At 40.2% G+C, this 70,507-nt stretch overlaps 1 protein-coding gene across 1 annotated transcript; it reads left to right on the forward strand.

The window, feature by feature from the left end:
- Positions 1-30,662: 30,662 nt before the first annotated feature.
- On the forward strand, positions 30,663-55,214 carry CTSB (cathepsin B). Its single transcript, XM_007507819.2, has 10 exons — positions 30,663-30,958; positions 47,159-47,309; positions 48,465-48,553; positions 48,919-49,033; positions 49,686-49,804; positions 51,022-51,107; positions 51,930-52,076; positions 52,761-52,877; positions 53,409-53,537; positions 53,991-55,214. The coding sequence occupies exons 2-10, from the start codon at positions 47,184-47,186 to the stop codon at positions 54,074-54,076; spliced, it is 1,014 nt and encodes a 337-aa protein (XP_007507881.2). The 5' UTR covers positions 30,663-30,958; positions 47,159-47,183; the 3' UTR covers positions 54,077-55,214.
- The last annotated feature ends 15,293 nt before the right edge of the window (positions 55,215-70,507 follow it).

The following is a 70,507-nucleotide window of genomic DNA, read 5'->3' on the forward strand; positions in this document are numbered from 1 at the left end:
GGGACTCCTGTACCTTTTCATCTATCTTGTAGCAAAGCCATCCTATATGTGTCATCCCCTCTAACTGGAAGGGGAGTTCTTGGAAAGTAGGGACTACCTGGAATTTCTGTTTGTATCCCCAGGGCTTGGCACAAAATTAATGTTGATCCTTTTTCATTCATTCCTTTAGATTATCCATCTGTTATTCTTTTCTCTCTTTTATGACCTCTTTTTCTGGACCTACATATCTTTGATACTGTCTTTCTTTCACTCTACTTCTTACTTATATTGTGGAAATATGCTATAGCTGAGGGCAATTAGGTGGCTCAGGGGAGCCAGGAGTGGAGCTGGGAGGTCCAGGCTTTAGATCTGACCTCAGATTGTTTCCTAGCTGTGTGATCTGAGACAAGTCATTTAACCCCAACTGCCTAGCCCTTACCACTCTTCTACCTTAGAACCAATTCCAAGACAGAAGGTAAGGGTTTAAAAAAAAAAAAAGCCCTGGGTCTGGAATCAGGGCAAGTTGCTTAATCTGGTTGCCTGACAAAAGGACCCAGAAGAAAATGGCAAAGTACTCCAGTATCCTTGCCAAGACAGCTATAGTGCATGGAGTCAGACATGACTGAAGAGCAATACTTCAACTCCTTCCAAGTCCAGTATCTGGTGCTAAGCACCACCAGGAGGGAACATAAAGGCTTTTAAACAAATAAAATACCTACAGAAGCATTAATAATGACTCTATTTCTCTTTTGTCTCCCTCTCCCATCTAAACATCTCCTTTTAGATGTTATATTCAAAGATAGCTGCCCAATACTGCCTAGGCAAGATGCTGGATCAAACTCTAGGTCTCCAGCTAACCTATGTTTGCTTTGGCAAGCCTGCTTAGTATCTCAATCCTTCCAGAATCTGTTTTGCTAAACTTGGATATGAGTATTGGAAATCCAGGCTGGTGGCAGGCACCTCCCTTCCTTGTACTCTTCCCAAGGAGATTACAGTCACAAAGTAGTGCCCTCACTAGTGGATCCCTGGATGAAAAAGAAGCATTCTTATCTAACTTCCTAAACTTCTTCCTCTTGGGATCAGATCATCTTCCCTCACACCAACTTTGTTTCATTCGTCATTCTAGGGATCCGGATGATTTCTGTGCTGGAAACATCCTCCCTGTCTCACCCTTAGTTGATTCTCATAGACTCATAATGGCAGGAAGGGATTCTTTCCCTTCCCCACTTCATTTTACAGTGAAGATAGCTGAGGCCCAGGAATGTTAAATAACTTTTTTATGATCACACAGCAAGCCAGAGGCATAGCTGGGACTTCAATCCAAGTTATCTGCCTTCTAGTTTAGTGTGTTATTATTGTACTCTCTCCTGTCTGGATTCATTTTTTTTAGAAGAAAAAACTCACTCAAAACAACCTTTATATGTAATGCCCAGTGGATTTACACGTCGGCTATGGGGGGTGGGGGGGGTGGGGGGAAGAAAAAGAAAATGATCTATGTCTTTAATGAATAATGCTTGGAAATGATCAAATAAAATATAATTTAAAAAAAACAACAACCTTTATTCAACAAATATTTATTCAACAAAACAAAAATTTATTCCACACCCTCATGAGTAAGGGTAGGGTCTGACACCACCAGCCAATTAAATATGATGCAACAAACACTGATTAAGCATCTACAATGTGCAATGTCATGCTGGTTGCTAAGGATACACAGGGAAAATGAGAGTGTTGGGGAGTCTCTGCTCTTAAATAGATTTCAGGCTAATGGATGAGATAAAACCCAAATAAGGACAAATTAGATTCTAAGTAAGAACAAAGGAAAGATCCACAGAGAGTATTTCAAGATGTTTAAGAAGAAATATCACTTCCAGCTAAGGTCAACAGGTCAGACTTCATGGAGGAAGTGAAAAATACAGCAATATTCAAAGCTAATCATTTACAAAATAGGAACAAAAAGAATGATTTACAAATACATTTTAACCTTCAACTGTCATTTTATGTTTTCTGTATTTTATAGCCTTCAACCTGTTATTTTCATTATCCATTGTTTTTTACATGTGTCTCTTCACTGTCTTCTTCTTGTATTCATCTTGATTTTGTCCTCCAAAGTCTTGTCCTACACTTTCACATCCTTATTTTCATCAACTGTAATCATTAGTTTGGAAAATTAAACTAAAACTGAGAGAGTTGAAAGACAGGAAGAAATCCTAAGAATCCATTTGCCTATCTCCTAGAATAGGCTTCAGGAACCTCTTCTTTGTAAAATGCCGAAAAATTATTACTTTCCATTTCATCTGGAGGACTGGCTGGTGGGTATTTGGGGTGGGGGGTTTTCCATGTGCCATATAAATAACTGAGATCCTAATCTCTCTCTGCCAAGGGCAGGGTGGAGTGAATAGAACTCCTTCTAAAGACTTGTCCCAGGCATGAAATGAAAGCTCAAATCTTTGGACACTGGAATGATTTGGAATTTAGATATGAACTGTTTCTCATCTCTCCTGAGAACCAGATTAGAGCAAATGGATCAGTCTCATTGATGGAGGCCATAAAATAGAATCTCAGTAATTGCTCAATGATTGAGCCTATTGATTGGAATTGCTGGCCAAGAGGCAAAGCTGAGTGGTTGTAGGAGCTTTTTGCTCCTGGCACAGATCACCAAGGGAAGGAAGTCATCATGTGGAGGTGGACACGGGAATAGCATTATGGTCTATTTGCCAATACTTTCCACATGACAAATGCCAGTAGAGAGAAAAAGAGGAAGAGTGAGCCCTATATAAGATCAGATTCTGTCAAAGTTCATCATATCTGAATCACAAGAGGCCAGGCTTACTTACTTCTACATTTCTATTTTTGAAAAAGAGGGCTTAAGGGCAAGGAAACTTGTGTCTTGAAGAATTGTGCTTCTTAAGGATATGAACATAAACTAATTATGGGTCCTTCTCCTTGGTTTTTCCTCAACACTCTATATATATTTTCCTTAATACTTCTTTGATGGATCTTATTGATATGGGTATTCCAATCACTGAACACACCGCAAGATTCTTGTTTATGGCTTTCTAGTACTCTTCCACAGAGGACCTACTCTCCATACTGGTGGCCTTCTACTGGAACAAATTCTAGTTGTTTTTATTTCTTAAACCCTTGCCTTCCTTCTTATAATCAATAATATGTATTAATTCCAAGGCAGAATCTGAGAGGTTGGGGTTAGGCAATGGGGGCCAAGTGATTTGCCCAGGATCGTAGAGCTAGGAAGTGTCTGAAGCCACATTTAAACTCAGAACCACCCATTTCCACTAGTACTTTTAATATTTTGTATATACCAGAGCAGCACTAGGACTGTCCATCTATTGTCTCTCACTTTCTTTATATGTATTATATTTCATTACCAAAGGCCCCATTTCCTGTTCCAATCCTGTGTCCACTGGTGATATCTTTTAGATCACTTCTTGAATATAAATCATCATTTATAAAGTGCCTATTCATGTCCATCATGAGTCTCACAAAACTCAACACATACTAATAAAAATTTGAAAAACAAAACAGGTTCAAGCATTGTGAAATAACCACTTCACAGCTGCGATTCAGAAGGCTAAGGAAGTTTACATAACCCATCTGTTTTTAGAACTTGTTTTTTGTATGCAGAGAACCTAGGCATTTCTCAGTGCAGCATATCCTGGATCAGGGAATAGTTGGGCAATTCTGAGAAATCAGACTGGAGCTCTTATTTCCAAAGCAACCAGTAAACAACCTCTATTAGTCAAACTGGGCATGCACAGATGACCCCAGGATATGTTCTTATGGTCTGTGATACACCTTTATAGCACATTGTTCACCTCTGCTGTCACATTAGCAACTCTATTCAAACCCAAAGTCCATTAGTCAGTCAATGCACATTTTTTTGTGTGTTTTTTTTTTAATGTCATACAGAACATTTCCATATTGATCACTGTTGTAAGAACAAATTCATACAAAACCAAAACCCCAAAATAAAACCATAAATACACTGATGTGAAAGAGACTCCAGAAGATCTTTCTCTGAAGGCGGACAGCTGTTCCCATATTAAGTCTTTTATGATTGTCCCAGATCACTACATTGCTTAGAGTAGTCAAGTTTTCACAGATAATCATCATCCAATATTGTTGTTATTGTGGACAATGTTCTCCCAGTCCTGCTTCTTTCACTTTGCATCAGTTCATGTAGATCTTTTCAGCTTTTTCTGAAATCATCTGGCTTATCATTTCTGATAGCACAGTAGTATTCCATCACCAACATGTACTACAACTTGTCCAGCCAATCCCAATGGATGGACATCCCTTCAATTTCCAATTCTTTGGCGTCACAAAAAGAGGTCCTTTGTCCTTTTTTATCATCTCTTTGGGATACAGATCCAGTGGTGGTATTACTGGATCGAAGGGTACACACAGTTTTATGGCCCTTTGGGTTGCTACAGGTAAAATTTTAGGGTTGAGACTGAATATATATTTTTAGTTGGTCGCCAGGGATTTAAATTATAAATCCCAATGAAATACTCAAGTAAAAATGGAATTTTATGGTGGTTTATTCACAATAGAAGGAAGAAATTAAGAATGAGGGAAAGAGAGAGAAAGGGAAGAAGATTTGCTCCGGACTGGTCTGAGCCAGGGGGAGTTCAGAGGCCTCAGCCAAGGGACCTTCCCAGAAGATTAAATCTAGCTAGGTTCTAGACACAAAGCATCCTCCAAGATGAGGGGCCTCCTTGGAGGTTAGTGCCTCCAGAAAAAGCCAAGGATAAGGGGAGTCAGTCTTAACACTCACCATGTGGTCCCTTCAGGGAAACAGTCTGAGGTCTCACACTGAAGCTCCTCCAAGCCAAGTTCTACCACCCAAAGTCAAAAAGTCCCTCTCACAGGAAGTGACGTGAAATATAAAGGCAGTTCTTTACAACACTTCCTGTGTTTCACATGTACCAATGGTGGCTTAAACTTGGCTTTGGACAGCCCAGGGGGTCAGTCAGTTCTTTCTGATTTGTCACTTACTAGCACACATGGATCATAGACCTTCCTCCCCCACATTAAATCCTTAAGTGGGAATGTATATATTCCTGGCTGCTAAAATTCTAAAGACTAATCAGGGTGGAATAAATCTAAAATTCACAGATATAGTTCCAAATTGCCCTCCAGAATGATTGGATTAGTTCACAACTCATGCATTAGGGTCCCAATTTTGTAACATCCCCTCCAACATTTACTACTTTCTTTTACTGTCATATTGGTTAATCAATACACATTTATTAAGTACCTACTATATACTAGGCTCAGTAGGTAGAGGGCTGGGTCTGAATTGAGGAAAACTGATCTTCCTGAATTCCTGAAGATCTGGCCTCAGACACTTCCTCACTGTGTGACCCTGGACAAATTACTTCACCTTTTTGTCTCAGTTTCTACATCTCTAAAAATGAACTGGAAAAGGAAAAGGCAAATATATCTCAGCTAAGAAAACTCCAAATGGGGTCACAAAGAGTTGGGCATGACTAAAATGACTAAACAACAAAAAATGTCCAAGTACTGGAAATACAAAAAAACCACAAAAGACCAGTCTTTCCCTTGAAGGGCTCAGAACCTAATAAGGAGACAACATGTAAACAAGTTATTTACAAACAAATCTATATACAGAATACATAAAAAAATCATCATTTTCATTACAGATGCCCTATCCTCCTTTTCCAGTTCTACAAGTTTTTAGTGATGTCTTTTAGGCTACTTCTTAAATACAAATCATCATTCATTTTTTTCCTACTCATGCTCACCAGGAGACCAGCAAAATTCACAAAATCTGGGAAAGTCTTCCTATAAAAGGTAGACTTAGTTAGCTGGGACTTGAAGGAAGCCAGGTAAGACGAGAAGTATAGTAAACATATACATAAACTCATAGAACCTTAGAACTGAAAAAAAGTTTAAAAAGGCCTTTTAATTTTTAAAAGGTCATTTGGTCTAGCTTTTTCCATCAATACCACATATTTTACAGACAGAAAACTTCCTAGCAATTTTCTCTAATCAAGGTCTCAATTCTCAAATCCATAGAGAACTGAGCCAAATTTGTAAGAGTAAGAGCTATTCCCCAATTGTTAAGTGATGAAGGGATATGAAAAGGTAGCTCCCAGAGGAAGAAATCAAAACTATCAATAGCAGTATGAAAAAGTGCTCTAAACCATAATAATTTGAAAAATGAAAATTTAAATAGCTCTGAGATACAATCTCATACCCATCAGATTGACTAAAATTACAAGAAAAGGAAAATGATAAATGCTGGAGGGAATGTGGGAAAACTGGCATACTCATGCACTATTGGTAGAACTGTGAATTAGTCCAAATATTTGAAAACACTCAGAATGCAGATTGAAGAATTCTCTTTCTTTTTCTCTATTTCATCATCAATGTGGCTAATGCAAAAAAAATTTTTTTTTTCATGACTTCAAATTTATAATGTTTTTGTATTTCTTGCTTTCTCAAAAGGTTGGAGAGGGAGACAATTTGGAATTGAAAATAAAATAGTGTTAGAGCCAAAATGATAGATTAGAAGCAGCTACTCAGCTGAACTCTTCCAACATTCCTCTCCAAACAACTTTAAAATAACTCCTCAAATCAAATTTTGGAGATAACAAATGGTCAAAGTGAAGCATTTTTCCTGCATAAAACAACTTGAGAGGTCTATAACACCAGGTTAGGACTTGGTCCAGAGCATGTCAGTAGCACCCACCATGGGCTTTGAAATAGCTGTGACAGTAGTGAACTGCATTAACAACAACAGTAGCTTCCAAAGCAAAGCAAAAATACATCTAATTAAAAGAGATAAGCAAGAAAACTACATTTTATATAAAGTGCCACAGACAGTGAAATAATATTTTTTTTTAAACTTAAGGGAAAATTTCTCTGATAAAGGCTTCATTTCCCAAAGACATAGGGAAGAGAGTCAAATTTATAAAAAATAAGAACCATTTCCCAATTGATAAAATAAACAAAGGATATGAATGGACAGTTTTCAGGTGTAGAAATCAAAGCTATGGGTGGTGATATGAAAAAATGTTCTAAATCATATTGTAATTGTGAATTAAAATAACTCTGAGGTACTACCTCAGACCTATCAAAAATGACAAATACTGGTGAAGATGAGGGAAAATAGGTAGAATAATTAACTGTTGGTAGAGTTGTGAACTGATCTGATCATTCTAGAAAACAATTTGGAATTATGTGCAAAGAGTTATAAAACTATACATACCCTTTGACCCAGTAATACTACTACTACTAGGTCTGTACTCCAAAGAGATTAAAGGGAAATGAAAAGGACCTGTATATACAAAAATATTTACAGTAGGTCCCTTTTCTACTCTTTGGTTAGAAATAAAGGGAAGGATATTCATCGGTTGGGAAATAACTGAACCAATTGTGGAGTACAGAAAAAATATCACACCACCTATTTGAACAGATGCAAAGTGAAATGAGAACTGAAAGATCCTTCTGCATGGCAATGTTGTAATGGTGTTCAAATATGAAAGGCTTGGCTACTACTACTCCAAAGGACTCATGATGAAAAAATACTATGCACCTCCAGAGAGATAACTGATGAACTCTAAGTGCAAATTGAAATATAATTTTCTTGCTTTTTTGTGTAATGGCTAATATGAAAAAATATATTACATGACTTCATACGTAAAGAGAAAAGAAAATTGAAAGAAAAACTACATCATGGAAACAATACAGCATTTTATGAAACAATTCTGGAGCAATGTCTATGTTTTATTTCCCAAAATTATAGAAAAAATAAGAGTTGGAAGAACTATTTAGGTACAATGTGACAATCTGGTTTCAAATAATTCCAAATTAACCCTTGTCCCTGTCAGCCTGCCTTCAAGAAATCCCTTTGCTCATCTTAGTCCCAGACTGAACCAGAAACCCTCAAGCACCCTTTTATTACTTTAGATAGAATTAGCAGCTATAGTCAAGTCTTAGGTACCCTTTTGTCTTCCATGTTCCTTACATTGTGTCTAGGTCACTCCCAGGTATTCCAGCCCCTAACTAGAATCTTCCTTCCCTGATCTCCATGTAGCCAGTCAGTTTTCCTTCCTGTCCTATACTCTATAAAGTATATATAAGACCCTAAGTTCTTCATTTGGATTTGAAAATCTCATTTGAGGTGCATTTTCTCAGAGAGAATGTTCCCAGAGCTTGACTCTGTGTGGTGGCCATAAGAGCATTGTCTCCCTCGCCCTGATTAAAGACATGTTCTTTGTAACTGCTTTGGTGGTTCTGTGTTTTTCCAGGTTAAAAAATGGAAAAACATGTTGGGATTTAGAAACAGAGATATAGACTCAAAACTCCAGCTTTGACATTAGTTAATTGCGCCATGTTGGACAAGTCATTTAGCATTTCTGGACATCAGTTTATCTATAAAATGAGAGGGCAGTATTAGATGATCTCTAAGGTATTTCTTCTCGCCTTGAAATCTGTGATCATAGCTTGAGAAAGGATTTAGAGGAAAAGTTGATTTTCGGGGTTGTTCCTGTCATAAAACCACCAATGCAGTTACAAAGAATAAGTCTTTATTCAGGACAAGGGAGACAGAATTCTTATAAACACAGAGTCATATACAATACCACACAGAGCCAAGCTCTGGGACTCTGGGAACAATGTCTACGAGGAAATGGCACCACAAATGGGAATGTTCATCATGGGAACTTCCAAAGAACAGAAGAACTTGGGGTCTTATATACAAGTTAGGGAATAAAGGAAAGGAAGAACAATTGATTAGCTTAAATAGAAGCTAGGAAAGGAGCATTCCTGGAAAAGGTCGAGATACAGTGGGGAAAACCTCTAAGACAGTAGGGTAGGTAAGGCTAGATTATATCTACTACTATCTAAGCCAGAGATGGCAAATCTTTTAAAGACCTTAGAGACATTGTGCCCAAACTGCAAACTTCATGCCACGTCAGCCCCCCCACCCCCACCCCCCTGCATTGCCCCAGACAGGGGAAAGAGTAAGCACTCCCCTTGGTCTGCTTGACAGAAGGGCAGGTGATATGAGAATGTCCTCAGGCTCCCATAGAGAGGGGGAGGGGGAACAGCCTCCTCTGGCAAGCACTGGCACATGTGTCACAGGTTCACCAACTCGGAACTAGGCTGAGATCACTGAGTACTTGAAAGTTTATTGTTCAATCTAGGACAAACCTACTAATCCTATCTAGGGTGATTCAGGGGGCCCTGAAGTTTTCATAAAAAAGAACTTGTCACACTATAGGAGACCTACTTTGATGTTTCAATTTTGTTATAAAAGGTGCATTTTTGTTTCAGCGTAAAGCTTGTAAAGAACAATTTGCTATACATAATCCAAAGCTCTCACTTCCTTTTATTCATTTATGGATCCAATCCATTATCCATCTTTCCATGATATATGTACTGATGGATTATTATCCAACTGCATATCAGCATCTGAACAATAGGCATTTCCCCATTATTCTAAATTATTCAACAATTTTGTGTATTTTCCTGGATAGCTAGAAATAATACTTCTTAGAGATTAAGGAGCTTATTTATGATATTTTGTGGTGTTCTGCGATTTGAGGACATTAGCACAGTCTCAGTTACAAATAGGAGTATCCGATGTCCCTTACCATCATTAGGAAATCCCTCTTCAATTTGAACTCTGCTTTGGAGAACCTCTATGGCAAAGGTAAACACCTTTAGCAAACCAATTCTCTTTTTGTGCCTTGTTTGGTGTGTTTATAATCAAAGGACAGTCAACATTTGTCTTTTGTGTCTTTTCAAGGAAAAGGAAATATAAGATATTAACATATTTGGAAAGTGCTGACTCATTTTGTTTGCCAAAAAGAGCAGAAAAATACATTTACATGAGAAAAGTAGTTCTAAAGACCTAAGGGAAAATTGATTCTCAGATAAATATGTTGAGAAGACTAGTTTGAAAGCAATTCAGAGGCATAAATACTGACTACAGATGGTAATGGCAACTAAGGACCCTTATTAGTTCCTTTACAGATCACTGTTTTTAAGGTTCTAAAGCACATAATTGAGAAACTACAAGTTGAAGAAGAATTTGGGAATCATAAGAATATTGTGTGGTGTTGTGTTTTAGCTGATAGAACTGTGGGTTCTGAGGGGTTTTTTGACTAGAGTTAGAAATTATTTATAAAGAGGCCCTGATTTGAGACACAGGAAGCTAAAAGAGGAAATTATAATATAAGAAACTTGAGAAGACAGAGAAACTATGAGAGAAGCTACTTATAGAACACAGAAAACAAAAGTTGAAAGGAATTGAGCATAGCTGAAAGGCCAACTATATTGCTAATGAGGCAGCTGGGTACAATGAATAGACTACCAGGCCTGGAGTCAGGACAGGAGTTCAAATCTAACCTCAGACATTAAGTATCTGTATAACCCTGAGCTATTTATCTTAGTTTCCTTGTTTGTAAAATGAGGATAATAGTCATTCAATACATATTTATTAAGCATTTACTGTGCACTAGGCATTGTAAAAGATAGTCTCTTCCTTCAAGAAACTGACAGTCTAATGGCCTAAAATAATAAGAAAAAGAGTACCCCTCCCAGGGTTGTTGCAAGGTGTAATGTAGGGTCTAAAAGGGAACAGGGATGACAGAGGGAGAAAGGGAAATGGGGAGAGAGGGTTGAGAGATTGTTCTTCCCCTCTCTTTCTTTTGGGGGGAAGTAACCAAGTCTTGTCTCTTTGAAAGAGGGAATATGCCTCCTCAGAGAATGGTTCTGGGAGATGGAGGATAAGAACTAGAGGGGAAAGCCTTGGTAAGATGACACAGGGCCCCCCTTGAGGTCTGAGCTATTCTTCAGAGGCAAGATGAATTCTTTTTGCCTCTGGTTTCCTCAGGGACACCAACTGCCAATTCCCCCTCAGGACCTTGGGGCTACTCCACAGCCCAAGAGAGATGTTTGCTCCTTGGGTCTGGTAGTTTGGATCACTGGGATCCTGGGCTAACTCCTCTTTTTGGGGAGAGATATGACCCTCCCCAAATCTTTAGTCCCCTTTCCTAATATCAGAAACTAGCCAGACCTAAATCTAAAGTAGTAGATACTTTATTTGGGTTCAAATAGGGAAGGAGTGGAAAAGGTATCAGGCAGGGAAAATGGGTGAACAGGAAGCCTTCTGCCTTGTCCCCTCTGGCAGATTGCCCCTCCAAAAGTCTAGGGGTTCAAGGCTTCCCAACCTTGATCCCTCTTCTTGCCAGCTGCTAGTTGGTCCCTACTCCTAAGCTAACTAGCTTTGAATACAGGAGTCCAGGAACAGGTTAGGGAGAGAGATGGAGAGGGAGATTTTTGGAAAGGATCTCTGTGGATGGCTTTCTTCAAGTCCCAGTCCACAATATTCACTGATGGTTCTGACTGCTATTATTGAGAGCTTGGGTGAGAGGTATCCAGGGGTTCAAAAGGAAACAATTGATCTCCAGAGAGACACAAGCTTCTTCCCAGCCTAGGAGATCTGCTTCTTCTCCCTCTGGCTCCCAGCTGGAAGTGAAGTGAAGGACCAGTTGGAGTTCTCCAAGCTTCAGTTCCCCTCCTAAAACTTTCAGTTTTTTCTTCTTGCACCTCCTCAGCTCTCTCTCTCTCTCTGCAGCTGATTTTATCAGAGACTGCTCTTTGCTCAAATTGGATTAACTCTCCTCGTATCTTACAAAGAATCAAAAGAGATAATAATAGTAAAGTAAGTCTTTATTGTTTGTAAGAATAAACCCCAAAATCCAAAACAGTTTTAGAAAGTTTTATTAGGTCTTTTGATAGAGAAAGCCCCAAAGAAGAGGTAGTTCCTTCTACTTTTCTTTGTGGGGTTATATTACAGGGTTCAGATGAAGATACTTGCTAGATTAGGTCTTTTTCATTTTTATTTTTCTAATTTTTCCCCCTTCAAAATAAGGTATGTGTATGTATGTATTATGTATATGTATATATATGAAATGAATATAGACCCCTTTGTAGACCAGGGGGGAAAGAGGGAGCTGCTACCTTCCCTTTCTACACCAAAGAGAGGGGTCTCCCAACAGGAATGGGCTGCCTCAAAGACTGGGCTAAACTCTAGCTTCCTGGCTTTCACTAGGGGGTCTTGGTCACAGACCAGCACTGCTTTTTGTTATCTTGGACAAGGTAGGGGAAGGAAACAAGGACTCTGGGATTATTGTTGGGGGTGGGAGAAAAAGAGGAAACTGAGGAAGCACAATTGAGTAGTAGCCTGCCAGCCCTTCCAAAGGGTAAAGGCAAAATCAGCATATGATTCCACCTCCGAGTCTTCTGGTCCCCTCATGAGACTTTGGCAGCACAGAGAAAATGCTCCCTTCTGGTCATCAGAGTGGACCATGGTCTTGAGTTTAAAGATCATTTTATAGCCTATGAGTGAAGATGAAAAACAAGATGAGAGAAACCAGCCCCAGCCAGACGCCAAGGGAGAAGAAGCTGGCACTGTCACCCGTGTAGGGGAAGTTTCTACCAAATATGTTGAAGGCCTGAATCAGGAAATTCTGGAAAGTCACATGCCAGGCAAGGGGCCCAAGGGAAAACATCAGGAGGCCATTCTTAAACCATTCAAAGGCTAACATACTCCAAGAAGAAGGAATAGATATTGGCTGCTATAATATGGAAAGAATTGAAAACAACAATTGGGTTGTTGGGTTTTTTTAAATATATTTTATTTTATTTTATTTATTTATTTTCCACAATATTTTATTTATTTAGTTAAATGTAATTTTCCACCTAAGTTTTCTGAAGTTATATGATCCAAATGATGTCCCTTCCTCCCTTCCATTCTGCTTCCTGGAGAGAGTAAGCAATTTGATCTGGGTTATATATGTATTATCATGTAACATCTATTTCCATATTCTTCATTTTTGTAAGAAAATACTCCTATAAAACCAACCCCCCCCCCCCAATTAACTTTAGTGGAAAATAGTATACTTTGGCTGCCTTCCCACTCCAACAGTTCTTTCTCTGGAGATGGAGAGCATTCTTTGTCATAAGTTCTGCAGAACTGTCTTGGATCCTTGTATTGCTGAGACTAGCAGTCTTTGAAGGAAACAATTGAGTTGTTGATGTGGATTCCTAGTTGATCCAGGGTGATCCAGTGCTGGATTGATTGTCAGAAATGGGCCAAAGACATTGTAGTCACTGTTCCAGCTGGAGCCAGTCGGACTGAGTGTTGGATTTCCAAAGGTGAGTGCAGTCGGGTCCCTCACTTCATTGTCATAGAAAACCATGAAGTTCTGGGCCCAGAAGAGGATTCGAGGCTCCGTATCACGGCTTTGGTGGAGCAGGATTTTTGAGCAGGTAGAAAACATAGTCATGTGGTTCTATGTTTGTCAGATAATAAACTTTATCAATATAAATACTTGATGTATTACACGTTAATTTAACTCCTACACACCCCAGACACACAGTGATGAGTCCTGAACCACCTAGAAGGCCAAACAGAGGACAGTGTGGCTGTACAGGGTATACTTCTGCCTGGAAGTTGCCCCAAAGTATATGAGCTTTCCTATTTATGTACTTTCCTGCTAGGTTTCTATAAGTGTGTTCCACTTTCTTGCTCAGATACTGTGTGACCCAGTTTGAGTAAAGATATTTTGATAAGCCTTGTTTTTTATTTGTTTGTTTTTTTTAACTTTCATGTTACAATTTTTATTTCTTTCACTCTTTCATTTAATTAATGCTTCATGTTTAGGAATTAGAGTTATCACTGTGATTGCTTTATATAAATAAGAAACATATCGCTGGAAGCTCAGGAGCCCCAGGCAAGGATATAGGAGGATATCATTCCATATCAGGTTATGGCTCTGATGAGCCCTGTCTCAGAGACCCCCTTCACACATATTTGCCCTTATAGAAGCAGTTTGGAGCAAGTGAGCCATCCTAGAGAAGGAAAAGAGGAAAGAGAGGTGCCATAAAGGGGCACCACACCTAGATTATATACATATGGGAGATAACATGTTAGAACAGGATCTTGTAAGTGATTTTAACAAAAACTTTTTTACATATATTATTCATTCATTTCAGTTATATCTGACTCTTCATGATCCCATTAGAAGTTTTCTTGGCAAAGATACTGGAGTGTTTTGCCATTTCTTTCTCCAGCTTATTTTAAAGATGAGGAAACTGAGGCAAACATGGTCCAGTGACTTTTCCTGGGCCACATAGCTAGTAATTGTCAGAATCTAGATTTGAACTCAGATCCTCCCGATTTTAGGGTGTAAAAATTAAAATTAATATTCAATAACTACAGTATTATATTTATAAGATTTATTAAAATGATGAAAGTAAAAAAGAACTAGCTAAAAAAAGATACTAACCCAGCCCACTTGAGAAAAGAAGAGGGCGAGGGAGGAGTTAAGCCTAGAAGAAAAGAAGAGGACACTCTAAATGGCAGCAGAGTGAATGGAAAGAAGATGCTTGCTAGATATGGTAGAGCAGATGACACTCACCAATCTGGAGAATTAATATTTTGAGAATCAGTCCCTCAATGGACACTTCCTACAAGGACCTGATTGTATGCATAATGGTCTGGTAGAGCTATGTGTCTATGATTTATGTAGTATTAATTCCACTTCTTCATCTCTATCACATTGGTGATTGTCATGCTAGAGGAAGGGGGGTTATAGAGGAAGAATAAAGGGAAGGGAATAAGATTTTAGACAGCACCTACTACACGCCAGGAATTATGCTAAGAATTTTACAAATATGTTCTTATTTGATACAACCCTATGAGGAAGATTTTATTCTTATACCCATTTTAGAGCTGAGGGACCTGAGGCAAATAGAATTTAAACAACTTGTATGGGATTGGAACCCAGGTCCTTCTGTCTCTAGATATGACTCTATCCACTGAGCTACCTAGATGCCCCCCAATAATTTCTTTAAATAGGTTGTTGGCACTATTTTAATCGCACACTATAGTTATCATTGTTATTCTTATGATCTAATGTTGATTTTAATCTTTAGACTAACATGTTAATGGTCTGATTATACCCAGACAGATAATTTAGAAATGACTACTCTAATCAGTAGTCATTTCCTGTGTATTAAGATATTGTCAATCTTTTTTTTTGGCAAGATTATTTAATACCCATAATTTCTGATGCCTCCCAATTCTTTTCTTGAATAAAATGCTCATGTTATATAAATCAGAAAGAAAAAAAGAAAGCATCTGGAGTGGGTAACCCCCAGGTAAAGAGAGCAGGTGGAGAAGGTTAGGGAGCACAGTGACCTGTTTCTCTGGATCAGAAGGATCTGAGTTTAAAAAGAGTGAGAGATGGGTAAAAGAGTAAAAATTGTGGCAGTGCTGAATCTCAGACTGGGGCATTTTTGTCTTCAACCCAAGTGACCAATACATAAAATCTCTTGCTTGATGACAGCATCTGTTCATCCATTCCATTTCATCTGGTTTACAAGTAAGTATCTAGAGATGATCTGGTTCCTGAAACAAAGATCTGATCTAGCCATGGCAGAATGCACTCAGACCATCATCTCCACATCAAAGGCTCTGCCTCCCTTAATTAAGCAGTTCAGAAAAGGATGGGGTCCTTTTGGCTGCCATATCACATTGTGGCCCCATATTGAGTTTGAAGTCCACTAACAATCCCAAATCTTTTGCAGACAAACTCCTACATAATCATTGTTCCCCACCTTGTACTTTTGAGGTTGATTTTTTTACCCAAGTACAAGACTTTACCTTTGGCCCTATAAAAATAAAATCTCATTAGATTCAATCCAGTGTCCTAATGTTACCAGATATTTTTTGGGACCTAACTTTATCACCTAGAATGTTAGGTATATCTCCCATTTTTGTATCATTTGCAAATTCTATAAGTTTGTTATTTATAACATTATCTAAGTCACTGATAAAAATGTTAGATTTCTTTTAAAAAAATTATATATGTATATATATGTGTATATATATATATATATGTATATATGTATACACACACATACATATTCTTCCTTTAGTGGTGTATAGTTAGAAATTCTTGAACCCCAAAAAACTAAAAGTCCTTTATGTGGCTTACCACAAAAGGATAGAGCTCTCAAATATTTTTAAGAGAGGTTTTCAGTTAAGTTAGTAAATTTTTCACCAGCCACCCAGCCTGCTTGCCTTTGTGCCATTGAGGCCACTGCTGCTCTGCCCTCTGCCTGTTATCACTGCTGCTGCTGTTGCTACTGATTCAGCCTGAGCTGTACCTGACCAGTCTACAGCCCTCCAACAGCCTGGGACCAGACCCACCAGCCATTCCGAGCCTCAGTTTTGTTTTGTTTTTTCCCCTGGAAGGGTGAGATATTCCCAATTTTTGGGTAAGGGAAACACAAGAGGAAAAAACATATAAAAATCTACTTTATTGCTTCAGAAGAGAAAGGAATAAGGGCTTAGGAATTTACTTATGCTTATTCTTATTTTTAAAACTACCTTAACTTTGCTAAGTTACTAAACTAAAACTTAACCAAGTTCCCAAATCTTACTCAGCAGGGGTCCAAAAAAACAGTTAGGGCCAGGTTATCACATCTCCCTTCTCACTTCTCTCTTTTGGAATTTTTAGTTCTTTTTAAAGCTCCTACATGACAATTTTCCTGATTTTTCCAGTGATTAAGTGCTCTTTTCCACTCATCTTAAAAATTATTTTAGATTTACTTAGATATTCACACATAAACATATACATAAATATAGCCTCCTTATATCACGTAAGCTCCTTGAAAGCCAGGGCTGTGTTCTTTTAAAATTTCAAATTTTATTAACTTATTATTTTTCATCCATTTATGCATTTATTAAGCACCACTATATGTAAGGCACTGGACCATGTGTTGGGGATACAGACAAACATGAAAGTCTGACCCAAAGAAGCCTACATGTAGTATGGTCACAGTGGCATGGTGGATACAGTGCAAATCCCAAATTCAAATCCAACCTTACTAGCTGTGTAATCTTGGGCAAATCACTTAACTTCTGTCTCAGTTTCTTCAGCTATAAAATGGGGATGTAAATAGCACCTCCCTCTCAGTTGTTGTGATGATAAAATGAAACAATATTTGTAAAGCACTTAGCCTTGAGGCTAGCACAGAGTAGTCACCATATAAATGCTATCTATTATTACAGAAAAGTTAATACAAAGTAAAAAAGTGTTTACATAGTAATAGTATGCTAATTGATGTCCCTAAGTATAAGGGCAGAGGCTGGGCTGAAGAGGTCTCTTGTGAGCCATACTATATACTCCATGGGGGGGAAAATGGAAAAGAACCAGATAGAGTAGATTTTTGCAACTAGAATCTGGATAGGATGTTATAGATGCATGGAATGAAGCTCAAAGGAGACAAGGTTAATCAGTGATCAGTGCAGAGGAAGAGTCTTAGGAGTGTCAGGAACAAGGAATATTGCAACTTCCTCTTGCTAACTGTGGATCTTCTTCGTTTCTCTTCTCCCTCTGTAGGCTCTCACTTGGTTCTATCCCATCACCACTATGCAGATACTCAGAGTAATACACTCAGGTTCTCATCATTTTCTTAATTTCCAAGCCCCCACCACCAACTGCCTATTGGTCACTTCACAATGGACTTAATTTAATTAAGTTAAATTAATTTTATTAATTTCAATTTTATCATATCCAATTTTCAACTCATTATCTTTACTTTCAAAACCCACTCCTCTTCTGAAATTTTATGTTACTTTCAAGGACACTCTCATCTTTCCAGTCACCTGGGTTCACAGACTTCTGTATTATAGTATACTCCTCATCCTCCCCACACATACAATTCATTGCTAAATATTGTTTCCCTTTCCATAACATTCTTCTAATCAATCTCCTCACATAACCAATACCCTAGTTCAAGGCTAGATTTTTTTTTAAATAATATTTTATTTTTTCCCCAATTGCATGTGAAAACAATTTTGGGTTTGAATACCAAATTGTTTCCCTTGTTTCCACGCTCCTGTTCTCTATCTTTCTCACTTTTCCCTCCTCCCTGAGACAGAAAGCATTCTGATATAGATTTCACATGTGTAATCATGCAAACATCGTTTCATATTAGTCATTTTGAGGAAGAGATATCAAATGGAAGCAAAACAAACCAAAAAAAGAAGTAGAAAGTGAAATAGAATATGTTTCAGTCTCATATTTAGACTCCAGCAGTTCTTTCTCATAGGGTAGATGGTGAATCTTTGAGATTGTCTTGGATCATTGAATGCTAAGAAAAATTAGGGTATTCACAATTATTACTGAAAAAACATTGCTGTCACAATGTAGAACATTTTCCCAGTTCTGCTCATTTCACTCTGTGTCAGTTATGTAAGTCTTTCCAGATGTTTCTGAAATCATCCTGCTTGTCATTTATATATACACAAATAACACAGTATTCCATCACAATCATATACCACAACTAGGTCAGCCATTCCCCAATTGATGGAAAAGTCCTCCATTACCAATTCTTTCCTACCACAAAAAGAACTACAATCAGTATTTTTGGTACAGATAGGTCTTTTCCTCTTTTTAAAAAAACCTTCTTTGGGATACTGACCTATTATTGGTATTTATGGATCAAAGGATATGCATAGTTTTAGTCCTTTAAACATAGTTCCAAATTGCTCTCCAGAAAATAGTTAAATCAGATTCTAGCTCCACCAATAGTGTTAGTGTCCCATTTTTCCTGCATCCTCTCCAATTTTTATAATTTTCCTTTTCTGTTATAGTAGCCAATCTAATAGGAGTCAGGTGGGATTTCAGAGTTGTTTTCATTTTCATTTCTCTAATCAAGAGTGATTTCGAGCATTTTTTCATATGACTATAGATGGCTTTCGTTTCTTATCTAAAAACTGTTCATATCCCTTGATCATTTATCAATTGGAGAATGACTTTTATTTTTCTAAATTTGACTTCATTTTTTATGTATTTGAGAAATTAGGCCTTTAAAGAGATACCTGCTATAAATTTATTTCCCCCTGTTTTCTCCTTTCCTTCTAATTTTTATTGCCTTTGTTTTGTTTATTTAAAAAAAAAAAACCTTAAATTTAATATAATCAAAATTATTCATTTTACAAAGCTCTCTCTCTTGTCTCATCCTAAATTCTTCCCTTATCTATAGACCTGACAGGTAAACTATTCCATGCTTCCTTAATTTGTTTATGGCATCACCCTTTATGTTTAGACCATGTACCCATGCTAACTATATCCTGGCATGTGGTGTGAGATATTGCTCTGCTCCCACCTTCAGTATCTCCTTATTGTCAGGCTCCATCCCCATTGCCTTGAAGCATTCCTTCCTACAGCCTAAAATCCAAAATCAAAACAAATAAAGAAACTTCATGTAAACTTCTTGCCCTCACAAGCAATCATCCTATGTTGTACATTCCTTCCAAAGTCAGACCAAGCCCTAGAAAAATCCGGCCATATAATCTTCCCCTCTCACTAAACAGTCTCTTGAAATTTATCATCTGAAATGTAATTCTTGTAACCAAGGAATAATATTCTAAATTGACTAAATAAATTAATTAAAATAAATAAATGTTAAAAAAAAAAAGAAATTTGGCTCCTGACCCTACCACCCTTTAACACTACAAATTATCCCTTATAATTATTACTTTTATTAGATTTTTTTCTTATTTCTGGTTTTTCTTCGCTTTCTCAGCAGCTCGTGCTACAACTTGTGATAAGAGGATAGTATCTAAGAGAAGATACTAATGACTACCCTCTTCTCTTAGATACTGTCCTTTATCCCTTAACTTCTAAGAAATGTTCTCTCCTGTTTTTTTTTTTACCTGCCTGACTACTCTTTAGTCCCCTTTACTGAATCACGTCTTCCACTAAGAAAGCCCTGAAAGCTTTTGTCCCAGGCCCTCTTCTCCTCTCCATACCAGGTTCTTCTATAGAGATTCTTAACCTGTGTCATTGGCCCCTTGGCAGCCTTTGGAAGCCTCTGGACTTCTGATTTCAAATATGTCTTCAGACACTAATTAGCTATGTAGCCTTGAGCTGCCTGCCTCAGTTTCCTCAACTCTAAGATGAGTATAAAAATAGCATCTAACTCACAGAGTTGTTGTGAAGATCAAATGAAATAATATTAGAAAAGTGCTTAGTCCAGTACCTGGTCATAGTAGATACTTAATCAATGCTTATTCCCTTCTACAATTAATGTAGTACACGTATGTGTAACATACTCATAGAATTGCAAAGAAAGTAATTTTAGTGAAATACAATTATTCAATATTAAAAACAAACAAACAAACAACAATTCTCATGTCCTCTGAAATCCACAGACCTGTAGGGATGGTTGGACCCCAGTTTGAGAACCCCAGTACTACACTCTCTCTTTTGGAACTCTCATCAGGGTATATGGGTTCAATTATTATCTCTATGTAGATAATCCCAAATCCACATGTCCATCCCTAATCTTTGGATATCTCTATATGGATGGCCTCTCAGAAGTCAAACTTAACACATACAAAATGGAAATCATCATCTTCCCCCATAAATCTATTTCTCTCCAAACTTCCCTATTTCTTTTGAGGGTATTAACAGGATACCCTAAGTATATTAGGTAAAGGTTATTCCAATTCAGAGACAGAAGAAATAGACAAAGGACTTAATAATTATTGTATTGATGATTTGAAATGAGAGGATAACCAGCATAAATCAGGAGAGGGTAAAAAAAAGGTGTCAAAAGCAAATGGAGCCTCATAACCATTTTTTAAAAACTTTAACATTCTGTCTTAGAATTGATAGTATCAGCCCCATGGCAGAAGAGCAGTGGGGCTTGTGTAATTGGGATTAAGCGATTTGCCCAGGGTCCTAGAAGTAGGAAATATCTGAGGTCAGATTTTAATCTGGGACCTCCCATCTCTAGATGTGATTATCTACTCAGCCACCCAGCTACTCCTTCATTATCTTCTAAAGTTGTAGTATGAGATGCTCAGACTAGGACAGGAAAGATCTTCCTGGTGGGAGAATATTCAGAGGGTTAAAGTTTCTCAGCCCTTAGACACCATCCAATCCAATCCACCATGGCTTGTTCTAGGTGGCAACTGGGGTCCTTTGAAACTCTCAAATTCTGTGATTCAGGAATCCAACCCTTTCATTTTACAGATGGGAAAATCAAGGCTTAAGTTTAATTTGTTTGTTTTTAGGACCCAATGTTTGTCTGCTCTCTGGAAATAGGGATTAGAGAAGGGGATCTGCCACTTAAACTTGCTTGTAATTGCACCTTTTGGTACCTGCACATTTTCATATAGAACATTATCATATCGTTTTTCATTTATTTATATTGTTATTATTACAATAATATATTATAGATGAGTTGTAAGTTCATTGTTTCAGAAATAAACGCTTCTTTCCATTTGGAAAAAAAAAATCCCTGGCATGGAAGGGACTAGGTGTTAAGAAGAGAGGCTAAAGCCCCTGGGTCTCAGCCACAGGCCAGAGTTACTGGCCCTTTATTTCACTCTTTAAGTCCAAGTTCAGCATAGGTTATTGATGATCCGTTTCAGCTTCATTGTGAGACTGAGGAGAGCAAGGGGTACCCTGCTAAGCTTTAAGACAGTGCATTGAATTTGCTGACACTCAAGCAGAAGCCAGCGACCACTTACTGGGGATGTTATAGGAGGGATCCCTGAACAGTTACAGGATGGAGCAGATGTCCTCCAAGGTCCTTTCCCATTGGGTTTCATTCAAGTGCTTCCATAACTCCAGGAATTTGGGCTATCTTTGCCAATATCCCCAGCAACTGATAGGTCTGGCTCTCTCCCAACAAAGGAAACCATAAGATCTGTCTCCTTGGAACGAGATGCCTGTTTCCTTCCTTTGCAGCAGCTCCTACAATCCTGGACCTGTGAGTAGAGGAGGTTCCTTGACTATTTTTTGCCAATTTAAATTTAAGTCATGCCTGAAGTTCTGTTTTCCTTCCTGCCAAACAGACCATTCCCTAAAGTAAGCACTGTGGCCAACTGTGATGAGGACCAGCTTCCAAACAATAAAGATTTGTTTAATAAAGGACTTCCTTGTGCTGGAACTGAGAGAGGCACAGTTTATGTGGTGGCTCCTTCCCTCAAGGAGATTATAATTTAGTTGGAGGGTAGAATGTTAACCGAAATTCTGATTAATATATCATATTCTGGAATAAATACATTAAGGAAGATAGAAAACCTAAAGCTAGTTGAGGTTTAAAAAATTACCAGAGGTGGAATTAGAAGAAGTTTCTTGGAGGAAAGGGAATTCCAATATTCAGGAGATTGTTGCTCACTGAGAGGCTTTATTAACTCTAGCACGTGCATGTGTCCTTACATGTACATTAATTTTACACCCAGGTACATATATATTTATGTAGTAAGGCACCACACATATGCACATACAACACATTGGCACAGTCGTATTATAGACATGTAATATGTGTAATGTGTATGTGGTACGTGAATATGTATTCATTTACTCATAAACAGCTACAGTCACATATACAGTCCATCAGTAGGCTTCATGGTACAGTGAAAGGCATGCTAGATTATTGGTCAGAAGACCTGGGGTCAAATTCCAGTTCTGCTACTTACTACATGATCGATGTTGGGCAATTCACAACCTCTTTGGCCTCGGTTTCCTTATCCTAAAAATGAGGCGGTTGAGTCACTTGATATCTAAACTCTTTTCTATCTCAAAATCTATAATCCCTTGTCTAAAACCTCATTTTCCTATAGTGCTTTGAGAACTTTTCTCAGAACAGTTTCATAAGGTAGATAGTAAAAGCCTTTAACCTCCATTTTACAGTTGGGGAAACTGAGGTTAGGGAAAGGGACAGTCAGATTTGCTCAGGTTCACACCGCCTAGTTTCTCCATTCAGGCTCCAAATCTAGGACCCATTACAATACACTGAATCTTCTTCTTGTAGCTTTAATTAGAAGTGTGATAGGCTAACGTAGTCCCTTTTCCTGTGTCCTTTTAAGAAAAGTTAAAAGGGGCTCGCCCAAGTTTCAGTTGGAAAAGTTATTTCTCTGATCCTTCTTATCTGGGTCCAGAGCAAACCATTCTTAGGTTGGGCATGCCTGAATGTTCTTTCCTCTCTTGTCTGATCCTCCCAGATGAGGTCTGCCCTACCTAGCTAGAGTCTTAAGATGTTTGCAGTTTTGACTCTAGATTTCCATGGACAAAAAAGCAGAGTATGGACTCAGAATTATCAGCGTTTACCCTCAGGCCTTTTGAAGACTCTTTACAGGCAACAGAATCACAGAATTCCAGTTTCAAGAGAGATAAGTTACTCATCCATACATTAAAAAATATCTGTTTTTGAGGCAGTTGGGTAGCTCAGTGGATTGGGAGCCAGGCCTAGAGATGGGAGGTCCCAGGTTCAAATGTGGCCTCAGAATCATCCTAGCTGTGTGACCCTGGGCAAGTCACTTAGCCCCCATTGCCTAGCCCTTACCACTCTTTTGCCTTGAAACCAATATACAGTATTGATTCTAAGACGGAAGGTAGGGTCTAAAAAAAAAAGCATCCATATTACAACCTTTTTTTTTGTTGGAGACCTCTCTACTACCTCTCAAACTAGCCTCGTCCACTTTGGAATGGTTTTGATTTTTACTAGGAAGTTTTCCTAACAAAAAGTTTAAATTCTCCTCTTTGGAACTTCAAGCTGTTGTTCCTGGTTCTAACTAGTGAAACCTCAAGTAGTTATCTAAGAATGTTAAAGAAAAAATTCCTTTTTAGGTGTAGATGGCCCCTGAGGATTCTTTCTAGTTTTCAAATTCTGTGGCAATGTTCTATGTGAATGCTGAAGTAGATATGAAATCTGCTGTTTCTGCTGTTCTGTCCACAGCTGTCTAAGAAATTACCAAAGGATTGATTAAAAAAAAAAAAGATAAGAAGTCGGGTCAAAATAAAGCCATGATTAAAATTGCAAACATCCTTCCAGCCAGCTAAAGGGGAGTAGATCTCAACTATATGTAATCTTATTTCCATAGGAAATAATGACATTAGGTTAAATGTTAACTTATTCAATTATTCTATTATAATTTTACATTCTAATCTCCATCTTAGTTGATAACAAAACCAGGTATTACTTCACTGATTGAATTTCTTGGCTAGTCAGTTTTCAATCAGATCTACCTATAACAATTACTAATCAATTGATCAATCATTACTTATAAAGTGCTGACTATATGCCAGGTACTGTGCTAAGCACTGGGTTCTCAAGAACAGCAAAAATATTAAAAACTCCTTGCTCTTAGGTAGAGAATTTACTAAGAGGAGACAACAAATAAATAGATACATAAAACATACATAGAGAAAAGAAGATAGCCTTAGGGATAAAGGCTCAAGTGGGTGGGAGCCTAGGAAGTCCTCTTAGAAAAGGGGTTAAATGACTTGCCCAGGGTCACAAAGGTAAGAAGTACCAGAGGTCAAATTTGAACCCAAGATCTTCCAGCTCTCTATCCCACTGAACCACCTAGCTGCCACTAAACTGAATCTTGAAAGAAGTCAAGAAAGAAAGTGAAGGAATTGAAAGGATTAAGATAGCAAGTAGTCTTTCTCCTGCAAACCTGGGGGAGGAATCACTAAAATAGTTATAAAGGTCTTTAATCAGGACAAGGGAGACAATGCTCTTGTAGCTACCATATCATCATGAACAAGTTAAATAGCAAAGTGTGTAAGTTTGCAAAGGAGAGTGGCAGGAGACCAGCAGGAAAGATTCTGGAATTTTGAAGGAAGGGTTAAATGAGTACTGAGGGGGTGAGCTGTCTCTCTGGAGGTACCTGGAGAGGATGGCTGCTTTTCCTTAGTGGCTGATCCTATCCTTATTCCTGTCCTGCTTGCTGTCTTGTGTGCTATATTTCATGGGAGCAGAACCTGGTGATCCTGATCAGCTGCAGTAGTGAGACAAGGTCTAGGTCCTTTTTGGATTCCCTGGGGGAGTTTAGTTGTAGTTTAGCAAGAACAGGAACTGGGATTTATTTAGGAAGTAAGGAGAGGATTAGTGTAGAACAACCACTCTGAAAACCCTAGGTGAAGAGACAATAGATCCCTGGGGTATTAGAAAACTTAGTTTTAGGATTAGCACATACCTTTCTAACCTATTCTCTCTCTCTCTCTGTCTCTGTCTGTCTCTCTCTGTCTCTCTCTGTCTCTCTCTCTCCCTCTCTCTGTCTCTTTCTCTCCCTCTCTCTGTCTCTCTCTCTCCCTCTCTCTGTCTCTCTCTCTCCCTCTCTCTGTCTCTCTCTCTGACTCTCCCTTTTTTATAAACCCTTACCTTCTGTCTTGGAGTCAATACTGTGTATTGGTTCCAAGGTAGTAGAAGAGTGGTAATGATATGGGCAAGAAGGATACCTTTGGGGTTCGAGGATACCTTTTGCAAGAATGCAAGACTCCAAAACTTAGCTTAAAAACAAAAAGAGAAATTTATTAATTTAGGAAGAAATGTTGAGAATGGCCAGGGGGATAGCAAAGTGGGACAGCAAGATGGGGAGCAGTTCCTGGGAGGACAGCATGGATGGAAAGGCTGTTCTCCATGAGGACAGCATGAATGGAAAGGCTGTCCCCTAGATGACATCAGTTCTGGGGATTTTATACTTTTTACAACAGATGCTATGTCACGGTGTGGACCTATAGAGTGTTAGTCCCTCAGGCATTTGGTGGGTGAGGTGGTCATCTGACTGGGGTCTGCCTGGAGGCATAAAGATTCATCTCTTTGTCCATCTTAAATCTAGAGGACAAAAGAGGGTAAACATCTCAGGACCCTGGGTGGGGTCACTGGGTGTTTCTAGGTTAAGAGTCACTAGGATGCAAAGACAAGGGAGTTTCCCTGATAATAATTCCCCTGGGTTTCTCGGGGTACAGTGCCCATGTCAGTAAGAGCTAGGCAATGGGAGTCAAGTGACTTGCCCAGGGTCACACAGCTGGGAAGTGTCTGAGGTCAGATTTGAACCCTGGACCTCCCATCTCTAGGCCTAGTTCTCAATCCACTGAGCTACCCAGCTGCCCCCCTATTCTCTTTAATTAAACCTATTTTCCCATTTTACTGAGTGGTCTGTGTGTGATCTCAGACCAGGCTCTGTCTTGGTCAGAGTATCAGTTAGCTTATCAACCCACAATCAGCCTACTGACACTGGTCCAATTCAATCCATCCCCAAAACCCTCTCCCTTTTACAACACACACAATAACACAGAGCAGAGCTCTGGGATTCTTGGAATAATGTCTCTGGAAAAATTCTCCAAGAATGGGATTTTCCACCCAACTGAAGAATTTGGGGTCAATGCATTTTAGGGAATATAGAACAGGAAGGACAACTGACTGCCTAGGGAAGAAGGATTCCAAGCCGGGGCTGGAACACCTGATAGCAGCCCAAGATATTGTGTAAAAAACCGGAAAGATGACTATATCTGCTAATTCTATCTAAAGTAATCAAAGGGTGCTTGAGGATATAAGGTTCAGTATGGGATGAGAGTCAGCAAAGGCATTTATCAAGGTCAAGGGTCAATTTGGAATTTCATAAAACCAGGTTGTCATTCCCATTCTTTTTCCCAATAAAAAGTGAGGAGACACTCCAATACTTGTTACTTTAAATCAACTGATTTCCTCAATTCAAAATTAATCATCTATTCCAGTATTTCTAGATTAGGGCTGTAGTGTGAAATAAAAGAAATCAGCTAGAGGGAAAAAGAAACAAAGGTTCACATGCTGCTTTTATCACCTTAAAATTTCATGTTTTCTCCTTGTTTGGTTTCAAAGCATTTAAAGTCAGATGGGAGTTCTGGGATCCAGTCCAACTCTTTCTATTTTATAACTGAAGTAACAGATGTTAGGAATTTCCATGGTTTTTGCCCAAGGTCACAAAGAAGGTAGAAAAATTAGGATTTGAATCTAGGACTTCTCACTCCAAAGCCAGTGGTTTTTTTTTTCTGTTGGGCCATACTTTCTAAGGAGATTTTACAGGGTTGTTTTTTTAAGGCTTTCTATTTATGTAAAATTACCAGATGTGAACTGCCCTGCCCAAATTCTGTTACTCCTCTTCCTACTTCTAAGTATAATTTACCATAACAACTCACAGAGAAAGTCCCTTTTAAATGTTGAAAATCAACTGATCTTTCTCAACAGAAATTTCCTTTGCCAGAAAACAGAAATTTCTGTTGGATGGGCTTCTTAGAGGGAGGAAGCAGGCTGGACTTTAGAATGCAATGGGACATAGGGTCAGCTAGGTGGCCCAGTGGATAGAAAGCTAGGACAAGAGATGGGAGATCCTGGGTTCAAATGTGGCCTCAGATACTTCTTAGTTCTGGGACCCTGAGCAAGTTACTTAGTCCCTATTGCCTAGCCTTTACTGTTCTTTTGCCTTGGAAGGGACACTTAGGATAGTAGATCTTAGTATACTAAGACAGAAGGTAAGGGTGTTTTAAAAAGCGAAAGAAAGAAAAGGTACACAATACATTTGTCAACTAGAAAAAACACAGAACTATTAAATAGTCAAAATCACTCTTTAATCAAGGGAAAAGGGGTTAGCGCTGCTACTACGACAACAGAGCTGATTTCCAAGACTGCACCGGAGTCAAGACGCCCTGGTCACCAGCCCCTGGGAGTGCCGCCCACTCAGGATGGACTCCGAGGAACAAAAGAACTTTGGGGAACTTATATACCACTCTAGGTGACCTGGGGGCTTTAGGATTAGAGGGACAGTTGATTGACTTTACAATGGTAAGAAAGGAAAATGAAGAGTTCCAGACAGGAATAATAGTGAGGGGCTGGGGCCCCACAATGGACACAAAAGGGAAAGACTCAGCCTAGGGCTGGGTCACCTTGGTCATGGACTTTAGCCTAGGGGGAAGAAACCATTGGGACAAAAGGGATGTTCAATATTGGATGGGATTAGCTGTTCCCACCCAAACTACCAGGAAGTTCCCTGTCTGGTGAAGAGGGACCTTCCCTCAGGGGGAAACTCTCCTGTGACAAGGTCAAAACCTGGGGTTTCTACACTCAAACTAAATAAACTGGGGATCTCTAGATTTCCATGTTGACACATTTTAAAATGATAATATTGAGGCACAGCAAGGATTTGTTGTCAGTCAAGCCAATGGGAAGTGTAAGGAAGGGCTAATGGGCCATATTTTTTTTTATTTTTGTTGTTGATTTTAGACTTGTTTTTTATCTGTTTTTATTTATCTATACCAATTACATGTAATAATAAATTTCCACATAAGTTTTCTTACGTTATATGATTGAATGTGTTTCCCCCCCCCCCCTGCTGGCAGGGGATTTGATCTAGGTTATATGTGTATTATCATGTAAAACATATTTCCATATTATTCATTTATGTAAGTGAATAATCTTATAAAACCCAAATCCCTCAATATATTCTCAAATAAACAAGTGATAAATCAGATGTCTTCATCTGCATTCTGACTCTAACTGTTCTTTTGACCCAAGTCCCTCAGAATTGTCCTGGATCATTGGATTGCCAATAACAGCTTAAGTCTTCCACAGTTGATCATTCCACAATACTACTTTTACTGAGTACAATGTTTTTAACTGGGCCATATTTAGAATATTTCCTCAGATTTGAAATTCCTCCCAACAGAACTCTACTCCAAAGAAGCTCTAAATGTATTCTAGGGACAACCAGCTGACCTATTGTATGAGGAAGACCTGGAGTTTCCTCCCTGCATTAAAAAAAAAAAATTTTTTTAAAGGCCTTTCCATATTTCCTAAGAAGGGCAGCTCACACAAAATCCTTCCTCTGGATTATGGTTGAGAGTCTAATTCAGGGGTCCCCAAACTTTTTACACAGACTGTTGGAGGGCCAGACTATAAAAAACAAACAAACTATGCACAGATCTGTATACCACTTGCAGAGGCTGCAGCCATGGCTGTGATGGGCCTGTCACACCTTGCACAGGCCCATCACTGCCACCACTATACCGGGCAGCAATATACACAGTGGGACTGGAAAATGTCTTACTGGCTAATATTAATCTTGTTATTAAATAATTAATTTTGTGGGATCCACAGGAAAGATTCTAGGGGTACTTCCCATGTAGTCCCATCTAGGGGATCTCCATATAGACCTCCCTGGCTTCCTATAAATCCGAACCAAATCTGACCTCTTCCAAGTGTTAAGATAATTTTAGGGTTGTGACTTAAAATCTAAATTAATTGGTCACCAGGGAAAATCCCAAATAAAATACCCAAGTCAGTCTGGAAATTTGTGGTAGTAGTCTGTAGTAGTAGTCTCTGGGTAATCAAGGATGACGATTGTCTTTGTGTGGTTTCATCTATGGTGTATAGAGGAGTGTGCACAAAGACACTTGTGTGTGAAGGAGATTTAAGTGGAAAAGTCGATGCACAGAGACAGTCCCACTCTCTTGGCGTTGGAAGCCTGGGTCCAGTGGCACAAAAAGTCGTTACACCTGGAGACTTCCTCAGCTGCATTGGATGGCCGTGTTGTCTTTTGTGCTCCAACACGCCCTAAGCACTCCACAGTGCTTTGCTGCATCGCCATCTAATAAGAAATTTATGGTAATTTTAATTAATATAGAGGGAAGGATTTTAAGGAGGAGGGAAGAGGGTATAAGATTTCTCCCACCTAGCCTTTGCCAGGGGGAGTTCAAAATCTCCACCGCTAGGTCTCTGAAGGAGATTAGAGGCTTCTAAGAGGATAAAATTTGGAAAGCAGAGGAGGAAAAACTCAGCCAGAAACTCACCACGGAACTGGACAATAGCTGTAGCCACACCAAGATGGCGAAAGGCCCGGCCCAGCACGCTGCCATCAGCCACCTCTCTGCCGCCAAAGGGTACCGGAGAGAGGAAGTGATGCCAAATATATAGACCTTTTACTCTTCTGTCCCCCGCCTCTAAATTTTCACATCTACCAATCACATCAGAGGCTTTTCTCCAGGACTGCCCATTCTTTAGTTCTCATCTTCTTTGATTAGATTATATCTTTTGAGTTACTTAACACTTCTTTGATAGGTTTACCTTTTGTTAGTTACTTAACCTTTTTATGATTAATTTTACCTTTATAGTTAAACACCTTTTTGTATTAAGATCTAAAAATGGCTTAAAGTTCTAGCTTCACTATAAAGTAAGAACTAAGTACTTTCATTGTTCAATCAGGGGATTGCAATTTTATCTTCACCATAAAATAAGATCTAAGTAGGGTGGAGTAATTTAAAATTCACACAGGAAGCTTTCCCCAGCCCCTCTCAATTCCAGTGCCTTCCATCTGTAAATTATTTCCTCCCTACCTGTACATAATTTGTTTTGTATGTTTGTATGCTGTCTCCCTCATTGGACTGCAAGCTCCTTGAGAGCAGGAATTGTCTTTTGCCTCTTTTAACATCCCACAGCTCAGAACAGTGCCTGGAACATCTAAGGCGCTAAATGTTTATTGAATTGTATTGAAGAACAAGGCATCATCTTTTAACCTGAGGCTGGTTAGGCAGTTTGTTCCTCAATTAACAGTACTCCTTCTGGGACACCATTCATTCACTCAACAAACATTTATCAAGTTCTCCTCTGCTAGGAGATAGCTCCGATGGAGAGGAAAAGTAGCCGAGCTAGGTCGTTTTTTGGAGTGAGCCATCCAAGAGAAAATCGTCCATAGGTCTGCGGGAGCATCCCAGAATGAATTTGAAAAATACTTGTTTCTTTCTGGGAAGAAGGGGGTGGAGTAGTAAATCGGGACAGAGTGAACTGGAGATACCCACTTTGGGAAGGCGGTGGAGGTGGGGAGAAGGAGGAGATGGTAGCTCCCAGGACCCCAGTGGGCAGTCTCCTCCCACCGCAGGGCTGCGATCACGTGAAATGAATCAGCAGTGGGGCGGGGCGGGGCTGGGGGGGCCGGGGGGCGGGATCGGGCGGGCTGAGCTGGGCGGGGCTGGAGATAAATACTCTTACCCAACCAGACTGCTGCGTGAGTTGCAGTGGTGTGGTCTAGTTGTTTTCTGAGAGCTTCTGAGCGGCATTGGAAGGACGGGTGAGTCGGAGGGTTAGGGAGGTGACTTGCGTGGAGGGAGGGTCTTCCTCCTGCTTGAGGGACGGATCCCTCTCCGCTTCCTTAGCCCCTGGCTTGAAACAGGTCGGGGCAGGAGGGTGCATTGTTTATCTTTCTTAGTAAGAGACGATTTAGTTCACTCCAGGGCCCCCGAATTTAGGGAAGGAGTGCTAGGGCAACCATGGGGAGGTGGAGGTCTGACATTCCGGACTCGGAGACTATGGGGTGGGGTGGCCCCGACAGAGGCCCAAGCGCAGCTGCAGCGTACATGGGTATAAAGGTTGCTCTGTTTGGGGGAACAAAACAACTAGCGTAGCCGGGCGCCCCCTTCCGCTCTTCCTGCCGCCTACCCCCTTTCCCCGGAGTTCTGGGGCATCCTGGGTCGGCTTTTCAGATGCCCAAGAACCCCACCCAGGGGCCGACGAGTGGGAGTGAATGTTCAGGAAACCCCCTGTGAGCCTCGGGAATTGGGGGATGGGGGTGGGGTTGGCTGCGAATGAGAACGAGCTTCCTGGCCCGGGCCTCTCTGTGCATGGTAGTTCATGCCCTGTCTGCCTGCCGGCCTGCGGGAGAATCCCCGCGAGTTTGCGAACTGAGCCCTGGAACCGAATGCCGGGCGTGGAGGGTTGGAAACCTGGGACCGCCCGCAGCCTATAGAGAGTACTTCCAGGTACTGTCGGGAAACCCGGAGCTGCCGAAGGAGTAAGGCGGCCCATGCTGGCTATACCCGTGGCAATCTAGGGCCCGGGGAAGGGCTGTGGGGAGCCGGTCTCCTCGGGCCTTGGTGCCTGTGGGAGAAATGAGCGGGGAGGTTTATGATCCTCCTGGAGCGAGCCTGGTAACCTCTCTGAAATGGAAACTATGACGCTGGGCATGGCAAGACTGATTGGAAAGATTCCCTTTGATGTTCCGACTAAGAATCCAGTTTCCTCCATCCTCTGAGATTGAGGAAGGAGCTTTGATAAGGTGAGAGGTTCAGGAGTTTCTAATGCTGTATGGATAGGTGAGAGAAAGCTGATGCCTAGAAAGGTTTACTATCCTATCCCAGTAAACTGCTAAACCAGTTTAACTGGCATTTATTAAGCCCCATTATATGAGCAAGGCACCATGCTAGGTAGGCATTGGGGATACAGAGACAAAGGAAACCTCAAGGAGATTGCATTCTAGAGGGAAGAGGGTTCTTGTAATAAGTCCCAGATTTAAGAGATAATGAACTAGGGTGCAGATAATTCACATTACAAAGGAGATTAGAGCTGAGATGTAGAGGTAGAAACCTCAAGTTTCTACTGATCTGAGAGTTGAGTACTTCTGAATGACTCAGTTGGGATGGGGGTGGAGGAGTGAGTGGAAATAATGAATTGTTTTGGGGTTGCATTTTGTGTTGCATGTCAGTGGGACCATCCTACATTATTGCTTCCTGTTGGACTATATCTAAGGAGAGAGTAGGTTTGGATATATTTTTTATCTTGGACTCAGGATCAAAGAGCTGAAAGGGATCTCCTTAGGTTATCTAGTCTGGCACACATTAAGATGAGTAAACTGAGGCCCAAGAATATTTAGGTGAATTATCAAGGTCAAATGGATAGTAAATTCAGTTATCATTATAGAGATAATTGAACCCATAGGAGCTAATAAGATCAGAAAATAGAGGGGGTGGAAAGGGCCATAACAGATCTAGAAAACTAGAAAAAGGGGAAGATACATCTTTTTACTGGGACTGTGTTGCCCATTTTCTTGCTCTAATTACCAAAATTATAAGTATAAAGGGGCAGCTAGGTGACTCAGTGGATGGAAAGCCCCATGTTTTGGAGATGGAAGATCCTGGGTTCAAATCAGGCCTCACAAATTTCTAGTTATATGACTGGGCAAATCACTTAATCCCAGTTGCCTTGCCTCTCCTCTGCCTTGGAACCAGTATTGACTCTAAGACAGAAAGTAAAGATTTTTTAAAAAGAAAGGTTATACTATTAACAAGTATGCCTCAAAGGGGAAGGGGGAAAATTCAGATCTACTAAGATCATTGTCATCTCCATCCTACCAAAGTATTCTTCTCAATGTGGAATTTTGTAATAATAAGAATTACTCTTTATTGCCCAGAAACTCAGGAAACTATGATAATAGTTTACAAATCTAGTGGCATTTTATATTATCTCATTTAATCACCACACTCCTGTGAGGTGGATGTTATTGTTACACCCATTTTTACCAATTAGGATGAGCATTTATAAATGACTTGCCCAAGGACATACAGCTAATAAGTGACCAAAGCTGGATTTGAATTCTTTACCTCCTAAGTCTAGCACTCTGCAGTGTGCCACCTAGTTGTCAGTAACTTTCTTATATAGAATTATATCAGAATGCCATCAGGGCTTTAAGAATATACAAAGAACAGTTTGTGTGTCCCTTCTAGAGTTTGTTCTGGTCAGGAAGAAGACTTTTGGAACACATGGTAGTTACATTTCTTTGGAATGTACCCTGTGGTGGGTCTACTGCTAAGGTGGACACTTGTGGAAGCCAGAGTAGACTGAAGCCAGATTTCTAGAGAACCCTCAGTTATGCCAGGCTACAAGGAGTTTCTGTTTTCTCTTAAAGGTAACATGAAGTCACTGAAAGATTTTTAGCCATGAATCCTCTCTAGGCTAAAAGGAAAATGAGGCCCTTGACAGAAGCCACTGGTAGAACCCTGTTTTTGAAACACTGACCTCACTTAAGATGTGGTATTGCTTGTCACATGGTCAGGCCTCTACAATGTAAGGAGATCGTTGAAAGCTATGTGCTTATTACTAAAAGGGAAAAATAGAAGCAAGAAAGCTCTTTATCAGTGTGGAACCACACCAAGATATAAATGTACTTTCCATCCTCTTTGGAGGGAGGAAAAGGATGTATTAGGGCATTTTCCTCAACATCCTAGTCTGAAGCCTTATCCACCTTTCTTTACCTATCTGTTCAGAAACAATTCCATGACCTAAATCTTCCCAAATGGTATAATAATTGTTGGGGGGGTGAGGGGAATGCTATGCTTATTTACTTCCTTCTTTCCTTCCCATAGGCCTAAACAATTTCTTTGAAGAAGAAACTAGGTAAAACGTTGTGGGAGTAGTTAGGTTAATTAAGGCCCTTCATGATTTCCCTTTTAACATTCCCTTCTATCCCCTACCCCTGTATGCAACCTTGGCTAAAGAAGTCTTTGGTTACTTCAGTTAATGGAGTTATCCCTTGATACCAGCCAAGAATGGTTGATTTGGGAATGAAATGGATTAGAGAAAGATTAATTAATAGGATTTATCAAGAATTCAGTGACTTTTTGCTGAAATAAACTATTCCCTAAACTCTGAACTCTTGCTCAATCTTGACTGAAACTATTGCTTAAGAATACTAAACTTGTAACTCCAAAATAGCTGCGTGTGCGTGTGCGTGTGCGTGTGCGTGTGCGTGTGCGTGTGCGTGTGCGGGGGTTCTTCAGAGGAATAGGATAACTGTCCCTCTTTCTTTAAGCAGAAATGTTTAGAATTACTTCATTGTTTCTGACAACCTTGTTCTTAAAACAGAATCTTTTTCAGGAAATAAGGGGCTGAAGTAATGTGGTTTGTCAGGTTTTAACAAAGGTATTTTTTTTTTTGTGGGGAAAAGGAAAAGCATAAAAGACATGAAATCATCAGAAAATGGGAAGTTTGATCTAGGCGACTAGGAGAATGTGGTGGGACAATGACTGGACAAGATAAAGGAGAGAGAGAGTGTTTGGTATTTGTCTTAAATTCCACATTTTTAGCACATTGAAGTTTCTTGAACCCCCATTCTTCCTGGAGAGGTAGCAGTATCTTACCTGATCAGCTTAATGTTCTCCCAGAACATTTGTTTTGGCTCTAGGAACTAGACCAGGTACATGGATCTCATAGGGCCCAGCTCTTCCAGCTGAAAGCTGGGATGATCAGTGCACCAACCACCAACTATCTGGGTTACAATTCAACATAACAGTTCAGTACCACAAGCATTTACTATGTACTAGGTCCTAGGGAAGCAATCATAGGTTCTGAATCAGAGGTTGAGTTATTCTGTGTTTCTACTTAATCTCCTTACTACATAGGCTTCCTATGGGACTGAATGGGGGCTCCCAGACTGAGTGGAGACCTTGGACTGGTTAAGAATGGGAGAAGGATGAGGAGGCAAGACATTGCAAAGACACTGGTCTAGCTGAGAAGGGAAGGGAGACTGGTATTGGCTGCAAGTCATTGCAGCTTTCATGGGATGCTGTTCAGAGGTTAGCACCCACAGCACCAGTGGACAGACACTGTGTTTGGCAGATGCACAGCCCTGTTTGGAGGGAAAGGTTGGAATGAGGTGCATCTTGAAAGAAGGGGAAGGATTTAGTAGTTTTCCTTAACTGCCTAGTGGAAGAAGATGGCCTTGTAGTAACTCACAACTTTGCCACTGTTGGGAGCTGAAGAAAAACCTGTTTTTAGTAGTAGTGATTAGGAAAAGGGTTGCTTTTATCTTTTATAGAGCAGACTGAAAAAACAGATTTTAGTTGGGCTCACAAATATAGACTCTGGGCTCAGATGCTATGCAGAGGACTTCTAGAAAGAAATAGGAAAGGTTATGTTTGTAAAATTGTGTATAGGTTGTATCCCTCAGCAGAATGTAAGATCCCAAAACAATGCAGCTTCCCCCCCTCCCCCTCCATCTGTATTTACACCACTTAACACAATCATTGGCAGATATTAAGCACTTAAATATTTTCTGGTTAATGGAGAATAGTGCTGGACTTGGGAAATAAGAGACCCGAGTTCAAGTTCAATTCTGCTTCTTCCTAATTTGGTGCCCTTGGGCAAGTCATTTCTCTCATTCTCAACTGAAAAAAGGAATAATACTTTCACCACCTCTGTCTTGGTGGTGAAGGGAAGGGTCAGTGATTGGCATTTTATCTCTAGCACAGCCCTTGGCCCACTGACTTTTCCCTGGACCTCTCATTTTCTTGGAATAAGAATTCTTCCAAAGAAGAACTTGTGCTAATATGCCTCAGAATCTGCTCTGAGACTTGGGCCTTTAGTTTTAGACTTGCTGGGAATTACACAACTCGTTCTTGTTAAGAGACTGGCCTTAACTCATCTTTTGACTCTGAGGTCAGCTGTCAAATGCAATGGAATTGTAGTTTAGAGCCAGAAAGAGAGCACCTAATCAGACTCCTCCCTCTTCTAGGAAACCAGTCCAGAAAAGTTGTAACTTGCCCAAGTTCATATAGGTAGTAAGTAGAAGCAGCAAGATTCATGCCGAGAATCCCCTGACTTAATATAACCCGGTTTTTACTGTACCACACTTGCACAGTCTTGGACCCTTGGATTAAAAGGTGCTTGGTTTACTTGGAGACATTCTTCCCTTAGTAAAGTATGAAGTAGTAGAGGTGACAGGAAAGCAGGCAAAACATCACTACACTGGTGGTAGTGAAGGGATGGGGTCTATGGAGACTCTTCTTCAGTGTGTCTCCTAATGGCAATGCCTGTGGGACTAATAAACCTATCCCTAACTTCCCAGGATTGCCAGGATCAAATGAATTCTGTTAGAAACCCTACATTGTAATAGTAGTGGCCAATTATGTGTGTGCTTTAAAGATTGCATAAGTTCTCATTTTATCCTTTAGGTATTTATAGCTCTCATTCATATTCTACAAAGAAATTGAGGCCCCAAAAGACTTATTCAGAATCCCACAGCTATGAAACAACTGTTAGTTCCCAATCTACTTGACAGATTCTTTAGCAACCAGATTTCTCAGCTCCTATTTAATTTTAGAAATCAGCTTGTTTCTAAGCATGGAGGTCTAGTAGATTAAGTACAGGCCTTGGAAACTGGAAGGTTTGCCTTCAGATCCTGCTGCTGACACATTCTGGCTTATGCAGCCTTGAGCAATTCATCTAACATCTGCACCAGGCAGCTCTGAAAAGACTTCTGCCACCTGGGAAGTCTCCTAACCTAGGGAAATCACAGATCCAGAGAGAAGGTGGCAATTCCAGTGCCCAACCAAATAATGGCAAAGTTAAAGCAGTGTTGTATCATAAGAAATGACAAAAAGGATAGATGCAGAGAAACCTAGGGAAATTACTGTGAACTGATATGAAATGAAAGAAACCAGAGAATTGATTCTTATTTTAAAAGAATGGTTTCACAACCATTTAAATGAGACATATGTAGGAAATGTAACCTATTTGGCTAGCGAGGGAGGTAGTAAGAGTTCTAAGGAACAAACTGATGAAGCCAAATTATAGACTCTGGTGACCACTAAGGACCCTTCCTGTCCTAACTTGGAGGGGAGAGTGGGATAGAGCTGGCTAAGCCTGTCTGCTCACTCCAGAATAAAGGGAACTCTCTTGAGTGGTTGGATCTCAGCAAATAAAAGGCTTGGGAACCTAGTTAGGTGCTAATTAAGAATGTCCAATTCTGTCTAATTAATGTTGTAGAAGCAGTTTCTGCAACCTCTTAAACAATTTGGCTTTAATCTTTTCCTTAGCATAAAGAATAGAAATAGCTTTTAATATGCCAATAAGAGTATGTTAAAAGAAAACTAGACATGCCTTCTCTTTTATAGTATTGACTGGTCTTTGAAAACAGCTCTCCTATCTGAGCCCTAGTGAAGACTTTCCAAACCAAGAGGTGCCCTCTTTCCTTGAAGCACATCAGCCAGTTGTCAAGTAACATAGACATCTTAGGAAACCTTGGATATATTAGAAAATTTTTAATCGAATCCCCCTTCAGAATCTGAGACGAAACCCTTCCAAGGCAGCTGAAACAGGACTAGAAACTAGGCTACCTGGTTGTGTTTCTATTCTACTGTGTAAGCAGTTAATTGGGCAGCTAGGTGGCTCTGGGTAGAACCCCAGGCATGGAGTATGGAGGAATTGGATTGAAATCTGACCCCAGACACTTCCTAGCTTCTTGATCCTGGGCAAGTCACTTAATCCCCATTGCCTCGACTGTACCACTCTTTTCTGACTTAGAATCAGTTCACAACATTTAAAAATATTTTTCCATGTGTACATAATTTATTTTCTTTCTCTGTCTCCCTCCACTCCCACACACTCCAATAAGCTCTTCCCCTGGCTTATACACAGAGCATTGATTCTAAGAGAGAAGGTGAGGGCCAAAAAAAATTTTCAAGACACTTCCTAGCTGTGTGACCCTGGACAATACACTTCTTAACCCCTTGTCTAGCCCTTGCCTTTGTTTTAGAATTATTATAGAGACAGAAAGGAAGGATTTAAAAAGAAAAAGTTCATTGACAGTTATTATTACAATTCAGGGGACAAAGGGATCCTTTTAAGGCCATAGAAATACAAAACTATAATCAGGCATGTTAATGATGTGGCTTCTGTGATTGTCTTCTTTTCCTTTGTGTAGTAAATTAACCATGTGTTTACCTGACCTCCAGATAAGTAAGTGCCTTGACTTCGGTATTCTGGGGATCCTTTTTTTCTTGGGCACTTTACAACAATTATTAGTAAATATTCCAATATACAATTTTTTAAATGGATTGTATACAAAATCATAAGCTCCTATTATACTTTTTTATTCAGTTGCATCAAGTGATAACAAAATTGCTATATTTGTATCTTTCTGAATTTTTCCTTTGTATCTGTTAAATGTTAGGGATGACATTTTTTTCTTTTGCATTTATCACTTCCCATTAACTTACCTTCTCTTATTAGCAAATGGCCAGGCACAAAATAATCCTTTAATTGTTTTTTTTATTTTTATTTTTTTAACCTAAAAGTGCAGTGGCTCCTCATCATCTCCAGAGACATCGGCCTCTTTACTGTTAGTCAAATGAAACTCCCCCTCCTTTAGCTGGATATTTTTCACTGTCTATCCCTCTCCTCATTTCCACCTCTTGGCTTCTTTGGCTTCCTTGAGGAAAACCTCTCCTGGTCTCCCAATTCAACTACCTTCTCTTTTTGGTTATTTCCAGCTAATCCCATACAAACTTGATTGTACAAAATTATTTGCATGTTGTCTTCCCCATTAGATTGTGGGCTCTTTGGAAGCAGAGAATGGCTTTTATACTTTTCAATCCCCACTGGGGACCAGCAAGCACATCGTTGGCTTAATAAATGTTTTAATAAATAATAAATAAAATGAATAAAAATTGACTGACTACCTATCAATGTTATCTTTCGTAAAAATGCCAAAATATATAGTATCTTACTTTAAGGCACATCTCAGTTGCTGCCTCTATGAAAGTCTTCCCAGATCCCCTTGAGTGAGATGTAATCCTTTCACTTCTACTTTGAATGTACTAGTCCCTGCCCTCAAGGAGCTAATTCTGTGCTGGCACATTATGTAGCTGCTGAGATGACCAGGCCCTATCCTCAGGAGTACCAGCTCCTAATATTCAATGTGCAGATTCCTCACAGGCTGGCCTTCAACATCCAAAGCTGCTATCTCTATATGGTCTGTCCTGTCCTTTCTTCTTAACTGGGAAACATCTACACTAAAAATCAAAATATTAAATCTTGGTTCTCTAGGCTTTCAAGTCAGTCATTCAAAACCTGAGGTTTAGAATAAGAAATGTGATTAAGATTTGGAATAGGAATTTGATTTAGGTTCAAATCCTGGCTCTGCCACTTACTTGGATGATCTCTAAGTCCCTTCCATTTCTCAGTACTACAACCCATGCAACTAAAATGAGAAGGAAAGCAGCAAATTGGGAAAAAATATTCATAACAAAAAACTACGATAAAGATCTAATTACTCATTTATAAAGAGCTAAATCTATTGTACAAAAAAATCAAGTCATTCTCCAATTGATAAATGGGCAAGGGACATGAAAAGGCAATTTTCAGATAAAGAAATCAAAACTATCAAACACATGAAAAAATGTCCTAAATCTCTTGTAATCAGAGAGATGCAAATCAAAACAACTCTGAGGTATCACCTCACACCTAGCAGATTGGCTAACATGACAGCAAAGGAAAGTAATGAATGTTGGAGGGGATGCGGCAAGGTAGGGACACCAATTCATTGCTGATGGAGTTGTGAATTAATCCAGCCATTCTGGAGGGCAATTTGGAACTATGCCCAAAGGGTGCTGGCAAAAGACTGCCTGCCCTCTGATCCAGCCATAGCACTGCTGGGTTTGTACCCCAAAGAGATAATAAGGAAAAAGACTTGTACAAGAATATTCATAGCCGAGCTTTTTGTGGTGGCAAAAAAATTGGAAAATGAGGGGATGCCCATCAATTGGGGAATGGCTGAACAAATTGTGGTATATGTTGGTGATGGAATACTATTGTGCTCAAAGAAACAATGAATTGGAGGAATTCCATGTGAACTGGAATGACCTCCAGAAACTGATGCAGAGTGAAAGGAGCAGAACCAGGAGAACCAGGAGATAAGGTTCTTTTAAGAAATTACATAAGCTTAGGGCTATTTTATTGATTCTTAAGTTAATAGCTAATAGTAGGGGTAATTAGATGGCTCCATGAATAGAACAATGGTCCTGAAGTCAAGACCTGAGCCTCAGATAGTTACTAGCTGTATGATCCTGGGCAAGTCATTTAAACCCTGTTTGCTTCAGTTTCCTCATCTGTAAAATGGCCTGGAGAAGGAAATAGCAAACTGTTCCATTATTCTTGTCAAGAAAACCCCAACTGGGTTTTGGTTTTATATCAGTATTCTCTTATGACAATGAACAATAGGGAAATATATTTTGTACAATAATACATGGGTTAACCCAGATCAAATTGCTTGCCATCTATGAGAGGGGGGGAAGGGATAGAGGGGAGCATTTTTGATCTTATAACTTCAGAAAACATGTGTGGAAAATTATTACATGTGTGAACTGGGGAAAAAAGCACAGAACTATTAAATAGTCAGAAACCTCTCTTTAATCAGGGAAAGGGGTTCAGTGCTCTCCTTAGGTCTATACCCAAAGCTGCCTGCTACACACTCACTCAGAGTCCCAAAACTTGAGGCCCTGATTGCTCTGGTCACTGACCCCTAGGAGAGCCAATTGAGCTAGATTGACAACTCCAAGGAACAAAAGAATTTGGGGAACCTGTATACCATTTGGAGGTCCTGGGGCTGTGAAAGATGGACATTACCATAACTACAAGGAAATGGGAGTGTTCAAACAATACTGATAGGATACAATCAAGCTTGGGAAAGGAATCAGAGCTAGAAGTTAGGGTGTAAGGGAAGGGGCTGCTTACTATGGGTACCAAAAGGTCCCTGCCCAGGGGTGGGTACTCCTGGGAAAGGGTCTCTGATACTGTGGGGAAGACTACCCAAGACAAAAAGAGTAGTTACTATCATATGTTTAGTTCCACCTTACTGGGATTGTCATTTTCTTTAGGGTCCATGATTCAGTCTGAAACTGCTAACCTGATATTCCCTTCAGGGTGGATTCTCAGGAACAAATACAAGCTTTGGGGTCTCCAACTTACAAGCTAGTCCTAAAACTTGGGGTTCATCAGATCTTACTAGGCTACCAGTTGGGGATTTCTAGATTCCATGATGACATGTGTAATTGAGAAAATATCTTAAAAAGAACCCCAAAATGCGGTCAGGAAGAGGTGGGCGCAGCTGAACAACAACATACAGGAAATGCCAGTTAGAGGTACGGAAGTCACTTCCAAATCAGTTATTGGAAAGGGTACCTTTTGTAAGAATGCAAGACTCCGAAACTTAGCTTAAAAGCGTTTTTAAAATTAAAAGCTTAAAAGATTTATTAGTAATATTGAATTTTTGGCCAGCAAGACAGCATGAGTGGAACAACCTGGAAGGTTGCTCCCAGAATGCCTCAGTCCTGGGGTTCTTACACTCTTTACAACAGTGAGGATCTGACTGCCAGGTATGGATGTGACTCAGGCATTTGATGTGGGGGAGTATCAGCTCCTTCGAACAAAGATTAAAATCCATACCAAATTTTTGCCTTGATCCACTGGAAAAGGAAATGGTAAACCACTCCCAGGACCTTTGGTCAAGAACATGGTCCCAAACACCACAGAATAATAAATTACATAGCACTTACTTCCTGCCAGGCACTCTGCTAAATCCTTTACAGATATCTTGTTATATGCTCACAGCAATCCTGGCGACGTCTGTTATTATCCTCATTGTACAGGTAAGGAAGCTGAGGCAAACGGGTTAAGTGACTTGCCCAAGGTCCCACAGCAGCCACAGGGTATAGGAGACCATATATGGACTCACGTCTTTCTGACTCTAGACCCAGTGCCCTATTCCTCTGCACCACTGGACAAATGGGCCTCTAGCATCCGCTGGCTATCCAGGGCTTTCTCTCTCTCTTCCTCCTGGGTAATTCTGAAAAAGAAATGTACCTCCATGAGAAAATATGTTGGTAGGGAAAGACCTAGATGGATTGGTGTTGAAAACCCACCTAGGGACCTTCCCAGGACCAGTGAAGCACAAAAGCCCTTGAGACTTATGAAAAACAAGTTTATTTTATTTATTAAGGTTGTGGAACTGTTAGGTAAGCTCCAAAGGGTCCCTGTCTCTAAAAAGCTCAATCTCCACCCACCTTCTATGCTCCCCTCATGAGGAAGCCCTTCTGGTCTTCTTAAGCCCTTCTTACCTACCAGCTCCCTGATCTTTCTAAACTCAAAAACCATCTGATTGCTATCTAGATTAAATATCTTAGATTGTAAATCACTAACCTTAATTGTCTCTAAAAGGGGCTAGTGAGAATGGACTCAAGCCTGGGGTTGGCTTCTTGGGTAAAAACCCAAAGTCCCAATTATAAAAACCCTTTGGTTTACAATAGCCAGATTGTCCATAGCACTGCAGGGAAACTCAGATCTCCTCCTAGATCTATTCCTAGATCTCTGAGCTCCAAATCCTCCTAGTTTCTCCAGGGAACTATGTCAGGGTTGAAGAGCTAATGGAGCAGGTGTTATCCCTTCCAGTTCAGAAAGGACAGTTGTGTAATGGCAGTTCATCTCTGTTAACTCCCAAGATCCTCCTCTGCAATGCCTTTTCCTTCTAGAATCTTTCCCCAAGGTTGGTGCCTAAATTCTCCCCTCTCCCAAAAGAGACAACTTTTGCATTATTATTTCCTATCCTTTATCCTTACAATTCCCCACAGTCTGAGCTCAGGTAGAAGAAAGAAACCCAAGATCCCCTTGAGCTCAGAAGACCCAGCCTGCTGCCAGTACTGATTCCCCCTGCTTGGTGCAGGCTCCTATCCCAGCTGAGGCTTTTACAGTTTGTGCAATGCTCTAGATTTCATTTGAACCCAGGATCAAAACCTGTCAGAGCCTGCAGCTCCTCTTTGCCTCCCTTTGGGGTGTTCTTAGCCAGTCCTGACTTGGGGCACCTCAGCACCCTGGGGGAAATCAAAGCTGCCCCTTGTGGGAGAGTCTCACCTCTGGGAAGAAACAATCACCCAGGCCCACACAGTTTGTTATAGCCAGAGGCCTTGGGGAGAGGTTTAGCCAGGCAGAGGTCAGTCCCACCTTCATCCCCCTGAGGGGGATTTTTTTGCTCCCAAGACCTGGGACTCCACTTCCAGCCCTTGCTTAGTCCTGGTCCACTGTAAAAGCCATGGGGCTGCCTTTGTATGGAAGGGGGGGGGGAGGTCTCCCCTCAGATTGGAGGGCAGAGCCTGCCTTTTGCTTATTCCCCAGAATTTAGAATCCCCCAGAAATTAGGATCAGGCCTAAAATACTGCCTGACTGGCTAGATTTTAAGAGGAGACAAAAGCTGAGGGAAGACTTTGCCTCAGGCTCATAGGGAAGTGTAGGAGCTCTGGGCTGGGTTCAAATCCTAATCTTACTTCTGTGACCTGAGGCCAGTCCCTGGGCTTCCTTAACCTCCTTTAATGGAGATTCTCTGGGTGAACGGAGCCAGAGCTCAAAGGGACCTCCCTTTATGGATGAGGCCACAGGATTGGGCACTTAGTTAATAAATAATGAGCAGTGACAGGAAGTCAGCCAAGACCTGGGCCCACCTTCAGTGCCCTTCCCAGTGTTCCTCATGGGTGGGGTGGGGAGAGGAGTCCTTCAGCTATGACTTGGGACTGTGGCCTTGAATCGAGGTCTGCTTTGCCAGGCTGTCCCAGCTGCCTTTCTGAAAAGCATATAAGGATGACCCAAAGGGGATGGAGGAGGGCATCCATTCTGAGCTGTAAGCTCTTTGAGGGCCATAGATTTTGTCTTGTTATTTAAAAAAACCTTTCCCTTCTATCTTAGAATCAATACTGTATGTTGATTTGAAGGCAGAACAGGGGTAAAAGCTGCGTAATGGGGGTTAAGTGACTTGCCCAGGGGTTACATAGCTAGGAAGTCTCATTTGAATCCAGGACCTCCTATCTCATCACCTGGTTCCCAATCCACAGAACCACCTAAGTTACTCTATTTCTTTGTCTCCGGTGTTTAGCAGGATGCCTGGCGCTGTGGATCCAGTTGTCAGGAAAAGCTGAAGTCAGATATGACCTTAGATGCTTAACTAGCCCAATGACCCAGGACCAGTCACTTGGCCTCCGTTTGTATTGCTTCCATCCCCTGGAGAAGGAAATGGCAAACCCTCCTCATTGTCTTTCCATGAAAACCCCATGGCCAGGACTGGCTAGTCAGACAGAACACCAACAGAGAAGGTGGCTTCTGCATTGGGCTTCCTGCGCCCAGCAAAAACCCTACGAGAAATTAACTCACATTCATCAGGGTCACGTGACTTCCTTAGAAGCCATCTTCCTTGTCAGGCAAACCGTCCAGTTTCACTAAAAAGGGCAAAAGGCTAGGGAAAAGCATAGTGTAAGCTCACTAGGGTTCTGCTTTAAAACTTTTTTTTTTCTGGTCTTTTGTTTTAGATCATTCTCATTTCCAAATATATCACCCCAGCCCAATTCCTGGAGTCTTTACTTTTTTTTTAAACCCTTATCTTCTGTCTTAGAATCAGTACTAGGTTCTAAGGTAGAAGAGCAGGTGGGACTAAGCCATTGGGCTTAAGTGACTTGCCTAGGAAGTGTGTCTGAGGCCACATTTGAACCTAGGACCTTCACTCTCTGAAACCTGGCTTTCTTTCCACAGAGCCAGCTAGTTGCCCAGAGCCATTACTTTTGAGTCAATCCTGTATATTGACTCCAAGGCAGAAGAATGGTAAAGGCTGGGCAATGGGGGCTAAGTGACTTGCCCAGGGTCACACAGCTGGGAAGTATCTGAGGTCACATTTGAACCTAGGACCTCCCAACTCTAGGCCGGCTCTCAATCCACTGATCCACCCAGCTGCCCCCCTGGGGTCATTACTTTTGACCAAAGATTAAAAAGACAGAGGAGTGGGCAGTGTGCAGCCCAATTCAACTAATGCTTCGATAAAGTCTGATTCTGGTTTCTTCTGGTCTAAGCTCGGTCATTTAATTTCAAGTGTTCAGTTTTGAGTTTTCTCTTCAAATTAAACTTTTGTGGCACAATAAGATAGAGCCTTGATTTGTCATCTTGGTTTTTGACCCTTACTAGCTATGTGACCCTAGGCAAGTCACCTTCTTAGCCTCAGTGCCCCTCCCCATACAATGGGGGTAACAGCACCTACCATACTGGCTTGCTCTGAGGATACAATAACATAATATTTTATAGGCATGCAAACATTTCTTTTCATATTGAATGGGGATGTAGGAAGCTTTCCTGGAAGCCCAGGACTGGGAGGGAGATTTGGGGCACTCACATCCAGAGACCTGGAGGGCTCAGCAGGGAGCAGAGGCAAAGATACTCAGCCCAGTGTTAGCTTTTCAGATCGGGTTACTTTATTAGGCAGCCTGTGGTGTGCAAACTGATACATGTCTAACTCCTCTTAGCGGCAGCAGCTCAGATGCCAAAGTTTCGGGATGGCAGGAAGCCAGCCTTGTGGTAGCAGGCCTGGGTGGGGGCCACACACAGCTTTGGTTTCTCTGGACATTCAGACCCAGCTGTGAGGCTCTTCTAAGAGTTAGAGATCACCTAGAGGGAATGGTGGCCTGAGCTGTGGGGATTGGAACCTGCCGAATACCTGGATAAAAAGGGATTTACTAAGCACTTATTATGTTCTTAAAACCCAGCAATATCCATAGAAAAAGTGCTTATTCACTGGGAGCTCATCCTGTTGCAAATAAAAGAAAGTTCTAAAAAGTATTGTTCCATGATTGCATGATTCATTTTCTTTCCCTCCACCCTCCCCAAGCCAACTAGCAATTCCACCTGGTTGTGTTTCACTCAAGACCTATTTCCATATTATTGATACTTGCACTAGGGTGATCTTTTAGAGTCTACATCCCAAATCATCCCCATCAAACCATGTGATCAGGCAATTGTTTTTCTTCTGTGTTTCTGCTCCCACAGTTCTTCCTCTGGATGGATAGCGTTTTGAATTGTCCTGGATCATTGCATTGCTGCTAGTAGAGAAGTCCATTACGTTTGTTTGTACTACAGTGCATCTGTCTCTGTGTACAATGTTCTCCTGGTTCTGCTTATACCTCATTTCGCTCTGCATCAATTCCTGGAGGTCATTGCAGTTCACTATCAAATTTCCCAATCGATGGACACCCCTCATTTTCAGGGTTTTTTTTGCCACTATAAAGATCGTCACTATAAATATTTTTTGTACAACCATTTTTCATTTGGGATACAAACCTAGTCGTGGTATTGCTGGATCAAAGGGCATGCATTAAAAGAAAAAAATCCATCTTTTGATGGATCAATGGAAGGACCATCTGTCAAGCCACTAGTGATCTGTAGATCAGAAAACATTTGGGGGACAGGGCCTCCTCTTGGTGGACAGAAGCAGCTAAGTGGCCCAGTGGGAGATAGATCCCTCGCCTAGAGTCAGGAAGATGCAAATCTAACCTAAATAGCTTGTTGGCTAGTCAGTTAACTTTTATCTGCCTCAGATTATACAACTGTTAAAAAAATTAACACCTACCATACCAGATTACTGTGAGGATAATTGTCTCACGAACTAGCAAAGGTGGTTGGAAATTTCATTGAAAAGCACAGCATCACTAGAAAGTTAGCATTGTTCTATTTTACAAAGGGAAAAGTTGAGGCCAAGACTAAGAAAGTGGCTTGCCTAAGGACACTAACTTGTAGATTATTGGGTCTTTATCCTAGGCCTCCTGACTCCCAGTCTGTTTTATTTCTATTCCCACATTATAGGCAGTGTGGCTTGCTTATAAATCAAACAAAAGGTTTCATGAGATTTTTCTCTTTCCAGGTAAATTAGGAGTCCATTCCTCAAAATGTGGCGGTTCTTGGCCACCCTGTGTTGCCTGGTCGTACTGACCAGTGCCAAGAGCAGATTATCCATTCCTCCTCTATCAGATGAAATGGTCAACCACATCAATAAGCTCAACACTACATGGCAGGTTTGTCCTGGGGATGTGTAGCTCACAAGCAGCCTCTAATTGGGCCATTGGAAGAAATGCACTTTTGTATTAAAAAAACAAAACACAAAACCTTAAAGCACTATGGATTTGGGATTCTAGATTTAAAGGGAAAAGTTATAATCGTTTTTGTATGTAATTAGAGAAAAAAATTAAAAAGGATAGAATTACTGTGGATGTATAAGCTATTATTATGCAAGTGTTAAGACTTGAGTGGATGTCCTATCAAAACAAATCTTTTAAGGTTGTAAGAGGAAATAGCAAAGTTAACTAACTACACATAACCCACAAGATTAGCCTCCTGAGCCCATTTTATTAGCCATATTCATTATCTGATCTAACAGTAATCAATATAATTTCCTCATTAATGATTCAAATTTTAACTACCCTCCAATTAGTTCTAAACTGCCTTACAATCCAACTTATTAAAAATTTACAAGTTGAAGAAACCCTTTCCCATTAGTTACTAGCTATACAGATTTAGCAATAGAATGGTGAATACTAATACAAACATTATTGTTTATTTATAATGTTTTAGTTGTGAAGAAATCAGCCAGAATTGCCTTTAAACCATCACTGTTATTTCTAGATTTTAGAACATAATTCTACATTCTAAATTGCAAAAGTTTTTTTATCCTCTTTCTAATAATGTCCCTTAGTATCTCTTTAGCCCCTATCACCTCTCTCAAGTGACAATTAAAACTTAATAGTCTCCACAAACTCCCCAGGGAATGGCAGTTATAATTTTTCAAAATTTCAAATCCTCTTAAAGAATTAGTTTCTGTGAGAGTATTAAACTATAGTAATTTAGGTCTTTTGCTAACTAGAAAGTTAAGAAGGTGAGAAAAAGTACCTTATTCTGTTATGCCTAATGATGTCTGCTGGTAGGATAAATTAAGTGGCTCAAGGATGTGCTAATGTGACCAACCTAGACCAGTTCAACACAGAATCTGTTTTAAAGGTGGAGGCTTTCTCCTGAACTTTGTCTTCCCATTCCACACTTTCCGTGGGCAGAACCACTGGTCATTAGGCAGGTCTTCATAAAACCTATTTGGAGATGAGTGTTATGTGATTCTTTGGGGGAGGACATTTTTCCTCCCTATGTGTCTATAATGACCAGTAAGTTTTGTGTTTTAGGCTGGGCACAACTTCCTTAATGCAGACATGAGCTACGTAAAGAAACTCTGTGGTACCTTCATGGGTGGAGCCAAGCTACTACCTCAGAGGTATGGATGGAGTTGTGGGGAAGGGTACAACCAGAGGGAGAAGAGAGTGACGGTCTGGGAATTCCGGCCTTGAGCACTCAGACTATAGGTCCCCCAAATTCCGTCTAGATATTTATTTACTTCATTTCCACTGTAACTAGATTGTTCTGAGCAGCTAGCCTCAGAAGTTTTTAACTTGATGCAGACAAACTAACAAAAGACTGAGGATATAGCCAATAAGGTGTGGTTATGAGACCAGGAGAAATGCCGCTCAATTTTAGGGGTATTTGGGTCTAAGGCAAACTATTGCTTTCTTAACACTCTATTTCTGACTAACTCTTTAGTCCCATTTGACCTCTTGAAACAAAGTTGTGTTCTTTATCCAGAATGATACTGGCTGATAATATGAAGCTACCAGAAAACTTTGATGCCCGGGAACAATGGCCAAACTGCCCTACTATCAAGGAAATAAGAGACCAGGGTTCCTGTGGATCTTGCTGGGTAAGGATGAGGCAATAGGAAGTGTGGACAAGAGATTCACATCAGACTTGGAATAAAGAGACTTGGGTGTCATCTCTGAGCTTTACAGGATTTATGGTCCTACATAGGTTATTCACAGCTTCAGCAAAGTGGATTACTATTTCCCTCTCAAGGTTAGTGTAGAGAAGATGTTTCCCATCTGAGATGCTTATAGCTCAGTAAATCCCTTCTCTTAGGGTCTCATTTTCCCCTCTATAAAATAGAGGCCAGACAACTCACTCAGACCATACATTCTGAACTATAAGTTGTGACCACCTAGTGTTCTATAAGAAAGCACCCCCTTATTATACCTAACTCTGGCATTAGGAAAAATTACAGAGAAAAGAGTATATTTGTTAGGAAGGAGGGACAGATAGGCTTTACTGTGCAAATCGGTAGAGAAGGATGGCCAGAGGAAAGTAGAGCAGTTCAAGGCAAATTATATAAGTAGTTATGGCTGCCCAGATATCATCCTTAGGGTACTAGTCCTTGAATGACTTGAATGATATGAATCTCAAGTAGTATCTAACTGGCACATTCTTCCTGTATATCAACCTCCTGTCTGGTTTTTCTTGCATTCCTTATTGCTGGTCTCTGCTTCTCCTTGAATTTATCCTTGGATTTGTTCCCACAGGCATTTGGAGCTGTGGAAGCTATTTCTGACAGGATCTGTGTACACAGTAATGGAAATGCTAATGTAGAAGTGTCTGCTGAGGATCTGCTTAGCTGCTGTGGATCTGAATGTGGGGATGGGTGAGCCTTGGTCCCACAGATGGTGGGACACTGGGGTGGGGTTGGAGCCCAAATATAACCACTAACTTTTGACTGCTTCATTGAAATGATTCCTAAGAACCAATGGGAAAAACAGATAGTTACTATGTAATTCATAACTATAGAATACCCATCGTTCTCTGGAAACAATTACTAGAGACTTCCATCTGTCTTGAATATATATACAAGCCCCAAGTGGATAGGGGGAAAGTTCAATCTATCCTTTCTGCTGAAGTGTAGATTAAATTTGCTTTTGCAAATAGCCAACTCATGGGCTACTCTAAAACTAATTTGATAGATAATGCAGAATATCTGCCAAATATACAGATTTGATATTTGAGGGGAAATCAAGGTTTATCATTTGGGTGGGGTATAACAAGGTACAAGAAAGTTCTGGGTTGTGGAGTCAAAAGACTTGAGTATGAGTCTTAGATACCACTATACATCTGGGTGACTTAGAGTGAGACAGGTATGCTCTCCTGGGCATCAGTTTCCTCGTCTGGTAAAATGTGGGGGGTTAGACTAGATGAACTTGAAGGTTGCCTCCTAGCTCTAAATCTATGATCTAGTTATGGAAGATGCAAAGGAAAATGATCAGATTCCATTAAAGCCTAAATTTTGTGCTTTGTTTTTATAATTTTTGAAAAAGCTGTAGAAAGTATTTGCTATTCAGTCTTTTTAGTCAAGTGTCTACTTCTTCAAAACCCCATTTGGGGTTTTCTTAGCAAAGAATATGAAACCTTTTGCCATTTTCTTCTCCATTTCATTTTATAGATGAAGAAACTGAGGCAAATAGGGCTAAATGACTTGCATACAGTTAGAAAGTATCTGAGGCGAGATTTGAACTCAAGGAGATGAGTGTTCCTGACTCCAGGCCTGGCACTCTATCCACTGAGTCACCTAGTTGCCTAGAAAATATATGCCTAGTAGTATGTAAGTTTGAATACTGGTAGTTTTAGTCTTCTCTTTATGTTAGCATAGCCCAGCGTGAGACCTGATTCTTTAAAGTGCTTACTGAAGTCAGTCAGTGATTTGGCAGCTAAAAAAGTTTGATATCATCTTGGGCATTATCCAGAAAAAGGGAGGTGCTGTACTAGTCTGCCCACATTATTGTATTCACTTCTGGGTACTACATTTTAGGATGCCTAGTAATAGGCACCTCAGTAATTACTGAAACAGCTTATTCTTCTGTCTTGCAGCTGTAATGGCGGTTTTCCTGCTGGAGCTTGGAATTTCTGGACTAAAAAAGGCCTTGTATCTGGTGGTCTCTATGATTCCCATGTGGGTAAGTACCTATCCCTTAAAGTGCTTTGTTGATCTGTTCATGAATCTCCAAATGTGGCTTTTTTTTTTTTTGCCAAGCAATAGAAATACTCATTTTACTTGGCTTTATTTATGGTAGGATAGGGGACAGAAGGAACAAATGGAAGTTTGGTTTTCCTTCTGGTTTCTGAAAGAGAGAGAGTTGAGAAGATTTCCCCCAGTCCCTCAGTGAATAATATCATAGAGAGATCATTAGAATGTAGAATTCAGAAAACCTTGTTTTGAGTTATTAACTGTTGTCATCTTTGACAAGTACTTCTCTGAGCCCCATTTTCCTCTTCTATGAAACAGCAATTATCTCTTTCCCTAGTTACCCCAGGATGAGTCAACTTTTTCTCCTTTCTTTTCCCCTAGGGAAGGGCATTATGAATGTATAGAATATTATATCTCCCCTGATTAAGTTGATGTTTGTTTTTTCTGAACTGAAGTAGAGGAGTGGGGAGGAACTGCAAGCAGTAGAAAAATAAGCTCTCAAAAAAAAAGTTAAAAGGAAAAAAGCCATTTGCAAATAGGTATCATTTGTATAAAGAACAATACCAATGTCCTAATAAGTAAATTTAAGTTTTTTTTTTTTACAAGTTTAAGGAATGGATGTTAAGAGGTGGATGAAAAGAATGAAAAGACATGTATAGTCTTCATATTATGGTATTATAGCTGTCTCTACTCTGCTACTGAATCGCCAAGGGGAAATAGAGCGTGTGCAGGCAAGCTAGATCAGTTTATGGAAAGCCTTTCTCAGGGAGAGTGACTAACATCTTATCCCCTTCCCATCTGCCTGTGCTAGGCTGCCGACCTTATTCCATCCCTCCATGTGAGCACCATGTGAATGGCTCCCGTCCTGCCTGTACTGGAGAAGAGGGCGACACCCCCACGTGCAGGAAGAAGTGTGAAGAGGGCTATTCTACTCAGTACAAGGATGACAAGAACTACGGTGGGTCTTCATGGATGCAAAGGGCCAGAATCCGCAGTGGATCTTCTATCTCTTTCCAAGATGGGCTTGGAGGGTTAGAGTTTTTATTTAGGTTTGGATCATATGCCAGCTCAGGTCTTATCTTCTCAGTTGACTAGGTATACTCAAGGCAATAAAAAACAAGGGAAAAACAACCTTCCTTGTTAGGGGAAGGCAGACCTCCAAATTGTGTACTGCCCACGAAGGCCTTCTTTCTAGCAAGGGTCTATATTCACAGAAGTTAGGCCCTCAGAGATCATGGCTTTCTCCCTTCTTGCCTACAGTACTTGGTGTTTAGAAGTGTCTGGGCAAAAGGAGGGATGCTTGGACAATTCTTCCACAGCCGACAGCACTGCCCGAAAGAAGGGCAGGGAGGCAGTCAAGTGGGGATTGTCAGGAACCCACTTGTGGCACAGTGAATAGAGTATCCACTCCAGTATTTTTGCCAAGAAAATCCCAGCTGAGAAAAGGCACATCCAGAATATGAGGAGCACAGTACAGAGAGATGAGAATTATATACAGGGAGGATGGTATGAAAATAGCACACGCAACAGAATAACAGCAACCCAGACACCCTTAGTGTGGCCCTGGCTGATTGTGCCTCTAATCTCAGAGCCCTTTGAACCTGGGGTGGACAAAACTCAGCTTGCTCATTCTGTCTCGTAGGATCAACCTCCTATAGTGTACCTTCAAGTGAGCAGGAAATCATGGCTGAGATCTACAAGAATGGCCCTGTGGAGGGAGCTTTTAGTGTATATGAAGACTTCCTACACTACAAGTCTGGTGAGTGTCTTTCCTTCTGCCTGCTTCAGATGAGAAGGCCAGGGAGGGGAGAGGACAGACACGGAGAGCTCTTGGGGAAACTGTGGCAGACATGAGCATCCCTGTTGGACTTGGCTCTCCGGCCACACGACTATTGAGAAACAAAGCCGGAATTCAGGAACTAGTCTCCTGATTCCAAATGCACTCTTCTTTCTGCTCTTCCCTTTCCCCACTGATTTTCTAATGATAAAGCTTTTCTTTATTCTTTTAATCAACGGTCTGTGTCCAGAAGCTAAGGCTCACAGACTTCTTCTTGTCCAAGGTTCCGGGTGTTCTTCCTTCAGGCTTCATGCTTTTCCTTATTAGCAGGAAGCTTTTGAGATCTTCCTTCCTGACTAAAGAATGAGAGCTCAGAAATGGGGCTTGATTTAAGATTCACAAGGCAATTGAGAAACCATAAAAGACAAAGGTCTCTTATTGCGGGGAGGAGGGAAGGCAGAGAATAATTGTCATCAGGAGCCACCATCAATCATCCCAATGTACCATTCTCAGGAGTATACCAGCACGTTGCTGGAGAGATGCTTGGAGGTCACGCCATTCGAATCCTTGGCTGGGGTGTGGAAAATGGAATCCGTTACTGGCTGGCTGCCAACTCCTGGAATATTGACTGGGGTGATAATGGTGAGTAAAAAGAGCTGCTGAGAAGTTACTTGTTCCAGAGAACACCCAAATCGGCCCACCTAGCTTCTATTTATTATGGGCCAAGTTTGGCCCTAAAAAGAATACCAGAGTTCTCTGGAAACTGTTTAATCTAATACCCTGCTTTACCTCTCTCACCAAAAAGGAGCTAAAACTTATTAGGGCAGGGGAGGAAGGGGTGGGAAATAGAGGAGGCCTCATGTTGTAGAAACAAAGCACAGGACAAAAGGATTTTTCTACCCTACCCTCTGTAGAAAGGCAATTGGAAGGGCTTGAGAGTGAAAGATAACTGACCTAGCAACTCTACCCCAGAAAAAAGGGAATTGGAAGAGAAGTACTTGTGGGATGGTTTGTGAGGAGGAGGTATGGCAGACAGGCAGGCAAGAAGTGCTTCTAGAGAAGATGGATTTTCAGGCTTTTTTTCCCTTTTTATAGGCTTCTTTAAATTCCTCCGTGGAAAGAATCACTGTGGAATAGAATCTGAAATTATAGCTGGAATTCCCAGAACGGATCAATATTGAAAGAAGATGTAACCTACTGTTATTTGCCTAACTATCAATAGCCCTTTGTGACTTTTAATCTTTCGAAAAAGAAAAAAATCTTGGGAATGGGAAGAAGGTGAATGTGGGCAAATGAATACTTTTAAAAGACTTAAATTGGACAGATGCTCTTTTATTTACCTTTTGTTTAAAAAGGAAGTTTAAGGAGAGGATTTAGATAAATCATTGGGCTTTGAAAATTTGGTTGAGCTGAATTCTTGTGGGGTCAGCCAGCTCCATTGATAATAACATAGATAAATACTTCTTGATCTGACTCCAACTAATAATGCATGCCATTTCAGTTTTAAGTAACTCTGTGAATAGCACATAGCACTGCTGGTAAACAGGCTGTGTAATACACTTGAGACCCAGGATGCTTTCTTTTAAAAAGGCCTTTTTTTCCAGGGGTGTCTCCCAATTCCTGTTATCTTGACTCCTACAATTCCCCTCAACATTCATCTTTTAGGAACCTGAAGTCCAGGAACCAACAATGATTGAAGGAGTGGGGGGAGGAGTGTTTTCTCCCACAGGAATAGGGATGGGTTTTTTGTTTTGTTTTTTTAATATTTTGACTTAGGAAGGAGGCAAAGACATTCTCAGAAATTGACTTGGCTCCCACTTGTTAGGGGTAGAGGGAGGTAGAGTTGGGGGGGGGGGCACAAAATGTTAGAATCCTATTCTGTCCCAGTTCTCACTGGTAAAAATCCTATACTATGCTTACTTCTCCTTAGGCCACTTTTAGTGCCAGTTAGCCTGAAGCTATTAAAGCTTTGCAGTATTGCACATGCCCTTGGGTCTTTTCTGGGGTGATAAAAAAAAATAGATTTCTCTATTTTTGTTTAATGTACCTTGGTTGATCATACAAAAGAGTAGCCAGGATCCCTTTTACTCAATAGAAACCTGTGCCTGTGGTTTTAAAAGAAAAACAGTAATCCCTCTTCTGATGTTCTTGGGGACAGTAGAGAAGGAGCAGGATTATGGTTCTGTCCACAGGAGAAACAAGATTTTGTTGTTCTTGGGAAATCACTGCTTTACCTTGTCATGCAATTTAATCTCAGTGTTGATTTTAGTGACTAAATGGAATCCAGAACCCTTGTGCCAATAAAAGATTTCTCCTAAACACTTTGTTTTTGATTTTTTCTTTTTTTTTTTGGTATTAAATTTTTATTTCCCCAAATTACATGTTAAAAAGTTTGACATTTTTCTTTGTTTAATTTAATTAATTTAGATTTTCCATGGTTACATGATTCATGTTCTTTTCCTCCCCTCTTCCCAACCCACTCCTCTAGTCAAAGAGCAACTCCACTGGGTTTTGCATGTGTCATTGATCAAGATCTATTTCCATATTAATATTTGCACTAGAGTGATCATTTAGAGTCTACACCCACAATCATATCCCCATTGAACCATTTTATCTAGCAGTTTTTCTTCTGGGTTTCTACTCCCACAGTTCTTTCTCTGGATGTGGAGACTGTTCTTTCTCATAAGTCCCTCAGAATTGTCCTGGATCATTGCATTGCTGCTAGTAGAGAAGTCTATTATATTCGATTGTACCATAGTGTATCAGTCTCTGTGTATAATGTTCTCCTGGTTCTGAACCTTTTACTGCATCAATTCCTGGAGGTTGTTCCAGTTCTCATGGAATTCCAAGTCAGAATGTAATTTTATGGTGGTTTCTTTACAATGGAAAAAATGAACAATAAGAGAGAGAGAGGGAAAAGGGAAGGATAGCTGCCCTGGCCTGGTCTGAACCCAGCAGGAGTTCAGAGGCCTCAGCCAAGGGGCTTTTCCAGAAGCTGTTGCCTCCAAAAAAGCCAAGGAAAGAGGAGTCAGCTTTATCACTCACCACATGATCGTCTAAGGGAAGCAGTCTGAGACACGTGAGCTCCTCCAAGTCAAGTTCCATTACCAAGCCCTCTCACAGGAAGTGATGAGAAATATAAAGGCATCTTTTTGCATCACTATCTGTGTCTCACATGTACTAATGGTGGTTTAAACTTGGCTTTGGACAGCCCAGGGGGTCAGTCAGTTTCTGATTTGTCACTTGCTGGCACATGTTGGTCATGGACCTTCCTCCCCCCACACTTAAGTGGGGGTGTATACATTCCTGGTTGCTAAAGTTCTAAAGACTAAGCAGGGTGGAATAAATCTTAAAATTCATATTTCCTTTCCCATAGATCTGACAGGTACACTATTCTATGTTCACCTAATTTACTTATAGTTTCCTTCTTTATATTCAAGTCATTCATCCATTCTGAATTTATCTTGGTATTGGGTGTGAAATATTGATCTAAATCTAATCTCTTCCCATACTGTTTAATAATTTTCCCAGAAGTTTTTGTGAAATAATGGGGTTTTCCAAAAAGCTGAGATCTTTGGATTTATTGAACACTAGCTTACTGAGGTCATTTACTCCTATTACATTGATCCTCCTGTCTGTCTCTTAGCCAGTACCATATTGTTTTGATGACCACTGCCTTATGGTAGTTTTTAAGATCTGGTACTGCTAGGCCCCTATCCTTCACTTATTTTTTTCATTAATCATAATTCATTAATATCATCTTGATATTCTTGATCTTTTGTTCTTCCAAATGAACTTTGTTATAATTTTTTCTAGTTCAGTAAAAAAGTTTCTTGGTAGTTTGATAGGTATGGCACTGAATAATTTGGTTAGGATTGTCATTTTTATTATATTAGCTCATCCTACTCATGAGCAATTAATGTTTTTTTCCAATTGTTTATATCTCATTTTAATAGTGTGGAAATTGTTTTGTAGTTGTGTTCATATAATTCCTGTATTTATCTTGGCAAATAGATTCCTAAATATTTTCTATTGTCTAGGGTGATTTTAAATGGGATTTCTCTTATTTTTTAAACCCATACCTTTCATCTTGGAATCAATACTGTGTATTGCTTCCAAGGTAGAAGAGTGGTAAGGGCTAGGCAATGGGGGTCAAGTGACTTGCCCAGGGTCAGACAGCTGGGAAGTGTCTGAGGCCAGATTTAAACATAGGACTTAACATCTCTAGTCCTGGCTCTCAATCCACGGCAGGGGGAACCTCTGGGCGGGGAAACATGCTGGTCTGGAGGGAGTACCTTGCGGGCAGAGCTGTGCCAGGCTCAGAGTGTCGAACACAGGTGGCAGGGAAGAAGCTGTACAGGGAGCGAAGAGCAGGCAGCCTGATCACAGGGGCTGAGACCCTCCATATTGCTCCAGCCTTCCAGGAGTTTTTGGCCTCAGGGCATATCCAGCCCAACCCAGCTGAACTCATTCCCATCAAAAGTCTTCAGAGGTCAGGGAAGCCCAAACTATAACACCCCAACCCCACAGATTGCTGGACTTTAATCCAATCAAAAGCCTCCAGAGGACAGGGAAGTTCAAACAAAAACATCCCTCCCCAACAGACTGCAGGGAGAGATATTCTGTCAAAGTTCCAAGAGGGGAGACTGACAGAAACCCCCAAAATCAAAAAAATTGAGAGGAGCAAGAGCACAGACAAATATGGGGAGCAAAGAAGGGGTAAATATGAGCAAACAACAGAAAAAAGAAGAAAGAAATTACAATAGACAGCTTCTGTACAGGCAGCAAGCAAAAAGCAAATGGAACACAGGGGGAGGGATCAGCAAATGATAAATCAGAAATCCGAGCGAATTGGATACAGGCTTTGGAAGAACTCAAAATGCAAGTCAAAACACAAGAGAAGCTGAAGACAATTGGGAAAAGAACATAAAAACTAAGATAAGTCATCTGGAAACAGAAAATAGTGTCTTGAAAGCCAAAATCAACCAGCTTGAAAATGAGGCAAAAAGATGAAAGATGAGGCAAAGGAGATGAGAGATGAGGCAAAGAGGATGAAAGCTGACCTACAATGAAAATCAGACCAGAAGGAGAAGGATGACCAAAAAGCCAGGGATGAAATCCAGTCTTTAAGAACCGGAATACAACAACTAGAATTAAGTGACCTCACAAGGCAGCAGGACACTATAAAACAAAACCAAAAGAATGAAAAACTTGAGGAAAATATAAAAATATATAAAAATATCTCATTCACAAAACAGATTTAGAAAATCATTTGAGAAGAGACAATTTAAGAATCATTGGTCTACCAGAAGACCATGACAAAAGAAAAAGCCTGGACATAATACTACAGGAAATTATTCAAGAAAACTGCCCCAATATTCTAGAACAAGAGGGAAAAGTGGAGATTGAAAGAATCCACAGATCAACTCCTGTACTTAATCCCCAACTGACAACACCCAGGAATGTTATAGCCAAATTCAAGAACTATCAGACCAAAGAAAAGATATTACAAGCTGCCAGGAAGTGATCATTCAGATACCATGGAACCACAGTAAGGATAATGCAGGATCTGGCTGCATCCACACTGAAGGACTTAAAGGCATGGAATATGATATTCTGGAAAGCAAAGGAACTAGGTCTACAACCAAGAATAAAATACCCAGCAAAACTGACTATATTCTTACAGGGGAAAGTATGGTCATTCAACAAAATTGAAGAATTCCAAGAATTTGTAAAGAAAAGACTAGACCTGAACAGAAAATTTGATGTCCAAGCATAGAACTCAAGAGAACCATCAAAAGGTAATTTAAAAAGAGCGGAAAAAGAAATACAAAACAAAACAAAACAAAAAACTTTTTAAAAAAAGAGACTCGATAAGTTAAAATGATTTGTATCCCTATAAGAAAAGCGGTCATTAGTAACTCTTAAAAACTGTTGTTTTCACCTGGGAAGCTAGAAGAATTACACTTAGAGGTAACAGTGACAAACTTTAGGATAAAAGAACAAGAAATAAATAGGTTTATAGATATATGTATGCATAAATACATATACATGTGTATACAACTAGAGCTTAAAAAAAGAGGTTAATACTAAAAGAAATGGGAAAAGAAACAAAAGGGGGTAAATTTATATGTCACAAAGAAGCTCATGGCAGGAGGCGGGGAACATCAATACACTGGAAGGGTAAAGAGGTTGGAGACAGGAAATACTCAACTCTTACGTGCATTGAAATTGGCCCAAAGAGGTAAGAATAATCCAATCCATTGGGGCAGAGAATAGATTTGTGCCCTATAGGGGAGTAGAAGGGTAACAAACAGACTGGTGGGGAGGGAAGTAGTACAACCTCCAGGAATTGATGCAGAGTGAGAGAAGAACCAGGAAAACATTGTACACAGAAACTGATACACTGTGGTACAATAGAATGTAATGGACTTCTCCATTAGTGGCAATGCAATGACCCTGAATAACTCGGAGAAACCTACGAGAAAAACCACTATCCACATCCAGAGGAAACACTGTGAGATTAAAAACACCAAAGAAAAACAACTGCTTGAAAACATGGGTCAAAGGGATATGGTTGGGGATGTAGACTCTGAACATCATCGTGCAAACAACATCATTGAAATAGGTTCTGATCAAGGACACAAGTAATACCCAATGAAATTGTGAGTCAGCTGCAGGAAAGGTGGGTGGAGGGGAGGGAGGGAAATAAAGTGAGTATTGTAACCATAAAATAAAATAAAATAAAAATTAATAAATAAACAAAAAATGAAATGGATGGGATGTTTAAATTACATTCCTTTTACGGCTATTACAATCTCAACATGGAGGAGGGAGGATTTCCCATGGGGTTTGGTCACCCCTGGACAGTTCTATATTTGTAACTCCTCAGCTTATTCAACTCTTCCACCAGGATGGTATGGTACTTGTGGTTTGGCCTATGTTATTCTACCTGTATCCGTGCATGGTCACGATGTTGGCCGGATAGATAAATCAACAGCTGGGGTTCTAGGTTCTGGATAGCATTCTAGACCCAAGAGGTCAAGACCAAATTCTGTAGCCTCTTCATCAGCAGGACAGAGTTTTTCTGGGCTCACCTGCCAAATTTTGGGATGCAATAGACTCTGTTAGGAATATCTCAGTTGAGGTTGAAAGATTGGCTCAAGATACAGCTCAAGTCATCTCCCAAACCACTAAAGCCATGTCTTATCTACAGGAGGATATTGAATCGTTAGCAAAAACAATCTTACAAAATTGCCTGGCCCTTGACATACTCACAGCCACATTGGGAGGTTTTTTGTGCACTTTTTAATTAGTCTTGTTGTTCTTATGTAAATAGGTCTGGAGAACTTCTGACAAATATCCATGAGCTTCAAAAGCTTTTTAATGACACACAGCAAGTAGCCATAGAGACTCATGTGCATCCTAATGATAGCTGTTGGAACCTCTCATGTCTACAAGGAATGGGTTTGTTTGCAGTTGTCCTAAAATGGGCTCTTATAGTTTTGGAGATTTTGGTACTTCTTAGAATCTGTATTAGTTGTTGTACTACTGTTTATAAAAGACTTTTACCTGGTGAAAAAAAAAATATGTACACTCACATTGTGGATCCTGGCCAAGTTAACAGGGATAGAAATCTCATTTTTCATTGAACACCTTTTGTATTGTGCTTCTGCTTGGCTAACACATTGTCACATGGAATGTGAATTACAAATTATGATTTTTTATTATGTTTTTTCCTCTTTGTATTCAGAATAGAATATTTGATTTTATCTTTCTTTTTTCTTATCCTTGGTAATATTTGAAGTACATGAAATCAGTATTGATGCTTTTGATTTGAAGAATAAAGTTTACAGTATAAGTTTACAATATCTATTGACCCTAGTAAGTATGCATACCTGAAAGCTTTAGACTATGGAAATCTGTCCTGAATTGATAAATGTCATGGGACTGCAATTAATGATTGTGTCTGATTCCAGGAGAAGGGAACAACAGAGCCAATATACAGTGCCAAGTAGCACAAGGTCAAAAAGGACCAAATAAATTCAGGGAGGATTATTGAACTTCTAAGCCAATACAAAAGCACTTGAACCTAGTGTGAGACTCAAGGTTGTGGCACTTGACATATATAAGACTTAGTACACCTTGTACCACACTCTCTGTGAAATACAGACAAGTACCAAAGTTTGGTTATCATTCTGGCTCACCTTATCCCTGAGAATGATAAAAGGTCAGACCAGGGAACAACACTTCCATTTTACACAAAAATCTAGTCATTTTTTTCTCTCTTATGGTTTGGCAATTTTCTATAGTTCTGGTTGTGAATGGGCAAAGTGCTATATTGCTAAAATTGTCCTACAGGCTTCTGAGAAATAAATCACTTTAATTGGGCCTTGCTAATAATTCAAGGACCTGTAACACATTTATTTTTTTACTCAGAATTTTATACACATAAGATTTTCATTTTTATCATTTCTGTACTTATTATTTTTATACAGAATTTAATTTTTGCTCTTTTATTTCGGATTTTTTGTGGGGTTCGTTTTTCTTTTGACAACTGTTTCATATATCTCATAATTCAGTCATGTATCCTGGTGTGATTCTGGTGTTTGTAATTATCCTAAAACTCAAGATTTAAAATTTTTTTGGAGAAAGTTCAGGAAAAGAAACTTGCAAACATCCTGAATCAAGAAAGCGGGTCCTTTTGGAGAAGGTGCTGAAAAGATGCCTGCAGAAGTCACTCACTGCATCAAATGATCCAGAATGAACTTTGGGATATAACGAATTGAACTGAAGGGGGTTGAACATAATTATTCTGAATGTAAACTCTTCTGCCAAAGGGGACTGCCCTGTAATTGGCATTTTGTCAATGTGTCTATCAATCAGTTTTTGTATTCTTCCTCATATTTTCCTCTTATCTACACTATTGTTACTTCCTCTTAGAAAGTTCAATATTGTATGTGTCTTTAGCTAGAAAATATATAGAGACATAAAATGGTTATTTCTAAATGATCCATTGGGGAGACAAAGCATCAAAGGGGGGATCAGGTCAAGGGGATCTTATCCCCTCCCCCTCCTGTAGGCCAAACCCAGTTAATCAAACATTCTCCACATACCACAGTTGTGTTCTGAATGTCAATAAAAGAAAGGGGGCAGGGCATGCCTGGGCTTATTGGGACAGACTCTGAGAGAGAGCACAGGTGAGGGAGAGAGGAAACGCCAATAGAATAGAGACACTTGGTCTGAGAACTTAGAGTAAGGCAGAAACTTTAAAATTATGCTTATCTATCTTTTCTATTAATAAACTATAAAAATAATAACTGATAGATAAATTAATTTTAATTAAAACACTATCATGCAAAGAGTGTTTGACATTTTCCAATTGAATTTGTACTGCTGTGTGTATTTTTGCTTGCATTTTCTGACTTGTAGCCTTTTGTGTCTTAATATTAAGAATTAGGAATGGCAGATTTCATAGCAGCATTAGGAAAAGGAGGCATTCAGAAACCTTAAAGGTTTCCAATTTGGCAAATGCCAAAAGGCTTTCATATAAGGTAATGATCATGTTGCATTTATTTATTTAGTTAACTGTCAGTTTATTTATTTGTAATGGTGTAGGGGAAAATTTTTTTTGCTTTATATATTATATAGTTTTACTGGTGCTTCCCTCTGGTGGCAGAAAGACAGCACTGCAACTAAGCAGGAAGGGGAAAAAGAAAAACTTAGTGCTCAGTGTTGGCCTCTAGTGGCCAGAGAAGCAAATTACTAATGGGGAATGGGAGTTGGAAAAGGAATTGTGGGTAAGGGGGTGGAGTTAAGGTACTGCATGGTGGGAACCAGAATGGAGGAAGGGGGTGGAGTTAAAGCATTCTGGGGTGTCTTGCTCTAAAGGTAAGTTGGGTTTGGGTATAGGGTCTTGAGAGTTGCCTGTTTAAAGGCAGTTTTACTCCAGAGGGAGAGATTGGAGCTAGGCAGTTAAGGTTGGGGGCAGTCAGGGAGTTTTTGAAGCAGGCTGGGGTGGGTGGAAGAGGGAGAGAGACCAGGTTTTTCCCCCAGACTCCTGCTAATATTTTTAGTCAGATCCCGTGCTGGGTCTTAGCAGGCAGGGGTGGTAATGATCATGTTGCATTTATTTATTTAGTTAACTGTCAGTTTATTTATTTGTAATGGTGTAGGGGAAAATTTTTTTTGCTTTATATATTATATAGTTTTACTGGTGCTTCCCTCTGGTGGCAGAAAGACAGCACTGCAACTAAGCAGGAAGGGGAAAAAGAAAAACTTAGTGCTCAGTGTTGGCCTCTAGTGGCCAGAGAAGCAAATTACTAATGGGGAATGGGAGTTGGAAAAGGAATTGTGGGTAAGGGGGTGGAGTTAAGGTACTGCATGGTGGGAACCAGAATGGAGGAAGGGGGTGGAGTTAAAGCATTCTGGGGTGTCTTGCTCTAAAGGTAAGTTGGGTTTGGGTATAGGGTCTTGAGAGTTGCCTGTTTAAAGGCAGTTTTACTCCAGAGGGAGAGATTGGAGCTAGGCAGTTAAGGTTGGGGGCAGTCAGGGAGTTTTTGAAGCAGGCTGGGGTGGGTGGAAGAGGGAGAGAGACCAGGTTTTTCCCCCAGACTCCTGCTAATATTTTTAGTCAGATCCCGTGCTGGGTCTTAGCAGGCAGGGGTGAGGAGGATTAGGGTCTGTGGCTGAGAGTAGGGGCAAAGAATACCAGGAACTCTTGTTGAGGCAGAGGAGCCAGCAGTAGTTGAAACTGCTTAGTAGAGGAAAGGGACTCCCATGGGCTGGGTTTTGGGGTGGGAAATTTTTAAACTTACCTAAAGACTATGAGGTAGAGCAGGAAGCAGGTTGAGAAGATTGTAGGATCAGGTCCTTCTGGGTCCCCAAAAATGTAGAAGGGAAAATTGTAGGGAAAAGGTAGGGAAAGGAAGTGAAAGGAAGGTAGTTGGGGTCCCCCCCTTACCTCTGGTATGGAAATTGACCAGGCTTTCTTTTTTTAGTTGTAAAAAATAGACTGGAATACAGGACTACAATCCCCACAAGCCTTTGCTCCACTTCCCCAAAATGCTTTGTAATCTCACGGGAATTCTGAGGTGGGCCGAGATTGAGGAAGGATTTAAGCTGGTGGCAAAGGTTTTTGGCTTTTTTTTGGGAACTTCTGTTTTGGAGCAGAGGCGGCTCTTCCATGATGTGAGGTTATTTTGTCTAGGCCTCTGGCCTAGGCACATGTTTCTTACTTGTTTATTCTTTAATCCTTAATCCTTAATAAACCTCTAAAAAATATAATACTCCTTGCAGAGAGAAACTAATTTCTACCTGCCTCAGTCTCCCCATATTCCTAAATTTTAACTGTTACATAGTATAATTATGGCTAGGGAATTAAATTAAATTAAATTAAGCCAGACTCTAGGGATAGTTAGATTGGTTTATTGGGCTTGAAAATAAAAGTTTGGAAAGGCTAGAGAAAATTAGATCGCCAGCAGCTATGCAGGGACAAAAGGCTCTCCTCTCATTCTTGGAAAGGGAGCCTCAAAACCAGTGCTTCCCTCTTCTTTTATACTTTCTCAGACACCTCCCACAAAGGAAGTTGGGATGTGTCTGAGGAAGTTGGGATAGAGAGTCCTGAGAGATTTAGTTTCTCAGCATTCAGAGCCATTTTAAAACACAATATCACGTTCTAAGCCTTGTGGTCATTTAGTGTGGAGGCTGTCAGTTCTTGTGCAATGCTGATTGGTGCTCCTTGGTATCCGAATTGTCTTTCTGGTTTCCTGCAATATTTTCTCCTTAGCTTGGAAGCTCTTGAATTTAGCAATTACATTCCTTTTGAGGATTTAATGTAGAGGGTGATCTATGGACTCGTTCAATGTCTATTTTGCCCTCTTATTCAAGAATATTGGGGCAATTTTCTTGGAGTATTTCTTATAATATGATGTCAGGGCTTCTGTTTTTTCTAAGTTTTCAGGTAGACCTATGATTCTCAAGTTGTCTCTCCTGGACCTGTTTTCCAGGTTGGTCATCTTCTCAATGAGATATTTCATGTTTCCTTCTATTTTTTTCTTCATTTTTTTCATTTTTTTCATTCTTTTGACTTTGCTTTATTAATTCTTGCTGTCTTATAAGATCATTAGCTTCTGCTTGCCCAATTCTAGTCTTTAAAGACAGGTTTTCTGCTATGATTTTTTGATTTTCCTTTTTGGTTTGGCCTATCCTGCTTTTCATGGCTTCCAGCCGGTCAATTCTGGTCTCCAAATTGCTAATCATTTCGTTGGATTTCTGGGCTTCTTTTTTCAAGTGAGAGCTTTTCTTTTTGAACTATTTCCCACTTTTCTTGCCAAGTTTCTTCTACTTGGTTCTTCAACCCAAATTTGAGTTCCTCAGGAACTTGTGACCAATTTCCATTTTGGGTGGAAAGTTTGGATGACTTTACTTGTTTGTTGCCCTCTGCTGCCTCCTCTGTAGTCTGTTGTTTTTCTCTGTAGAAGTTATCCAGGGTCCTTTTCTTATTTATTTATTTGTTTGTTTGTTTGTTTGTTTATTTATTTATTTATTTATTTATTTATTTTGGCAGTTGTAGATTATAGTTCTTGGATATTGGTAGCCAATGCTGTGTTAGTTTTTTCTTCTCTTCCCAGCCAGAAGTCTGAGTGAGGAGGATAGGCAGCTACCTCTGTATCGAGCTACAGAGTGGTTTTTGCCCTGGGGCTATTTTTCAGTCTCCTCTGTGTCTACTATGGACAGCCCCTCTCTGCCCTATCTCTGCTCCCCAGCTCCAAGTTCCTTAGCCTCCTGGGGTCCCAAGTCTTGCTGCTCTTGGGGGTAAGTCTGTGGTGTCCTCAGACAGCACCCCAAGAACCTAGAAATTACCCCACACTTGCTCTGACTGGCACCACAGGTGGAGTGGGGGAGGGGAAATCAGCTTGTGCTTTGGTAGAAGTAATTTTACTCTCTTGTAGTGTGGAAATGCCCAAACCCCTCCTACCTTCAAGGCTACACCCTACCATGAAGCCCCTTCACTCCTCTGATTTTGATTTTTGTCCTTTTGAGGCATTTTATATCAGTCAGTGGTGAAAAAAGGACCCTTGCTTCTACTCTGCAGCCACCTTAGCCCAGAAGTCCTCCCAGTATGACATTTTTCTTTTTTCTTTCTTTTTTTTTAAGCCCTTACCTTCTGTCTTAGAATCAATACTGGTTATTGGTTCCAAGACTAAAGAGTGGTAAGGGCTAGGCAATGGGGGTTAAGTGACTTGCCCAAGGTCACACAGCTAGGAAGTGTCTGCATCAGATTTGAACCCAGGACCTCTCTGGGCCTGACTCTCAATCCACTGAGTAACTCAGCTGCCCCCCCCCCCCCCCCCGACTGACATCTTTCAAAGAATTTTGAATCTCCCTTTCTCCTTCTCTCCTTCCCCTCCCAATCTCCCACCCTTCTTGAGATGGTAGGCAATTTCATAGATTTTACATGTGAAGTCATGTAAAACATTTTCCCATATTAATCCTTTTGTGGAAGGAAACAGAAAAAAAATTGAAAAAAATTTTGCCTTGGTTTGGATTCATGCTGGGTTCTTTTTCTACTTTGATAGGTGGCATTTTTTATCATGAGGTCTTTGGGATCATTGAATTGCTGAGAATAGTTGTTATTCATGGTTCTTTGTAAAGTATTCCAGTCACTTTCTCCTGATTCTGCTTATTTCACTCTCAGTTCATAGAAGTCTTTCCAGGTTTTTCTGAGCTCCTCCTGATTGTCATTTCTGACAGCACAATAGCATTGCATTACAATTATATACTATAATTTAAGCCATTCCCCAGCTTATAGGTAGTCCTTGTGAAGATGGTATTAATTCTCCCCTGCCTATTTTTAGATTAAATCACCAGAAACGTATACACCCCACTTACACTTTAATGGGGGAGGTCTATAGCTCACATGTGCTGAAAGTGGGTGACAAATCAGAAGCAACTGACTTCCCTCTGGGCAGTCCTAAGAAAATTTATAGACTATAATTGGTCCATGAAGGCACCGGAAGTGACACAAGAAGAGTCTTTAAAAGGAGTTACAACTTCCTGTGAGAATGAGTTCTTCCTTCGGAGTTCTGAGTTTGAGTTGGAGGCTGTTGAAAAATCTGCTTCATGTACTTGAGACCTTGGACTTGGTAAGACTGTTCTTAAATCTCTCCCTTTGAACTACCACATGGGTGAGTGAAAAGGCTGACATCTTCCCTGATTTTCTGGAGGGACTAGACTCTGGAGAGCCCCCCCCCCCAGGTTGGGAAAGGCTTTGTGGCTAAAACCTTTGTCTAATTTACCTCTGGACCCCCTTTGCTAGGGCCTCTGAAGCCCTGCCTGGTTTGGAGCCTACTGGAGTAAATATCTACTTTCTCTGATTTCTTACTTTCACTCTTTCTTCTTTTTCATTATATATATATATATATTTTAAAAACTTTTCCATGCATCTTGGAGTCAATAGTGTGTATTGGCTCCAAGGCAGAAGAGTGGTAAGGGCCAGGCAATGGAGGTCAAGTTACTTGCCCAGGGTCACACAGCTGGGAAGTGTCTGAGCTCAGATTTGAACCTAGGACCTCCCATCTCTAGGCCTGGCTCTCAATCCACTGAGCTACCCAGCTGCCCCCCTTTCTCCTTTTGTAAATAAATTACCATAAAAAATCATTTGGAATTGAGTAATAATTCCTGGCAACCACACTTGTGTGAATCTTAAAACTGCTCAGACTCTACTTCAGAAGATTTGATTAAGCTATTCCCCATTTTTAACAATGGAGGTACTTGGTCAGGAATGTATTGAGAACTTTTAAAATTACTCCACCCTACTCAGACAGTGCCTTAGGGGAACATAAAGTTGCAAACTCCTGCTTGAATAATGAAAAGTCCCTAACTCATACTTATAGTGAAGCTAAAACCTTAAGCTTGGTCTATTTTTAGATCTAAAACAAAAAGTTGCTCAGTACCTATAAAGGTTAAATCAATCACTAAAAGGTCAAGCAACTTAGAAAAGGCAAGCTTAACAAAAGAGGCGTGAAGTACTCAGTAGATTTTATCTAACCAGAGAAGATGAGAACAAAAGAAGATGTGAACTAAGAATGGGCAATCCTGGGGAAAAGCGTCTACTGTGATTGGTAGATGTGAAAATTTAGGGGAGGTGACACAAGAGAAAATTTCTTTAAAAGAAAGGGGAGTTCGAAATTGAGTTTAGTTGGAGTTCAGAGTAGTTGGAGTTTGGAGTTGAAGTGAGGACTGGAGCTTGCTTGAAGACAATCTTGTGGTGAGTGATAAAGACTGACTCACTCTCCCTTAGGCTCAGGCCTAGGCCATTTGGCTTAGGCCCTTTCTTCTATTCTCTCTCTCTCTCTCTCTCTCTCTCTCTCTCTCTCTCTCTCTCTCTCTCTCTCTCTCCTTCCTTTAATACCTTCATTTGTGTTAATTAAAATCTGCATAAAACCCAGCTGACTCTCGGGTATTTTCATATTTGGGAATTTTCCCATGGCGACCACTAAATTTTAGATTTTAAATCAAGACACTAAAAATTATCTTTTACAGATTGGCTGAAACCTTTACAGTTTTGGCAATTCACAGCCTTGGCAAACCACATTTTCATGGTTACATTTATAAATATAATTCAATCTTTTATTTTTACCCCTTACATTCTGACCCCTACAGCCCTCTTTCCAAATTGTTGACCATCTACAAAGAGCTGCCTTAAATATTTTTATACATATAGGTCCTTCCCCTTTTTATTTTTTTGCTCCTTTCGGGCACAAACCTAGTAATGATGTTGCTGAGCCAAAGGGTATATATTGTTTTATAGCCCTTTGGCCATGGGTCCAAATTGATCTTCTCAATGAATCAGTTCACAGCTTCCTCCAATGATTTATTCAGTGCCCCAGATTTCCCATATCATCTCTATGTTATGTCATTTTCCTTTTCTGTCATGATAGCTAATCTGATAGGTGTGGGGTGGGTACCCCAGAAATGTCATAATTTACATTTCTCTAAATAATGAGTTACAGCATTTTTTGTGAGACTATAGGGAGCTTTAATTTGTCAGAGAGCTGACTGTTCATTCCTTTGATCATTTGTAAATTAGGGAATGACTTGTATTCTTAAATATTCAACTGATTTCTCTATGTATTTGAGAAAGGATGCCTTTATTAAAGAGACTTATAAACAATTTTGCAGCATTTTGATTACTAGGTATTGTGAAGGTTTAAAATTGTTGGTAGGATTTTGAACAAAGATCAGGAGATTAGTTTGATAAAACACAAAACAATTAGTTTATTTTGAGGAAAGTTCAGATAAGCAAGGGAAAGGAGGAAAGTGAGAGAAATCTTATAACTATACCTAAAATCCCAATCCTAACTAAAATGTCTAAAAAATCCCTAAATCTATCTGCCTTTGAGGGCAGTTTCTTTTGCCAGGGCCAACCCCTGCATATCTGCATACATTGACTAAGAAATTTATTTGCTAATTACCTAAGCTAATCAATAAGCATTAATCAAACTCCAACTCCCTTAAATCCATTTTTTTTTTACCTTAACTGTCAGAAGACTCCAAGTGCCAGTCTCTGAGACACAGAGCTAGGCTCCTACTCCCAGAGACAAAAGCCCTATCAAGTGACACTTTTACTTATCTCCTCCTCTGTTTCCTAGGTAACAAAATCTTCTGCTCCCTTTCACAGAGGTAGTTAACTGACTCTTACTGAGAAATGTTTCTGCTCCTCTGCCTCTTAAAGGGACAGGGGGAAAGTTTAAGAAAACTTCTTTAATGGTATTATTCTCCATCCTATTTCCCTCTGTTCAGTTTCTGATCATCATATTCCCCAATCTGTCCTCTTTTCTATAAGCCCCACCCCCTTCCATTCCAACTTTCCTATAGGGTAAGATTGATTTCTATCCCCAATTGACTGTGTATGTTCTTCCCTCCTTGAACCAATTTGGATGAGAGTAAGGTTCATATACTTCCCTTCTTAACCCCCCATCTTTCCTTCTATGTGAATGCTCTTTCATGTTTCCTTTATGTCCAATTTAACCTATTCCCTTAGTCTTCCTCCCAATCCACTTCTTTCTCATGCCTTAATCTTATTTTTTGTATCATCTGGTCATATTTAACTCATCCTCGCCTTTGGAAAAAAAAAAAGCTAAAAGAAAACTAGATCTCACTCTGAGCTTTCTAAAACTATTCAAACAAAACCAACCAGAGTTTCCCCGTCTGAAATTCACTCACCACTTTTACTTCTCCCCATTCACCACCCTCATCCCTAAAAGAGCTAGAGCTCTCCTTGGCTCCTTATATAGACCAATCCTGTACCTGGAAGTAGGGAAGGGCATCGTTTCTCCATAGCATGGGATTGGTCCAATTCAATACCAATTCCATGCCAGGAAGTAGGGGGCATGGTCCCTCCCCCAGCATGGGATTGGTCCATTGAAGACCAATCCCATGCCAAGAAGTAGGAGGGAGGGAGAAGGGGAAGGGAAAGAACAGGAATCGTGTAACCATGGGAAAAGTTTCATAATCAAAACAAAAAAAAAAGGTTAGTTGAGAACAAAAATCTAAACAATGTTGTGGAATGACTTGGCCCCCCCAGAAAAGATCCCCCACCCAGTAAC

This window comes from Monodelphis domestica, chromosome 1 (genome assembly GCF_027887165.1).
Source record: "Monodelphis domestica isolate mMonDom1 chromosome 1, mMonDom1.pri, whole genome shotgun sequence".
Lineage (NCBI taxonomy): Eukaryota > Metazoa > Chordata > Mammalia > Didelphimorphia > Didelphidae > Monodelphis > Monodelphis domestica.

What these genes read in the sequence shown, in the direction of transcription:
- CTSB (XM_007507819.2), top strand. Translation starts at nt 47,184, where the DNA reads ATGTGGCGGTTCTTGGCCACCCTGTGTTGCCTGGTCGTACTGACCAGT. An exon ending in GCCAAGCTACTACCTCAGAG is followed by an intron (nt 48,554 to 48,918) that starts GTATGGATGGAG and finishes TTCTTTATCCAG; the next exon opens with AATGATACTGGCTGATAATA. An exon ending in CTTCCTACACTACAAGTCTG is followed by an intron (nt 52,878 to 53,408) that starts GTGAGTGTCTTT and finishes TACCATTCTCAG; the next exon opens with GAGTATACCAGCACGTTGCT.